Source organism: Vanellus vanellus, assembly GCF_965231255.1.
Source record: "Vanellus vanellus genome assembly, chromosome: 5".
Taxonomy (NCBI): domain Eukaryota; kingdom Metazoa; phylum Chordata; class Aves; order Charadriiformes; family Charadriidae; genus Vanellus; species Vanellus vanellus.
The window spans coordinates 62535163-62607251 of NC_138910.1; the positions used below are offsets into that span (position 1 = coordinate 62535163).

The 72089-nt window shown below is 38.5% G+C and overlaps 2 protein-coding genes across 2 annotated transcripts in view; one reads left to right on the forward strand and one right to left on the reverse strand.

Moving 5' to 3' along the window:
• The window catches only part of F3 (coagulation factor III, tissue factor), a 6173-nt gene extending 1107 nt beyond the window's left edge, over positions 1-5066 (forward strand). Inside the window, exons 2-6 of the mRNA XM_082484664.1 lie at positions 151-265; positions 2349-2533; positions 2936-3117; positions 3243-3402; positions 4584-5066. Of these exons, the coding sequence (XP_082340790.1) occupies positions 151-265; positions 2349-2533; positions 2936-3117; positions 3243-3402; positions 4584-4723 (782 nt within the window). The 3' untranslated portion in view covers positions 4724-5066. The remainder of the gene's footprint in view (positions 1-150; positions 266-2348; positions 2534-2935; positions 3118-3242; positions 3403-4583) is intronic.
• Positions 5067-14230: 9164 nt separating this feature from the next.
• Positions 14231-46560, reverse strand: ABCD3 (ATP binding cassette subfamily D member 3). Its single transcript, XM_082483632.1, has 23 exons — positions 46398-46560; positions 33509-33545; positions 31083-31184; positions 29430-29518; positions 28480-28549; positions 27519-27616; positions 26980-27103; positions 25933-25989; positions 24637-24779; positions 24219-24288; positions 23722-23791; positions 23496-23593; positions 23326-23417; positions 22699-22787; positions 22550-22622; positions 21415-21478; positions 20933-21010; positions 20777-20842; positions 20579-20668; positions 20236-20355; positions 19697-19801; positions 18228-18284; positions 14231-17453 (listed from the first exon to the last, which is right to left on the reverse strand). Exons 1-23 carry the CDS (start codon positions 46511-46513, stop codon positions 17376-17378), a joined length of 1986 nt encoding a protein of 661 aa, XP_082339758.1. The 5' UTR covers positions 46514-46560; the 3' UTR covers positions 14231-17375.
• Positions 46561-72089: the final 25529 nt, after the last annotated feature.

Consider the following 72089-nt stretch of genomic DNA (forward strand, 5'->3'; position numbering starts at 1 on the left):
CCCAGAGGGCAGGACTGAGCCTTTTCCCCCAAAAGAACATTTCCAAGTAGCAATTAACAGCAATTGCTTCATCTAACTAAACAGTGACTGCAGGGAACCAGGAGTTACATATAATATGACTGATGGCACTCTTCTCTTCTGTATTTAAAGGTAATCCAGAACTACCGACAGCAGTTAATATAACTTGGTCTTCAATCAATTTTAAAACTATACTACAATGGCAACCGAAACCAACAAGTTACTTCTATACAGTAGAAATACATGGGTAAGTAACACCAAGGTGTGTCCATTAATGGCAACTGAAGAAGATGCAAATAGAGTGTGTTTAAATATTTCTGAGACTGAATGTAACAGGAAAAGAGCCCAAACATGAGGATTTGGGAAAACTGCCAACCCAGCTGCTAATACTTCTTTGTAACAAACTACAAGAATACCTGATTCAGGCTTTTGGTTTTGCCCACTTCAGAAATGGACAGTTCAGCTTTAGACCAGTATTTGAGTTCTGGGGTTCGGTGCGGGCTGGCTGCACTGGAGGTCTAGGTCAGGATACTTGGAAGAGGTTGACGCTCAGTCTGACATACCATGTATTGATAGAACTTCACCTTTATTATGTCTTTCACGCTGTCTGGACTGAGTCTTTAGTCTTGGGAGGTGTCTGATAAATATGAGTCTGCGTTTTATTCTAACTGATGAATCACACTAAATGAATAATTTGTCTTGCTGGGTAATAGTAAAAATTACCTTTGTTCATCTACCTCTGTCGAGACTTCCTCTGTCGTCATGTTTTGTGTAAGCTATGAAATATCGTGCACATACAAAGTAGCCAGCTTATGTGACGTGTCTAACACTACTTACAATACTGCACAGAAAAATTCCATGAAGTTCAGTAATAAATCTATGCTGTTCTTAGCTACCATATTAATTCATAGACCATTATTAAACATGCCCTGAAGGGAAACTGCATCATCAACTCTCCTACATATTAATGAAAAAATGGTACTGTAATCTCCTCTGTCTGTAAAAGTGGCATAAAAAAGAGAGGTCTCTCATGACTAATGGATGAAATACCAGTGCAATGGCCTAATGTGCCCTTTTATTCTTCAAGGGAGTGATTAAATCAATAGACTTAAAAACACACACTTAGCAGAATGAATTTTATGAAATTTACAAATCTGGAGTTTCTTTCCAGCCATTTGTACTTGGAAAAAAATTGAAGTCTGTTTGCTGAAGTTTCAGTATAGAATCAGGTATAGTTCTGATATGGAAGCACTTTTTTAGGCAAGTTACTCTTGGATGGATGAAGTGTGCTTAAATGTTTGCTTTCTCATCTATGTACATTTACAGAGTACATTTGTTTGATCACAAAGATCAAATCTCCCCTGTCCCTTTTCAAGGCATCTCTAGAACACTGTCACTAACTGATCTGTGATGTTATAAGAAATCTGGTGAAGTGAGAAGGGAGTTCAGGTAACTCTTAAATAAAATGTGGCCTACTTGGGGGAAAATTCATTTATTAATTCCAAACAATCGGCACTCTTGCTCTTTCAGCTGAGATCATACAATTTTTCTTTTCCTTAGTTCACCATCAAAAGCAGGGAAAAGAATTGAAGCAACAATATCTAATCTGCTTTTCCATTCCTTCTTATTAGGAAGTGAAATGGGGAATTAACACTTTTTTTCCTGGTTTCTGTATTATTTCTCAAGTAAATGGACCTGCTTTCTATCATTTAAAAATGGAGAGAAGTGCATGGGTCATGGGTTTTTGTCAATATTTTTTTTATTGTAATTCTGCAATGAAAATTGCTGCTACTGTCTGGTTCTTAGTGACATTTGCATCTGCATAGATGCAAACACAAGTGACATATATGAGGGGAGACTGTTGTTACATTAAACAATATCGCTGTCAACAGAGCTTCCTAGGACAACTGATGTTTCTTAAGGCAATAGTTTTCAGATGCATCAGGAGTAAGACTTTCAAAGTGATTTATGCATCTTACATTTTTTAAATAAGTCAACTGCAGAAAAATACAAAATCAGAACTACTTATGGTTTCTATTCAATTCATATAAAAGATTGATTTTTTAAGTCATATACATATCCAATAACATATTTCTATAATTAATATGGCTCATATTTTATTTACCTGATTCTACTTTGAGTTGTGAAATATAGCTGTACAGGATAGTGGGGTTTGAGGTCTTGTTCTTCTCAGCCTAGTACACTTGCAAGACCATTCCACTGGATGAGGGAAATCTATACAGTTTGAAGGGAAAAAATGTTTTTTAACATTATCTCAATACATAAAAGTCTGCTTGGAAAATGTTGACGCCTCTTTCTTGCTCTTGCAGACAGTCATCTGACACCAAAAAAAAATGCATACTGACAACAGAAACGGAGTGTGATGTTACAGATGTGCTCAGGAATGTAAAAGAGACCTATACAGCACACGTACTGTCTGTAATGCCCTTGGGGATGGATAACTTTGAAGAACCACCTTTTGCAGTCTCTGAAAAATTTACACCTTATAGTCAGAGTAAGTAGGATTGCCAATTAAATCTTATAAACTTCCTTTCAAGATTACTTCCATTGACTCAAACAAGGCTTAGATTGGACCTAAAGGTTTTTCCTATAGATTCTTACAGTAACCATACTGATACCTGAGAAGACGATGTTCAGGCATAAAGCTTTCCCTGTAGTAGGGGAGTGTGTAAGATTTTAGTTGCCATTTGTTTCTCACTGCAATGAGTAGACCATTTTATTAACGTTGTGTGGCAGATGAAGATATTTGTTAATAATCCAGGATTTCACTGTGTTACTTTGGCTCCGTAAACTTAGAATAGATTTGAGGAGGGAAGGGAGTAGAGGGAGAAAGAAAAAGAGCGTGTTGCGTAGAAAAGATGATGCCACTTTTTTAATTCTAAAAATGTTTGTTTAGCTGTTCTCGGAAAACCGGAGATAAAGAATTACACACAAAAAGGTTCAGAACTGAATGTTGTGTTCCAAGATCCACTTACACCGTATACATTTCCTAATGGAAGCTTTCAAAGTATTCGAGATATTTTCCAACATGACCTGGAATACAAACTCTACTACTGGAAAGATCAAAGTTCTGGAAAGGTAAGTTCTAACTCTCCTTTTTACATATTCTGTACCTATATTATAGCTACACAATTTCTGAGGTACCGTAGAAGCTAACATTTTTGCAAAGAACACTTTCTCGAAATATTTTTTTTCCTTTACAGAAAGATGCAACAACAAAAAGCCATACATTCGAAGTAAGCGTTGACAGCACAAAGAACTATTGCTTCTACATACAGGGAATCATTCCCTCCCGCAGAGAAAACCGTAACGGTCAAGAAAGCATGGTGCTTTGCACCAGTGTAGGAAGAAATATGTTAGATGGTAGGTATCTGGTGAAGTTTGTCATACCGTCTTTAGCATTCTAACAAAAAGACACTTTGATTCTGAGTATATTTTTATACCTCCTTAAGTTGTGGTGCCTAAGTTATAAAATAAATTATTTGCTGTATAAGTGAGAGGATGCAGGCTGAACACGGAAACTCACGAGAAGAATTCACATTAAGTAAGAGTCCGCGATCTTTAGGTAGTTGAGGCTGGTCTTAAAGTTTTGCTAAACTGTTTTGGTTAGTTTTAAATTGTTCGAGCTGATGACTGGTCACTGAGGTTTCAGATCTCATCACTAGCCTTCAGCTTCGTTTTTTTGTTTTCTGATTGTCTTCCTCAGATCCTTCCAATAACAGGTCCCATAGTTAGTGCTTGAAGGAATAGCTCTTTAACACAGGAGGAGTGCTGGAAACCTACGTGACGGGCATTTCCTTTGACTTGTAGTTTGAACTGAACTTCAGTTATTATCTCAAAAGCAGATGATGAGACTAAGACTTCTACTGTTACATTACAAGGTCAAAGGTTGGCAGATTAACTTCTTTACTGGCAAAAAGCTAGTGAGTGGTTGGTGAATCAGCCAGTCTAATTCCAGACAAACAATCTGGATAGCACTTTATTCAATATAAAGTCGTCAATATTTATTAAATAATAGCACATTGCTGTGCTGCATCTTTCTTCTCCACCAGATAAGAATATCTGCGCTCTAAGTAGAAAAGCTCTTCTCAAATTGGCAAATTAATTCTCCCAAATTAACTTTCTTATCTAGGTATATATTTTTGTTTATCGCAATATTTGAATTCTAGCAAATTACAACTTGAATAGAAATCTTCTGTTGGTGTTTTCTAGCTTCTAGCCTAGAATAAATTTCCACTTGGACTTAGTTCCACAGAAGTAATGCAGGAGTAGGGGGAATGGTTTGATTTATTCTTGTGGCGGTAGCATGGCATTTTAGTGCACCAGCTAACCTAGATTAAAACCTAGCGTGAACCAGGTGAAGTAAAGCTTTACTTTAGCCCAACAAATTAACGTTCATACTGAGGTGGTCACTCCCCTTCTATGATACTGTAAAATATAGAAACTATTTTTTAGTTCAGTGGAGTGGCTTCTAAGAGTTTGTGGCACTATGACATTATGGCTTCTGATAACTGAATCTTGGATTTTTTTTCCCTCCCCTACAGAATATGGAGCCGAAGTCTTTATCATCATAGCAGTGATAGCAATTGCGGTCATCATTCTTGCCATTGTCCTATCAGTGATCCTGTGTAAACGCAAGAAAGCAAAACCTGCAAGAGAAAAGGAATCTCTCAATGGTGTCTAAAGAGAAATTATTGTGGACAGTAGTGGAAGTTCCAAAGAAAAGAAAAAGCTCCCCAAAACCCCATAAATTGGGTAATTAAGTGGAGCCTTTTAGGCTCTCTGATACAGGAATTTTGAAGCCCCAACTTTATGTGGAGTCAAAAATCCATTAGACAGTCACAGATGAAAAATCCAGGTATCAGGAAGCCCTGTGTCACTGGTGGCTGGAGGCTGGAAGAGTATTCTAGCGATCTGGTACAATATCCTAACCCTGCTCATATACTCTTCTCAAGCTCCTTCTATCGTCCTGTCTGAAACAGGATTCTAAACTAGATGGACCTTTGACTTGACCAGGTATGGCCATCCTGAAAGTACGGCCTTACTGAGCCAGATTTATGGTACTTGTGAGGGGAAAAAACACTACTTTTGAAAAATAGGTGTCCTTTACCTAACTAAAAGGAACATCTTTCTGTTTCTATGAAACAAAACCTGTATTTATCTGACTTTCTTTTAACGTTATTAACTGGTGAAATGATCTGTTAGTTCAGATGTGACAAAGATGCTACTATTTTTTCTGCACTTCTTGGGTAAAATTGACTTGGTCTATTTATCTTTGGAGATAGACAATCAAAGGTAAACAAACTGAAACTGCTGTACCTGGCGGCTTGTAACAAACACTCTTGAAGTAGGTAGTTGCTACCCATCTGGAAAGCACGTCTGGATTACACTACAGCTAGAGTTATACAGACAGGGTAGTCTGATGATTCCAAGTAAGTGTTGGAACAAATACTTTGCAGTTTTTGAGTCAGTAGTAACTCACTTTATTCAAGCACTGAGTAGGTAGCAGTATTTACTGCATTTTGAACATTATTTTTAATTAAACGGTGAAGGAATAGTTTATGTGGTACAGATTCAAATCATCTTGGTGATGGGATTTGGAGGTACCTGTTGCTATGACTATTTTAATATTTATTTTATAAATGAGAATCTAATTTTTATACTGGTGATATCTGTATTTATGATGGTAATTTATACTTTTCTAATGAAATAAAGGTGACTGGGAAAATAAGGCTTTCTTTTCCTTTTTTAAATGAAGCACAGTATTCATTCCAGAACTAAATTAAAAACAGATTTAGGAAACTTCTCTTGCAACAGTAGTGTAGGCAAGCTGCCAGAAGTCTAACCAGGACTCTGCAAAATGGACTACCAGGGCACATACTACTTCTACAGATAAAAATATGAGAAGCCACAGTTCGTGAACTGACAAAATGTTTTGAAGAGTCCTCAGATGCTTTTCTTCTGTCTGCTTATGTGAGCAGTGGTTGTTCAGTGTTTGCACTCGCAGCTTCTCATTCTAATGGAAAGTACACTGGACATCTCTTTGGATGTACCACGCAGGGATTCCCACAGCGGTGTCTGTACCGCTTGTAGTACTAACGTACGTTCAGGGCATTATGGGGCCTGGCCCAGAGGTGAGAACTGCTGCTGCTAGCAATGGTGATAGGCACAAAAAAAAAGAAATCAAGAGAACGGAGGGGGGGGGGGGGGGGGGGGGAAGCATCTTGTGGTTGGCAGCAATTGGCTGTATATCTCAAAGCTTTATACATGTCTTAAAAGAAGATATCCGTGGCATTTATGAGAAGAAATAGCATCATACAAAATTAACATCTCAATCGACCAATTTTACAGAATCGTACTTTATGTTTTTCATCCGTGCTGTATTATAGGTATCTTCTTTGCATGGATTAAGATTCCTGTGAATGTGTGAGTCTGGTTTATGGGGTTTTCTTTGTTCTTTAATTCCCTTTTTTACAAAGGGAAGAAAACAAACACCACCATCCCCCTCCAAAAAAATCCCCTGTTTACTTACTATTGTGCAATAAATGCTTAATACATTTTCTACTGATGCATGACTTGTACAGAGGAGGAGTCTTACAACAGCAATCAAAAATATGAGAGAGCTCGTGGGAGTAACTTTAAAAACATTCCAGAGCTGTCATCATTACTTCCCTTCCCTGTCCTGCTCTGCTGCTTCGGCTTCATTTGGTGTGGATCTCAGAAAAGGGAAGAGCTCATAGGAAAAGGAAAACCCGTAGGATACAGCACAGCATTTTTTAAACTAGACCACGCAGTTGATTATCCTAAGCTACACAGAACGATATTATAAGTCATGCTTCATACTCGAGAGATTTTTGGTTTGTTCCGAATAGGGAGGTTGTATTTATTAAAAGGAAGAAAGAAGGAAAACCCATAGAAATGCAGACAAGTGCTTTCAATGGCCTAAGAGTGACCCACTACTGCACAAGTTCTGGAAACCTGAAGCGCTTCTGTTCCCTAGCTGCGGTATGTTATCATCCAACAATGCTGAGTAACCAGAGTCACGGGGCTCACAGATCCTGTTTCAAAGAGGTTTTTTTGCTGTTTGTGGAGACAGTTGAGAAAGGGGCTTTTTATTGCAAACCTCCGGAAGTTTCCCTCGGGCCGGTGAACTGAGCCCACGCAAAATGTTTTATGTAGAGATTTAATTTTCTCAGAGTATCAGGGTGACGAAAGGAGTTGTTGGATAAAGGTATTGTCGCTAGGTGGAAAGACTAGATCCTATCTCCAATACCTATGTGGCCACTTCAGCGCTGTACCCATTTAAGATGGAGCCAGCCGCCCGGGGGATGGATGTGAGAAAGGGCAGGCTTTTCCGACACACCTCAGTTCCCTGGTGTATCTTCTAAGCAGGTTTCTGTAAGCGGGTGTGTTGCCACTGGCGCTCCCGATTCCCCTGTTCCGCTTCGCTCCTTGTCATCTGTTGTGGAAAAAGGTATCCAACTATTTCAAGCGCAGAAAAACATTTGCAGAGTTCCCTGACACCGCACTTGAGTTCTCTCCTTCTACAAACGAACGTGTGACATTGCGTGCTGTAATAAGCCACTTTTCATTTTCTACTACGACTTTAAAACCACATTATTCTTCTTCATGGGAGTGAATAAAGGCTGAGATTGTTCTGCTACTTTTCTGCCAGCCCTAATAGCATTACAGACAACAAAATTACTGCCCTTGCTTAAAATAAACAGCTGTACAGGATTTCATAAATGTATGTATGATAGATATGGCAGCAAACAGCTTAGCTAACCTATTTCTAGCAGTCTCAGCTTTCCACTGTGAGAAGGCTGCTGCTGAGAGGCATGTAATGATAAGAATGTGATTATAAGCTTAACTTGGATCACTAGTTATGTGGCAACTCAGGACAAAGGGTTCCTGCATTAAGTAAGTGAGAATAAACAGCTGTGATAGATTACCTTCTTGGCTCGGTGGTGTAATGCTGATTGTTTTGCAGGTTTGTAGTGAGTGCTACACAGTTTCAGAAGTTTGTAATACAGGAGAATGAGGGGGCTTCTGACAGTACCAGACCCAAGGGTCAATTGAGTAGTCTTCCAATTACACAATATTTATCCTCATACAAATAACCACGCTTTCTGTAGTCAATGTTTGTCACTGAAGGAGAGAGGAGACCTGGTATTCATGTTTGAGAAAGACAGGAAAAGCAAAAAAGAGCAACCTGCTAGACAGGAGAGAAGCAGGCACTGGCCAGCTGAAAATCCTTCCACAGCCATTAGGTGTGGTGTTATTCACCACGGCGTACGCTCTCTCACACGGTACGCCCATTCCCTTAGCAAAGAGAAACTGTCACAGAAAGCTGCCCTCCCCTTATTTGCTGGTGTCTGTCCTCCAGTGCTCTACAGCAGGACACACAAAAGCTCAGGGCACAACGATGAGGACAGATGCGCTGCAAATCTCTTCTTCCTTCCACCTTACGATGAGAATCCTTCCCACCAGTGAGATCCTTCTGCTTCTTCTGGCACAGGCTCTTGTTCAGCCCTTATAGCCCATTTCCATGTCCCCCAGAAGGACCCAGAGGGAACGCCTTTCCCTGTAATTCCTCAGCCTCTAACTGTAGCTGAATTAGGCAAGTTCACAGGAAGAATTGCCTCAGGGGTGATTTCTTCCAATAAAACCTGCTGGTACCTGGGAATAAAAACACAGCCAAGTTGACTGCCTCCAGGGTTTTTACAGCCAGGTCCTATTTCGTATGTCCAATTGCAGGGATTGTGCCTGTTTACCATCTAGTCAATATTTGTGCCCTATTAGTGACATACTTCAGCGATTTGCTCCTATAAGAACCTCACAACGCTTCTGCTCCTTACTTCCCCCGGCTCCTTTGTTGACATTTCCATTCCTCTCCCCCATCCTCTGCTCGTTTCCATTACCTGTTCTGCCCCAGAGAAGAACCCACTATGTCATTTCTGCAAACAGCGGGTTAGGATCTCATTTAAATGAAAATATAGCACCTGAATATAGCCCTTAATCAACAATCAAGAATTTATTAACAGCATGTCAGCATTTTTTCACTCTACAGCTTCCCTTGGACACCGTAATTGGATCAATAACTTCCAGAACATTCTCTAGCACTGCTCCGAGTGCCTTTCTTGGTGCACCTAATTACCTTTAAATATTAACATTTTTGTGGCTTAACTAGCAATGAGGTTATTAATATGAACTCAAAGAATATTCACAGTTCCAGATCTCAATTATCCTCGCTGACACATTTTCTTCTATTTTTATTTTCAAATTTTCTACCTTTTACTTCAAGAAGTATTTAAATAGCAAAGTACTCAGACATCGTTATATTCACAAAACTATTTCATCAAAAGAGCAGCTTAATTAAAAACCTCCTTCCTCTCAGTAGAGAAATATTTTCCCAGTGAGGTCACATGATAATTTTTTAATTAGTTCTTCAGTAATCACATAACTCAATTAAAAAGCTAGTGTAATGAAAGAGCTAGAATGACAAGGGAGATTTTAAAATCTACTCCAATAAAAAGTGTTCATTATTCCAGGGAAAAAGGTGTTGTGTTTTTTTGTTTTGTTGTTAATTTGGGGGTTTGGTTTGTTTTTTTTAAGAGTACATCCTTGACTAAGACAGGTGGTTTTCCCTCCACTGCCTTCATACTTTTCAATCTGTTCACACGAAATACGTAGGTCTCCATAGAGACGATGCTCAATATGATTTTCCATCTTTCCACTTTATTCGTAGCATGCTCATTTGCTTCCATAAAGCATCAAGGGTGCAACCACACCATCCTATGTCACCGCTGCCGTCATCACTACAGTAGCGGAACCACGAGCACCACAGATCTGTTGCTTTTCTGCTCTTCACGCTGCTTTGTCAGAACAAGTAGCCCCGTGTATACAACTTATACTCTGTGGCCCATCTCTATGATACTCATTCTGCAACTGCCTGTCTGGTATTCTGTTTCGTCTGCCTAGAAAAGGTGACCCCAAGTGGCAAAAAAAGGCATAACCAGTGTGTTAACAACACAAATTTTCCTAAACGGCTAGTGCACCGATACCCAGTTTGAATCCAGATTTCACCAAAATTTGGAGGAAAAGGGCATGTGAAATTTGTGAAATCTTCTCTTCCCTAAATTATAAAGAGCAACAGACAGTTTGAACAGCTCAATGAGAGCAGGAGCAGCTCTCTCCCCTTGAGAGGGGGGGGTTCCCTCTGCCAGGTTCTCCGGGGACCTTGGGTTCTAACATACCTTGTCTTGTCCAGTTTTCAAGCACTGCTGGAAACAAGGCCCCAGTTAACACTCCAGCAGGTAGCAACAAGTACTTATTTACCCATCGTTTGCACGATGGTGTTAAAGCCCACACAAAACCACACCCCCTTCTCCTGACAAAGTTCTCCCTTAGTCTCAGAAAACTCAGGAGTACCTCAGAATTAGGAGATTTTCATAATGAATGTTAAGCTTCTTACCAGACTTTCTTTCCTTGGTATGCTGAAAACAGATTCCTCTTGCTGCCCTTTTAACTCTTAGAGGAATGGGCTGAGAAGCTCAGAGAAGAGACTGAAGCCTTCTGGGAGCACTGGAAAATGCGTCACTACTGCACGTGGCATAAATTGAGCTGTAAAAGCCCTAGAAGTTATGTTGAAGTATAAGCTATGTTTGGAACCGTGATAACACGCTATCTGTCCAGCAGCAAGGAAGAGAAAGGCCTGGATAGGAATAGCTGGAACGCAGCTGTGTTTGTAACCGGGGCTATTCTGGGCTTTACGTGCTTTGAGTTCTGCTGAGCTTGTCTTGAAAAAGCAACCCCAAAAAAGTCTTTTGAGGGAAAGACCTTCCACTCTAGAGGCAACGACGGGCACAAGAATTCAAAACAGGTCCCAGGTGAGGGGCTGCTCTTCTGTACAGAGTCTCTCAAGCAGCTCACTACAATGTGTAACAACCTGGGGGACAATAAAATACATGGTGTACACAGGAACTACTACTGTCTATCAGACCCACCTGCTCATTTACCTTCTATCCCACCGGCACGGTGCACCCCAGTGCCTCAGAGGAAGTCCACAGAGGTAACACACGAAGCACAAGGAGATTTTTGTGGACGTTGAAGCACGAACCTCAAGCAGCCTTCCAAAACTCTCTACTTAAGACTGTTATAACTACAACTATTCTAAGGGGGAAAAAATCTATTTTAAATTTTTTAATTATCTAGTTCGCATTTGTGGGTTAAAAAAGAGAATATCAATGCGTATATTTGACCTTGGCCCTTAGTTCCCTACTAAGCTCCAAAAAAATTTGCTAATGGTTCCTGGCTTTCCAGAAGTTCTGTTGCAATATATAAGATTGCATCTGAGTTTTAAGAAGCCTCCAGCACACACGCCTTTCTTTTTAACCATTCTTTTCCCAAATCCATCAGCTTATCAGCCCCTCTATAGGAACTTCGTTCTTTCAGTGTCACATTTATTACGTCACATTTATTACTGTCACATCAGTAGCTTCTGACACAGTTGTTCTTAGCTCTGTTGCTTCTGTGCCAATACATCCTCGCAGTAGAATACCACAATAAAGTAAATAAATAAAGACTAGGTTATTCTGGGGAGTGCCTTCGCACTACTTACCTTGTCATGATTCGTGATTAAAATTAGTCAAATGTTTTTTTGTACCTACTTGTACTGAACCATTCAATCTATGGAAATGAAGATTGTTTCTTCAATTGCAGACGTGGAGTATTTTTTCCAGAGCAGTATTCCCCACACTTTCTATAATCAAGCTTAAAAAAATAGCTGTGATTTGTGCCTTAAGTTATTTTAATGCAGAAAATTTGCTCAGTCATGTAGGTGGAGTTCCCTGTTTCTACCCAAGTAAACCAATCTCGGCAGTCTTAATTTTGTCCAGACAGCATTGACCTCATTTTTCCAGTTCTGTTCTATTTTGGTGGGGCATCGTGTGTGGAAGACGTTTCTTTCCCAGAATGAGGGATGTGTGGGCAATAAGGACGTCAGTTTGTGGAGAAGCAGCGTGGGGAATGGAGCTGGGCAATATGGCACAAGAGCTCCTTTTGCCAGTAAAAGCCATTGTATTGAATCTTTATGGTTCAGACTTACCAAAGGTCACTAGGAGGTTTCTAACCAGCGTGAGAGAGATCGTGATCGTTAAGCCTGGTTTGTGAAAGACGTATTCCACAAAAGTGGAGGGTCCAAGTTTCCCTTCTCTTCTATTTTAAAATGCCAGTTGAGTGATTATTCTCACACTCTTGTACTTCTTGCAGGATTACTGGTAAAACACCTTTAGTCTTCAAAGTCAATCCTCATGGAATTTCACCAGATGTTTAGGCATATTATTTCTATTTAAACCCTGAATCTGTCATATTTTTCAAATTACTCCCTTAAGACAGCTTCTGTCCGGGAAGTTCCAGGCTGCTTGTCATCTGGCTCTGCTTCTGCGTACAAGGAAAGAAAATGATGCAGCAGCTCAAAGATTGCTGAGCAACTTTGGAGATAACATTTTTCTAAGGTTTTAATGTAAAAGACAAATTACTTTCATAATAACCTAGCTTGGCTATATTTCTCTTCCAAGATGAAACCAGTTTCATCTTATGTTTGAATGCACACAACAGGATGGGTTTCATCAGAACATTTAAACAAACGTATTCTAGGAACCTGTAACATGCACAGCCATTTTAAACTTGCAGGTGAAGTTTAAGGCATCACTAATAAAAATCTGACTGTATCCAGAGCACTAGTAAAGGCCTGGAACCACAACATGTGAAAGGAAAACTGACCAACCAACCTCCTCCCAAAACAGCTCCACATCGCTGATTCATAAAACCAAGAAACCTCTTTCCATGCTCATGAACGGGACTGGCACAAGCCAACTGGTATCTACACTTAATAAAGAAGCAAATACATCATACATAGAAATAAGTGTTTTGAACAGCAGCTTTATAAGCAGAAATTTGAACTTGCATACTGCTGATTTTCTTCTTGACAGATAAAAATTGTGGCTTATTTTTTCGATAAACCCAAGGTAACCTTTTGCCCCTACTATTTTTCACAGTTGGATTTCAGGTGATCATCACCATGGACATCTCACAGTATCTATGACAATTATATATAAATTTTAATAATGGATTTTTAATTTCTATCTGATGATAGGCCATTTTAATGTTTTTTTTCACATTTCTAGACCTCTTCAGAATGCACTGGTACCTGCTGAGTGTGCAGAGAGCTGCATCATGTGGAAGAATCACTTTCTCTCCAGTCCTAAGCCACAGGATATTTCTTCTTTATAGATTTAAGAAACATGAAGATTGAATTCTCTATTCTGCAGAAGCACAGTAAGTCATTTAAGTCACAATACTAGATGCGATTTAATTAAAAAGCCTGCCAAGTAAACGTCATGGCAGCACTCCACGCTGCTTTTTTTCTCTAGTAGACAGTACAGAACTAAAGAAGCGGCAATACACCCAGAATTTTCTTATGTTACAAATCGCTTTCAAATAACGCTAAAGTAATCTTGTATTTGAGCTGTCCAGCCAGGTGTATCTACTCCACTCCATCAATGCCACATTGGGCAAGAAACATCCCTGCAACACGCCTTCTGGCTAGGATGTAGCTCACACTCCCAACTTTTCCCAGAATTACAAGGGTCAGAGGTAGGTTGGATTTTTGTGCGTCGCCTGCTGGTTTTTTTTTTTTTTTGGTAAGAAAAATATCTCCATTATGCAGCAAAGCACGCTTTGCACTAAGGATGGAAGATGACAAGGTTCACAGTGACATTCTGTTCACCTGCAGGTTATTCCAATCTCATGCTAGTCCTGCAGAAAGCACCATCACCTCCCAAAGTCTTTGTCAAGAAAGTTTAATTTTTGCTGAGATGGGACAACTGTCTGGTGCTGTAGTAAACATTCAGAAATACTGGACCAAGGCTACTGAACATCCTCAAAAGATGGTGGATTGATCCTTGAAAAGGAGTTTGAATCTATTGCTCCATGGCTTCAGTTCTACCATTCCAGGGACTGATGCTACTTCTTTGTGTTATTGTGGAGGTCAGAATCAGTGCAGACTTAAAACAGGTTAATGCACCTATAATCCAATTGCTCTAAGTACTTATCTTCCAGTACTGAGCTCATGGTTTTTGTTAAGCCTACAACTGGATGACATCATCTGGCCAATTCCAGGGTGAATTTCAGACAGTACTACAGACTTTATAAGCTGAATGCAAGTCAATCGGCCCACTAACTAACGTGAGATTTGTTGAGTAGGCATTCACTGCTTTATTACAAAATCCCTAACCATCAAGAAACAGAAAAAGCCTAGATATTTTATCTTCAGATTTATTATTATTTCAGAGGCACTTAATGTCTTACATTTATATAGCGCCATTTCCCCCTCCAAAGCACTTTACAGTATTTACATACAGGAATGTTTCCCACCACTGTTGAAATGCAGCCATCTGACTATTACCAGTACCATCTTCAAAGCACCAACAGTTTGAGACTGAAAATATTCATCAGTACTTTGTCTTACTAAGATAATTCAGAATTCCAATTTACAAAGTTCCAACTTGTGCTATGAAAAAGACCTAACAGCTAAAATACAGTATCACAGTGCAATTCTGCAACAGAACTGAGACTTGGATCATTTTCATCAGATTTTTTACAATCTTTCATTAGACCAAGTCTATCTCAAAATACTTTAATGTAAGGCCTTTTAAGAATATCATTCTTAAACACCATTCTTTGCTATACTTTCTTTATAAGCCTCTCTTACAATCAAGCGCAGAATATTTTTCTTTCCTTCCAGTATATTTAGAAACGCTAAGTCCTGGCCCTAAGGAGATACAATGGCATCCTCAGTTACAATGAACTTCATGGCATCTAAAGGCAAACCTATTCCTTCCTCCTTGCTTATGGAGTAGGATTTTTAATTTCTTTTTTTGCTATTAGTTTTTAAAATAAATCTGAGATTACACAAAACACTGTTATTAACCAATTTGAATTGTAAAGTACCTTGGGATTGGCTGCTGGGGTGCTATATAAGTGTGCTGTGTGTGGTTTTGCTTGTCAGTGTTAAAAATACATTAAAGTATCCCAAGTTCACTACTCCACTGCAAAGTCTGCCCTAGTCACAAGGATAATAGCAACATTCTCATTTTAGAGATTCTTTTTTTCCTTTCTCTTTCTAAAAGGCTAATAAAAACCATCCCTTGCAAGGGAAGAAGTTGCATTTGTGCTGAGAACTTTCACCAAAAAAAAAAAAAAAATAGCTATCTGGCATCCATATTTTCACGGTTATAATTAAAAAAAAGACTACGATCTCACATACAGCATGCTGCTACCTGCTATGTTATGGCTGATGTGAGAATCTGAACGAGCAGAAAAAATAATTAGTAAAATGAGATATCTATTTGCCTTCTTGTGGACCAAGCACAAAAATTTATTCTGGTACCTTCTTCTCTTGAATACACTAAACTTCAGAAAGGCTTCTTTGATTTTTCATTGATGCATTATACTATCAATCTACTGTGGTCACTAGATTCTTATACCAGGATAGCTGTTTGCATTTGAGTACTATGAAAGAATAATAGCACTGACAGGTATGGGCAAGAACTATGATAAAAGGAAAAATATTAACAGGTAGCAATTTCAATGTGAGAGATGATGACTAATCAAATTGGGTAAAAATTAACATACAGCAGTGCATCCAAGTACATATCCATTTTATAAAAAAGTGTGTTTGTTTTCAATCTAAACCCTTGATAAAAGATGCACAGAGAACAGATTTATTGCATATTTTATGCATGCCTTCATGTAGTGCATTCCTCTATTATATCTTACATGGACACTAAAAAACTATTAGACCTTCACTGTACAACAGGTATTGTAAATTTTTGTTTTAAAGCCTAAACAGCAATTCTGTTCGAGTTATACCTTCCTATTCCATGATCACAAAAACCACCTTGCTGCATTTATGTTTGTCAAAGTCACATGGCAACCACAGTAATCATTTGTATGGAAAAAACTGTAACAGTAAACTACTTAAAGATTTTGGTTTCTTCAAGGGGATTTGGCAGCTGGAACAAGAAAACCAGTAGGGAATAGAGATCCTTAGACAACAGCGAGAATCACTAGTGAATAACTTGTATCAGAAATCAAGAAACCTCATGACAAATAACATAATAAACGTGGAGGACTAAAGCATCATTTTGGCCTTCACAGCCTAGAAGACCAAACAGGAAGTCTTTACTTTCAAACTCAGACCTGAAAGGCAGCTAAAACCATGAGGAGATCTGATTTTCTGAAGAGGGAGAAAAGGAGGAACTTAGAAAAAGCAACTGCCGTATTACAGGACTGAATACACACAGGACAGACAACAGTCTGCTGTTTCACAGATGAACATTTTTTGAGTCCATTCTTACCCCTACTGATTTCAAGAGAAGAATGATTGGACCCCCATTCTTTTCTCTGATTCTACTTGGAGTCATTCGTTTCTTCAGACCTGAAAACATGCACAAAACTGATACAAGGAACACCACTCTTCCCTTTCTTTTTTTGTCAGTCCTTTCCTCCCTCAAGCTGCTCTCAACTCTTCATTACCATAGTATTTATCTGACAGAAAAAGGGCAGCTGGAGTAGGGGATGGATGAGGCTTTTGCTAAACTGGGAGAGAATGGGATTGCTGAGCAGCAGAGAGAATTGCATGGACAGACAGATGTTAAAGAGAATCCAAAACCCAGCAAAGAACAAGCCTAATTTTTTTAGCAGAAGGAATTAGTTTTGTCTTTTAGGTTCAGTCCATCCTTTATCAGCAAGGGCATATCGGCTACATATCAAGGCTTGGTCAAGGAAAAGGCTCTTTCATTTAACAGGGCACAGATCTGAAGATGGGAGATGTCCTGCACCATGTGAGATAACTTAGAAATATGCATAGAACAGAGCAAAAATCCAAGACTGCTTTGCAGGAACAAGAGAGGTAGCAACCCTAATTTTAACAGGGCTTTTCACTGAAGGGAAAGAAGGTCTACAAAAGTCAAATCAGCTGATTTCAAATGGTTTGCATCCCAGGATGAATCAGGTTACAGTGATTTAAGCCCAATTTAATTTAGGCAGGTTTTTAAACCACAAGAATAAGGACATTCTTAGTACATATCAATAATTAAACCAACATATACACAATTAGCAATATCCTACATAATAGTAAACGCTTAGCAGCTTGTTTTGGGTTATCCTAGTTAATTGTTAAAAAAACAAGCTGAGTAGTTTTATTGTACAATGTCTGTCATTCTACACACTTCCTGTAATCATCAGTCTCTGTAGCAGCTCAGTTCATGACTTTAAGATCCAAATTCAACTGTGTCTTCGGTTATTTTCTTGAACTCGTAGTTTCCTCTGCCATCCATATGCAAGTAGAACTGAAATAAAAGAGCATGTTATCAACCACCTAAAAATTACCAGGTCTATAAATACCTAAATAAATTATATTTTGAAGTAGTTTTAATGCAAAATTTTAAACTCCACTAGCCAGAGGGTAAGCTTCTCCCACCTAATGTTTCATTAAATCCAACTGCCTCTGCAAAAACAGTTAAACTGGTTTTGTTCATATCATCCATCAGTCTGCTAATGGTCACACCTAGACTTAACACTGCTGTCTTGGGTTGTGTGAGAGTACACTTAAGGTACACATTCATCCCTGTGTATTAATTCAGTATTTTTCCCCACACATATAATCTGTCTGCATAAAAAGTAATACCAATAGTAAAATCTTAAGTTGGAAGAAAAGAAGTCCATGTATTAGAGATTAACCTTTTTTTTTTTTTTTTTTTTTAATGTGTACATATATTAGGTATCTTGAAAGCAAAAACTCCATGCTGTGTACTGGATTGTGGTTCAAGTGTTTCTTTGAGGCTAAGAAAGAAAACTTAAAAATATAAAAGGCTCACCAGATACTTGAGGCTAGATTTATAGATACATTTAAAGCTTTTTGGTTACTTTTCATAACTAGAAGCGTAAGAATATTTCAAATAGTGCAACTGGATTATGAAAGTAAAGTTTTTAAAAAAAACTCAACATGACTTATTAGCATGTAAAATGAGAACACCTTGAATTGTAAAGTCAATTTAATAGAAAGTCAAACAACAAAACCCCTATCACCTACAGATACCTTAGCAAAAGCAAAGACTACATACATCATGATGTTTCCAGAGTGACTTTCTGTGGGAGACAGTGAAGAGAGTAATGCCAACCTACATGAAGAAAATACACACAGTAAAGCAGTTAATTTTTCTCATGGGTTAGGTGTTATTATTTTTCAGCATGACCTCAGCTGAAGAGCTTAAATTCATAAACACAAGTTTCCAGACTCTATTATTAACAGTACATATGTGTAGCCTTAATACAAACTTTTGCAGTAAAAAAACAAACAAACAAACAAAAAAAACAAAACAAAAAAAAAACCAGGAGGGATTTATCTTTTTTAATTGATTTCACCATTCTTTGCTCCTAATGATTTGGCAAAACATAGAATGAACTGGGCAAAGGAGGTAAGGTAGGAAGGTAGGAGGCAAGTAAAACAACAAACCTGGTGATTAAAAGAAGTCTACCTTAACAGCAAAAAAAACCCAAACCACAAAAGCATTTAATGAAATGAAAACTTAAAGTGACAATTTAAAGGTGAATAATTTTCAGTTCATTATGCATCCCTAACAGTAGCACCAATTAAAGGACAAAATGACTCTGATAAAACCGGTTAACATATTTTCTTTCTGCAAGGAGAGCTGAACCAGGAATTCTATTTTTCCATAATATGCATTAGCCACCTGGCAACAGTAACTCTAAAACAAAAGTACAAATGAACATTCGAGTTAACAGAATAACAAGTATGTGCAAAACAGCCTTAGAAAATTGTCAGGGTATTGACATTAATGTGGTAAAATTAGTTCAAGGAATACTGTCCATTCCTCTGCAGAGTCTTCGTCTAGTGTCAGTTTACTATTACGGAGGGCTCCTTAACTTCCCACTTCAAGTTTCAAGCACATATTTCAGCAGATGCACAGATTTGCTCCATTACCATTCTGAGAATACTGCTATTCAATAACTAATGTTATTTCAAGCCCATTCTTTCCCAAGCTACGGGTGTGAAATTGAATCTTATTGATGTTTCATGTGGCACTACATAGAATCTGAAAAGGTGAGTATAACAGGGAAATGAAATAGAAAACTGTATTTAATATCATCATGTTTTCCTAGAGTGCTTGGCTTTTCAGATCTCAAAAGAGATGGAAATGTTAATTTCCCACCTTTCACTTCTGTTGCCCTGGCCAAAAGCAACCTCTCGAAAAACAAAAGTAGTACAAAATTTCAGATTATTTAATCTTCACTTGACATTCTAAGAGTTTATCTGGAAAAGTAAGGTTACTTACCAGTTAGTAAGAGTTCTCTGATGTACAGAGGCCACATGTGCATCTAAATTACCTTAATACCACAAAACAACTATTGAATTCTAGTGTGCATAAAGGGTCCCTGCAATGCCCTTCTAACTTTCGTTTGTTTGGTTGGGTTTTTTAATCTGCATTACGCATAAGGAAGAGTGCACTTTGTACCATTTTGAGTTTCTTGTTAACATACAGCGTTATCATTCTAGAAAAAAAGAGCTCACCTTTCGGCAGTGGCTGTAAATGTAGCCTTCTACATCAACGCTAACAGCACTGGTGCATTCATCCAGAATTGCAAACTGGGGCTTGTGATAAAACAACCTTGCCATCTGTAATGCAAACAAAAAAGCTACTGTGGATACAGAACTACAACAAAGAATGCGGTGTTAGAATTTAAACTAAGAATTAGTATCTAAAAATTCTCTGTGGCAAGGCAATTTAAGTTGGCACCCACTGAAGCCTGAAAATCTGAGAGCTGTATATTATCTTTACTTTTATTTTTGCGAAAAATAGATTCTTTTAGAACTTTTGTTTATATACTCAAAGTGTAAGGTGTGGTAAAAGGTCAACATTTCCCATTAAATTTGAGGTACAATAGGCTCTATTTTAGGTTGTTTTCACAGTATTCAGGTATTTCACATTTCAGGAGTTTGTTTCTTTAAGTAAAATATTAATATTCAGTAAACAAAAATCGCTTACAATTCAGGTTACATTTTCAACCTATGTCCAGGATTTGTTAAGTATTTATGCTTTTGAGACATACTGCCATTCTCTGTTTTTCTCCCCCGCTGAGTACATCCATCCAATCCTGAACACTATCCCAGCCTCCTTCGCGTTCCAAGATTTGACCCAGCTGGACATTATCCAAGTACTCCTTCAGCACCTTTTATTGAAACAGGAATGACAAATAGAGCTTAAGTGAACTTAATAAAGAAATGACTGAAAAATATTATAAAGGATTATACTATTATACTGGTGCTCTATCAACCTTGATAAATATTAAAAACAAATTACATGCAGTGTTTTTAATAAAAATTTCAGTATTTAAGTCTGAAGCATTACTCGTGTTAACTAAGACAAATGGTTAATGAACTAATTATCATTACCTGGTCAGAAATCCCTTTCTTTCTCTGATCTTCTAAAGTATCTGGATATATAACTTGATCTCTGAGTGTTCCAAGTGTCATATATGGTCTCTGAGATACAGTTAGAGGAAAAAACAAAAAAAGGAATGTCAAATATTTCTAAACATAGCCAAAGTAGTAAGAAAGAGAGCCTTTGTCAATTACAGTACTTGGCCTCACCTGCGGAACATAGAACAACTTTCCTCTTACAGGTTTTGTTAAACGCCCACCAAACAAAGGCCACAACTGCAACAAGAAAAAGGTTTAAACTTAAACAAAAAAGTCCAATTACAACAGTGCTTTGGATTCTCCCCTGTTTACTTAAAATTCCCTTACCTCACCAAGAACACGAAAAAGTGAGCTCTTCCCACAACCATTTGGCCCACAAATCAGAACATTTGCACCAGATCGAACCTAAAAATGCAAAGCAAACATATTAAAAAGGTAGTAAGAAAGAATTTCTGAAAGCTTCTACAAACAATAAGACAAGCTGGTATCTTTGTACATAGTACTTTCTGACATTACAATGACTGATTTCAACCGATAATTATGTTTTTTCCAACTAGTTTAGCACCAACTGCAGCTGGAAGAAAACACACTTGTAAGAACAAAAACATTTTTGGGGAAAATAGTTTATGGTCTTTTTTTTTTTAAACTAAAATGACAATTAATTTTATTCAAATTAAGAATATCATAAAGCACCTCTTCATTTTGGTTGCCACATTTTTTATTAATCAGATTACCTCTGAAATTATTATCTTCACTTTAAAAATTTATATTAATATAATTTTCTATGATATTTAAAAAAAAAACCTTACCTCAAAGTTAAGGTCTTGAATCAAAACATCTCCATTAGGTGTCACCAATGGAACATGATCAAACCTATTTGTATTGCAACATTAAAAAAAAAAAAAAAAAGCAGTTGCCTAAAAGCAGCTAATACTGCATGCTTACTCAGAGATTTAAGGAATACGGCAAGACTTCAGCATTACTTTTTTCCATCCCAGTTTCCAACTATTAACAGCTAAGGAAGTTCTTGAACCAAAAGTGGTACCTTAGTGTTTAACAAAATTCTACAGATTATTTTTCCTCCTTCGTGTATTTATTTTCTGTATCTTTCTAAGCCTCTGGTCTCCAAAATATCTTGTGGATATAAAGCTACATTTAAGGATGCACTTCATTTTAAACCTGCTGGTGGAAGTGTAGCCTGTCGTGGTTTGGGCTCAGCTGGCCACTGAAACGAGCAACAGTTCTAGAATACAAAATGAATTACTTCTGTGTCACCTCCTCCCTGGTTATTTTGTTGGGGTTTTTTTGTGTGCGTTTGTAGCAAAAGTAATAAAAATAGCTCCCCCCTTTCCCCTCTGCTCCATTACGTGCTTTCTACATTGACCAGACTGAGGCTATTTAATCTCTTAACTGGCTTTACTTTATACCTTTAAGTAGTACTACTATGTCAACACTATGTTGCTCAGTCTGCAAAGAACTGAGGGATTGATCGCTACTTGAGTACACCAATGAAGTGTCCAAGCATATACCAATACAAACACATATTTTGAAACTGAATACAGACTTGCCCCTGATTTTTACTGCTGAATTATACCTTGGAATAAAATATGTAACCAACATATTTCTAAGAAGAAATTTGATAAAGCGTTAACAAAATGGTCTGGGAAGACATATTGCAAAGGACAGCAGAAAACGTTACCAAAAAGGCTAAGTCCAGACAGCATATTATGTCTTTTGCTAACGTGAAAGGACAAGGATTGACTTACAGACTAGAAATGCTGAGTGATAGTGTAGTGGAATTATTTGCAAATAAACTATAGTACAGCAGAAATTGCATACTGTAATTATGTGTATTAAAACTTCTATTAATAGTGATGGAGGGAAAGACTTAAAAAGCCAGGCTACATTACAAATACTGAAGTTGTGGAAACTTTGTAAACATACTTGATAAGGTTATCAGTGTTGATAATTTCTCCGGATCCAGGTATCAAAGGCAAAGCTTGCTTTTTATCTGCATCTTAAATTAAGAAAAAAGTATTAGACACTGGAACACTACGTGGAGACGCATGTATTGCATATTACGTCACATCTACCTTTTTCTTGCGATACCATGGTACGCTGATATTTGCCACTATTCAAGTCCTTCAGAACCTGCATTAATTCTGTAATTCGAGCTGTGAAACTAAAAAAAAAAAAAAAGATAAACAAAACTATAAGTAATTAATCCTTAGAAGCTTTAGAAATCCATAGAAGCTCTAATGAGTACTCTCTTACAAAACAAGTTATTTAACCCAGCACAGAAACAGAATCTCTACATTTTAAGAGTTGCACAGAGGTTGTCCCATATTCACAATATTTATAAGAACCTTTTTCTGTAATAGCCAAATATTTGATAACTTTTCTTAAGATGTAAAAGAAAAAAAGTTTGGTAAATAATCAATACATAATTGATTTATGAGCATTTGACAATGTCTTTTCAATTAAACATTGAAAATGTATGCTGCTACTATTCAGATATGAAATTACTAGTGGACATAACTAGCACATCTACTGATACATTTTCAGCATAAACTTTTTAATTTCTAGATTTTCAGGGTGCTGCAATGAACAGAGCACATAAGCTCATTTTAATTCTACAGTCAGTTTCTTAAAATGAGATGAGCAACAGCAGCAACATAACTTCAAGAAAGATTATTTTACACAACTACTATTAAGCTTACCCAGCCAATCTTGTCATTTCACGGCCTGCTAGGACTATTCTGCCCAAAGCTTGAGACATTCTCAGTAACATTCTTCCACTTTGGTAGTAATCCTAGAGCAGAAGTAAGTTTCTTTATGTGGACTAAAAAAATTTAAATACAGGAAATTGTTTTAATTCTCTTCTATTTACCTCCAAAAGTTCTGCATGAGTACTATTCTGATGACGAGGATCAGCCAGGTTCAAAAATGGACGACTAACCACCAGGTAACCAACCACAGTGGCAAGGTCTGCAGTTTAAAATTAGATATTAAGCTACAGATTAATTGAAGCAATAAGAAAAAAAGAGAATTCTCGTGTAAAAAGTTTAGCACTTTTTTTATTTCCAGCAACCCATTAGCACTGGACAAACACTTACATTTGGCAATGATAGTATCAATGAAACCCATAGAGAACCGGAACAGGATGAAATTATGCAAGTGTTCCACCTGGTAAGTTACAGAAGAAAAAAGGTCAGACTATATCAGTACCTGTTTTACTATCTTTTATTACTTTACAAATGTTTGATTCCATAGATATTTTTCAGTAAGTCACAGATACCTCAATATGCCTATAACTGTGACAAGTACTACAAAAGTGTCCCTGCTGGCAAAGACTTACACTCTAGATCCAAACAACCTACACTTGAAACTAAGCAGTGAGAGAATACTAACTGTGGTGGATGAAAAGGAGGTAAGTGGCAAGAGAAAGACCATTCTATCAGAAACTTGTGTTCTGCTTATAGCCTACTAATGACTGTAACAGCATAAACACCAAGCCACTATAATTGAATTTATATTAATAAGTCAAGAATCACCATGATAAAACTAATTGAAATTTTGCTTAAGATGATGTAAAAGATAAAAGAAGTCCTACCAGTTTACGGAAGGTTTTGTGAATAGTCTGTTTTTCTCTCAAGTTCCCATTATAAAAAGCAATTTCTTCACTAAAAAAAAAAACAACCAAAAAACAAACCAACCCATCAAGAATGCAACTTCACTTTGTTAAAGACAGTCCTTGAAAAAAAGTCAGCCATAAAACACAGGAATATAGCCCTTTCAGTTACCTTTTGTGAAAAAGTACAAACTCTAATTTCATTACTAAAACATAAGCTTATTATACCCCAGCTATAGTTTGTCTTTTGAATTAGAAATATAATGCACATACAAATTATTTAATAATAATCTACATTAAAGATGCAAACACATAGCTCAGAAGTGATAGTATCAGACTTTCCAAATATATTTTAACACAGCTTCCATTTATATATCTTGCTATCCAATTAAATCTATACCTGTTTGTAATAAGCCGTGAGTTGACGTATCTGTACTCCCCTTCATATTTTTGTTCTATAATAGTCATCTTGCCAATTGGTCTCCTTAAACGTGTAAGGAAAAAGCCCGAAATAATCAAGTACGCCATCATGCTAGCTGGACCCTGTGAATATCAAAAAGAGAAAAGCTTACCAAAAATCTCAAAAATCTGTGTCCAAAATGCCCAGAAAGCATGAATCCCTTGATGCTCACTTCCCATGTGTCTAAGTTACCAATTCAATTACTCTTGTCATTGCCATCATTTTCCTTTCTTTTGTGCTGTAGATATTTTTACTAATTTTACTAATTCTCTGTCCTCAGACACCCTTCCCATCCCAGCCTTCTACTCAAGTTTTTATCATCACCCAGTGCTATCTCTGTGGCCTAGTGTCCTAGCTTATTTCACTAATAATTTCCTGGTCCTTTCTCATTTCCTCTCCTTCATTTCTACCTACTTCTTTTTCTCTATATTTGCTACATTGTCATGGCAGTCAATATTTCAAGCAGTCCTGGTAGGGATCTCTTATTCTTCTGGATCCTAAGCTTCAGTAGTTCAGGGCTCCCAAACTGTATGCTTAAATATTACTGAAGTGTGGCACGGCATAAAACTGAAGGCATAAACTAAATTTGGCATAAACTGCTTGTATTAACTAAGTATCACAGAGAGCAATGCAAAGACATCTGAAACTGTAAAAGTTACCTTGGTTCAGCTAAGCCTTACTGCAGTCCGTTTCGAGAAAAACCTACATTATAGGTCCCAGAGCTACTTCTTGTCAAACCTTGAACATTTTTGATAACGCATTATTTTACTGAGCTGAAGAATTATTTCTGAAATGATTCAGCTTATTGGGGGAATATAATGGTCATACTGCTCAACGCAAGGAACGTTTCCCCTTTACAGAGGCTGCAAAAAAACCAGAAAACTTATTTTCTCCGTTAAATGGAAGTCACGCAAGACATAAGCAGCCAGAATGGTACTGTACTAAACGGGATTCCCAAGTAACTGCTAGAGGAAAATAAAGAACTTTATTGTTTCTTCAAATTTTCCATTGAATGCCTGCAAATTCTGATTTTTATTTTGCCTGCTTCAAGATAGAGGTCACTCAGGCATTCAACACGTTAAGTGTAAAAACATATTTTCAGTATATACCTTCAAGTAACGGATTAATCTATAAATATCATCTAGAGTTTTCCTCAGACTCCAAACAGGTACAAGGCTATAACCAAAGAAGGGAAAAATTGCTTATTATGCTAAAAAAAAAATCTACTCAATTTACCTGAGCTCCTATTGCACTTGTTAGCTTGAAGATGTACAAAACTATATCTAAGAAGGGCTGTAAGAGAAGCATAGGAAAAAAAAAAAAAAAAAGCATTAGAACACCAACGTAGAACAAATACAGAATGGTCCAGAAACCACCAACCACCCCAAGAGCAGTTATAGCTCTGTATTAAAACACAATACTGGTTAACATATTATACAAACTAAATGCTTAGCAAAAGGAATCTCAGCCACACGATGTTATCCTGAAAACATTCCCACAATAATTGAACATAAAAGCATGATGATATTCAGATAAAGTACATACCATACAAAAAAGTACTTCACTATTTTAGGTCTGTAATAACACTCTGCTCACTAAGAGAAGCTGGACTAGACCCCATGATTACTTAACTGAAGTAATTGTGAGAAATACTGAGCAGAAGGACAATGCCATGTAGTTGGCTATGTACCTGATAGAAGCAATAGTCCAATTTGCAAGCGTCCTGTTCTATACACTCTCTCAAACCAGAGCAGCCAAACTACAAGTTTTGTAGCAAGAAGTTTTTGAACACATCAACTTGTATTTTGCTTTATACTTCTGCGCGTGTGAACAGCATAGCATCAAAAAATATTTAGTCTAGAAATTTCAACAGTATTCTACTTCATTACCTAAACCCCCTACAATTTACACCAGAAACAGAGGGAAATGCTTATTCCGCCACACCTCCCTACCCAAAATAGTATTTGTGTGTAAATAAAATCTAGCTACTGGTTTTCTGCTGAAACCTAACTAGCTGAGGAAGTGCAGTCATCACTGTTCAACTGCAAAAAATACACTAAGTTCTTTAAAAGAAAATTTAATACAGATTATAACAACCCACAACAGTACTTTAGCAGAGGTCATGGAAAGCACAGAGTGTGAAATAATATAATAGCATAAACATTTTTTTTAGCACCATGCTCCAAACAATATACATATAAACACAAGCAACTGTTTTCAGCTTTGACATCACTTCCTAAACATCCACAGCTATTACTCAAAGTTATCTCTGAAAAGACTTACCTTGCTAAGGTTCGAATACAGGTCCACTACACTGTTACAGAATTTTTCCACATCCTGTGTAAGGAGTTGATCTGGATTAGCTATTCTGTTGTCCAGATTCCCCATTTTGTAGTACGTATAAGCTCTGAAAGAAAACAACAGCTAAGTGGCAGCCTGCTTCAGACAACTGAGATGGAAAGTAGTTCAAACATTAAATGACTGTATGGAGCCAATGTAGCTTGTGCTTCTGCCTGACCAGATCCACGTTAAATCCTGAAGAACTGTTTAGGCTCCAGGATGTCTAAGATGGAAGCAGTACCGTGCATTTTTTTTTTTCCCAATTGAGGCAACTTTGCTGTCTTTGTATCTGTGTCATATACAACCCGGATAAGCCACTTATCCTTAACTAGACATTAATTGCAAGCAAAAGCCTTTTCTAAACAGTATACCTAGCCTATTAAGCACTTTGCTATCTTCTTAGTACGTACTTAAAATGATTTGGTTTTATTTTAATCAATTTAGTTTTTAAAACCTTTAGACATTAACAAGATATTACTTACTTAAGATATTCCTCATAGAGGTATCTGGTAAGTCTTACTCGGAAGCAAAGTTTCAATTCATTTAGACCATACTTCAGGAAGTTATTCACTAAAGAGATCTAAAATAAGAAACAGTATTTCAATATTTAGCTAATAAGATTTAATATACTTAAATCAGTTTGCAGCCTAAATTGTGCAAACACTTTAAAACAGGTGAATACTCCCCTTGAAGTAAGTAACACTATTAACACACCTAAGACCAACCATACGGCATCTGCCAGGCCACTAATTAGGTTTCTGCCTACATTTTTGAAAACTCCAGTTCCCAGTGGATCTCAGCCCATCAAAAGATTTAATATAAAACTATGTTCCTACAGCGTATCTTCAGCTCTTCTGATAAGCTTTAGAAAAGAACCGCCATTTGACAACCACTACATTAAACTGATAAATTTGCTTTCAAATACATTGTAAAACAGGTACATTATCTAATAAGTAGTAACAAGTACTTCTATCTGGTGCAGGTCAGAGATGTTGGTAAGCTGAAGGAAAGTTAAAGGGCGAAAAAAAAACATAACAAATCTCAGAAGCTGTAAGAAATATAGAAATTGAAGACTAAAAAGAAATCTTCATCTTCAATGGTACCAAAAAATCCCAAATTTACCCAGTTGAAACATCATCCAGCCCATAAGATGTTACTATGCAGTACTACAGATGGAAGGCTAAGCTACCAGCCAAATTGCCATCAACAAAACCAACCTGAAAACCTAAACATATCTGTCAGAAAAATAGTTGCAATCAATAAGGAAACATGAGTCTCTCATCCACCGGAGCCAGAAAGTGAAACGTGTCTTAATACAGACCTGCACATCAAACAAGTAATTTTCATGGGGTTTAAGACACTCACTTGAGATCTTTTCCTTAAATTCTTAGTTTACACTTAAAATATGTTCTACTAAAAGGCCAGCACAAGAAAAGCACTTACAGCAGGCATTGCGGCGATGAAGTTGAACAAGTATTTCTTGAAATCTTTTCTGCTGCGGCCAATGATAGCACTGTAAACGACCATCAGCCAAGAGTTAGTTACAAGAGAAGCAAGAAAGTATAACCCAGCACGTCTTAAGTGGATAAACTCACAGTGGACCACACAGAGAAAAAAAAGATTGTCACGGAAATCTGTAGTATCAAGTATGCCAGACTTCTGTAAATCAAGTGGTAAGTGACAGACTAAGCAATTACGTCCCTCTGCTCCTGCAGTAGCTGCCTGCATTAAGGGCTCAGAAATTCATGGTCACAGACTACCAGTTCCTTTCCTTCTTTGCTTTCATAGTTTCTCATAAGAGAGAAACAAAGCAGTCCTTCCATTCCACAAAGCACTGAAAGTCTCTACTGAAATACACTATCATTTTGAATTCACATATCAAGACAAATGCTGACTTGCTTTAATTAGCAACAGGAGCAACAAGATTAATCAGAGGTCTAGAAAACACTTTCTAAAACAAAAGCATTGTGTTTATCACTCTAAAGAGCAAACAGCTCAGTAGGAAGAAGTAACAGTCCTCCTATTCAAGCAACATGTCTGAGTCTATGACACAGACACACTATGCCGCTATTCTGAAGTGCCCTCTTGAACATTCAGATGAACATAAGATTTAGAGTGTTCAGTGTATAAAGTGTGATTAAAAGAACTGAAAATCATTTCATAAGTAAATTTTGGTTAAAACACTAAAATTGTGTTCAACAGCAGAAAAACAGTTCTTTAAAAGTATTTATTTTTTATTTATTTTAAAATACAGGTATCCTCCCCAAAACCGCAACTATACCAGTTTTCCAACTGTTTTATATACAAGCTATAAAACATCTGAATGTGTTCTGACATACTACTTTCCCTGTTAAACACAAGAAAATGTTTAAAAATAACAAGTTTATAGATACCTTTCAATGACTGTTCCATTTTGAATCATCCAAATATCACAATATGTGCGGACAACCAGCATCACAGCAATAAGCAGCAAATAACCTGTCTAGTACAAAAATAGAAATGTAACAGTTAATGAATAAAATACACCATTTTCTTCTAGTAAGTGGTCCAACTGTATCTAGCAGAAGAGTAGTACCCTGCTGCCCCCAGCTAATGTAATATTTGCTTACTTTGCAGGAAACGCGTTTTTATGGAGAACATTTGTCTTTTAAAAAGCTGTATTTGGTTGATGCATATACTAGACGCATCCTGTAAGATGGAGGATTGCAGGGATAAAGAAGTTGCTATTCTGAGACACCCTTCTGCCATAAGCATAGGGTTATATAGATTGTAATGGACCTCTGAAAGTCACCTACTCCAACCCCCCACTCAAAATGGGGCCACTAGTAACCAGTCATCAGTCAGACCTTGAACCATTGATCGAAAACCCTTAAGCCCAACAGTCCAGCCAGTTTTCCATCCACCTCATTGTCCACTCGTCCAGCCAATTCAGTTTGGCTATCAGGGTACTAGGGAAGATCTTAGCCTCAAGGCCTCACTAAAATCAAAGTATTAACATCCACTGTTCTTCCCTTACCCATGCAGCCAGTCATCTCATCACTGAAAGCAATCAGATTAGTAAGCATGATCTGCCATTTGTAAATCCAGGCTGGCTGTATGCAATCACCTTTTTGTCCTTCATGTGGCCGGAGTCAGCTTCCAGAACGATTTGCTCATAACCTTACTAGGAATATGGTGAGGCTGACCAGCCTGTAGCTTCCAGTATACTTGTTTTTGAAGATGGGAGTGATGTTTGATTTATTTGGGGATTATCAGTAACCTCTTCTGATGGCCATGACCTTTTGAAGTTGATGAAGGCCAGCTGTGTCAGCACTCTGAGAGGCATTACCATCCATGCTTCTACCTTCCATGTACTTCCTTTTTGTGAATGAGCTGTTGAAGGTCCCTGTTCATCCAGGCTAGCTGGCTGCCATGCTTCCTCTACATTCTGCACACTGGAATTCATTGCTCTTGTGCCTGATGCATGTTGAAATTCTAATATATTACAGTTCATTTAAGTTCTGAGCTCAACTAATGCTCTTTTAAGAAAACAGGTGTTCTGGAAAGCATGAGAAAGATGCCAAGGCAAACAATTTCATCTTGCTAAAGTCTAGTTTGCATAGCTTTCGTGAAATGATGCTAACAGACTTTTTGACAAATTTGCTTTCCAATAAGGGTTGGCCTAGATACCAGTTACAAAAGCAAAATTATGGATGAACAGCATGCTATTTAAAGATAAGAAGCATTTGCACAGAGAAGTATACTAACTGGCATCAAATCAAGCAAAACTCAAGATGCTGTTTTAAAAGATATGCTACAGGCATTAGTTATTAGCTTAAGTAAATGGCTTATCTTGTAACTGAAACCAGAATACAACTTCTTAATGATTTGAAAACTGAACATGCACACAGATTTTTATAGTAGCATATTGCTATTTTAAAACACATAGTACAATTTAGTCCTATTCAAGTAAAGTATATGCTTTTGTTTAAATTCTGATGCAATTGCAAACGAAAACTTGACTCCAAAAATGCTCATTTTTATTTGTTACTGCAGGCAATGCTTACCTCTTTACAAAGTGTTCTAGGGACCATTATTTTCAGGATTCGACATATTCTTGCAATAAACACTCTGTCCACCATTGCTCTCTCCTTCTTTCCCTCCTTCTGCTGCACGTACAACAAACAAAACAAGAAACGTGAGGGTTTTTTGTTAACGTATTATTTAAATGTTGATCTGATATTTTTCCTATCCAAGCTATTTACAGCTACTTTCCTTCTGCAGCATTTGCAATACTTCCCTCCAACTTAAGACTTGCTCACACAAGTTGAATGAAATCTAAGAATTGGGAGCATATGCGCTTACAACTAACAGAAATCCTAAGTAATCCTAAGCTTTCCAGAAAAATTGCAATAGGAAGTAGCTGCCATAATACAAAATAATATTTATTTCATATCTACTTTTAAAGTGATACATAAACAACGCAGACCACAGCATTAAAACAACCAATTACAACTTATAATGCAATCTACAATCTCTTAACATTGCTTGTCCCTAGAAGACACCAGCCATCAGTACTTTTTAAAGATACCTTCCATCATTTGTCTAGACCATCAATGGTTTAAACTCTTCGACTGTACAGCCCAAATTTGCTTCAAGTGAAAGCAGAATTTGTTATTCCTTTAATTCTAAAAAACAGCGCAACATACACTTCACGAGCTAAATCTACCAGACTTAAAAACCCTCCTATACCCAAACACCTTTTATTTGGGTCAGCTGCATTTGTTTACTCCGTATAACCCTATCTTTTGTCCTGATTAACCTGAATAATTTTAAACCAGCTAATATTCCAGGTATCTTTTTTTTCTTTCCTTTCACAGTTGTGACACAAGGATTCGGCCCTAAAAACAGACTAAAAGGGCGTACATGCGTACTTAAAACAAGTCCTGTCTAATCAACCTAATTCTTCTATGTTTGCTACTCAAAGCTCACGTGAAGCATAAATTATCAATGCCTATAGCAACACTACAACATAGACAGGAAACCTGAAAGAAAAACCTAGGGAGACAGGATAGGGAAGACAAAGGAAGTAGACTGTGATTCACCACTAATCAGCTCAGACAGTCCTATCAAGCACTCTATTTTTTAATTTCCAAGGATGATTAAACCACAGAAACTTGCACAAAGAGCCCAACTTAATCTCTTCACTTACTGTTTACATATGCAACTTCGTGGGCAACAGGCCCAACAAACACAAATTTACTCTGACTGCCCTTTGAATAAGTCTACATCTGTTTCCCGTCGAATTAAGTCAACTATAGTCCTGCCCTTTTCAAAAAAAACACAGATAAAAATTCTAGCTAGACAGGATGGTATAGGATAGATGATAAAAATATTTTAATTAAAATAAGTTATTTACACAAAAATCCAAGCAATCCCAACAGCTAAAGACTACTGTCCAGGCCTAATGAAGCATGACATGTTACTGCTTTTCTGTAATAGAAATGACAAACACAATGTCTGATGTGCAAATTTTCTAGCACTACCTGACTAAACGTATTTGATGTCTGAGCTGAACCTATTCTTCCTCTCTATTCATCTCTTCCCTATTTCTACTTCTGTGTTGCACTTGCATTAATACCAATACCTTCTTTCCCAGAGTTTTTTTTCCTTGGACTGTTAATTCCTTATTCAGTATAATTATATCCAAGAATATATGGGCAGGAATAAGAGCAAGCTAGATAAATTTTTACAAATAGGTGTAGCTATGCAAAACACAAGTGTTTGTGGCAGATAGTGTAGTTAAGTTCTGGCTAGAAGCTAACACCATGCTTGCATACACCTTTATATTTATCCACTGCAAGCCTTTTTGTAATTTTCAAGCAAAGATGGAAGGTACATGGAATAGTTATCTATTCATACCATCATATGACCCACTATTTCTAACCACGGGCTCTGCCCTTTGGGCTATCATATTTTATTGGAACAAAAAACTTGACTTAGAGGGATATAATACATCCTTTTCAAATAAATGAATTAACAGGCACACAAAAGACGAGAGAAATGCCAAACCTCCTACCAGAATTTTGAAGGACTTTTTTAGAAATTGTCAGACTCTACATCTTTTTCTATACCTTTTTCTTTTAAATAAAAAGAAAATACAAGTAATACCAAATCTACAGGCAGCTGTTTGTTGCTATGCCTACAGCCAAACTCACAACATTAGTCCTTAAACATTCATGAAGCACAGAGAAATGAAAAAGCACATGGTACACATCAATCACATACCATTATGCAGTCAAACTTCAGCCACATAAGATTAACCTGATTATTCCATTTGTTTCACCAACACATGTCAAAGTATTATTCAAACCACATTTGCACCATAGCCATCATTCTGTCCAAACTAAAACTACAATTATGGGACTTAAAGTTAAAAAAAAAAAGTATTATTTAAAGTTATTAAAAATATATTACGTAAAGAAAGAATTACCTCATTGTTCTGCAATGCTTGTTTTCCACTTCTTTTGCTGTAGAGGAAAAAATAAAGTATTTTACTTGTTATTAGCATACATTCCTTTGTCTTGATCTCTACACAGAGGAGACAAAAAGGAAAGCTTGGGATTACATCCCTATCTATTTCTTTCAAAGCAGTACAGTGTCTTCACGGCACAGCTACCTTTTGTCAAACTTATGTGCTGTTTTTATACAATTTCAATGAAACCATACTCCTTCCAGCATTTAGTTTCACATAGGAAAACTAAGTCTCCCTCTTTCATCTCCGAGTTTTGCTTTACCTTGGCTTCTGTATCATGAACTCCTAGTGTTTTTATGTTTCTCACATATACTTGGCAAGCATGGCTACATGGTTCCACTCACCACAAATGAAAACTACATGAATGCAGATTCAGCAATCCAAGCAACCCAACTTTGATGTTTCACATTATCTACATAAGCCAGACAGATTTGTTTTACATTATATTTGACTTTCAAATAACACATTTTACTATATATAAAGATTATTTGTTCATAAACATGTGCTGCAGGGGAAAAAAGATCCTGTGAAACCAAGTTCCTGCAGAGGTTCTGCATTGGAAGGGGACCCAGTTTTTATTCTGTCCTTTTTCCTTCCCCTGCATTTTACAGAACTGTTAGAGGGAAAGTATTTATCAACTAGTGCTAAACGAACATTCAAAAGTACAATGCTATTCTTCTTCCTCTCCTTTTAAGAAAGGCAAGCTGACATATAAGACAGTTATAGTTTGTCTGTCTTCCTTTCCCAACATTCAAGCATCAGATCTGCACATGAAGCTGTTGGGAGAGCTTATACGTTTATGTAGTTTAAAAGTGACAGCTAACCATATTAAGTTGTAATCTACAATTTCTCAACCATCATACTTGGACATTGAGAGTGGGTTGCCTTAAAACTACAATATTCAGAGACTTTCAGGACAGCACCCAGGAAATTACAAGGCAGCAGAAACTACGAAAGGCACAGCTCCTTCTGCCTATAACATCAAAAGAACTGCAGACTGCCTCACAACCAGTTACCCCACAACTTCAACAGCATCATTTCACGCTTGTGCCTTAAAGCTCTGCAAAGAAAATATCTAGGATGAAACCATGCTTATGAATGTCACTGACCAATGAAGAGAAATACCTTAATTATGGAAGGAAGAGGCAAGGTAGCTGAAGAATATGAGAAAAGAAGGGAAGGAGGAGACCATGAAAGTGAGAAGGGAGAGAAGCCAGTTTAACAAACGCTTAATTAAAGGTAATGGTGAGATGGAAGCCTGAGAGGAGAAGATAAAAATCTTGTAAGACTACTTGTGCAAAAGACAGAACAAAGAACATAAAGGGCAACAGAGGGCAGATTGTGGGAGAAATAACTTAATAAAAGTTCAGAAGAGATATAATACTTTATCAGGCCGTGACAGAAGTACATCTGCAGAAATGGTAACAGTGTGCAAAAAAAACCAATCTAGTTAGAGACGACATCCTGGTGACGTAGGAGCGATGTATTGCTGGTACAACAAACTTCTCAATACATCTTGTATTTTTTCAAATATTGACCTATTCTTTTAAAGAGTGTCCTTGAGTATGGATCAGTCCAATCACATCTGGTTTGGGACTAGGAGAAAAGTAATATTCTTAGGTGTGAATAAGTTGTTATCAAAGTATGAGGGTATTTCCCTAGATGATTCATGACTTGCTGTAATGCAAAATGAAAGTATGCTGCTCTTCCAGATATGCTATAATGATTCCCAGCTTCGTTGCTTTAAGGCCTGCCAACGTTTGAAGTCACAACACTCATAATACACAACTATTTCAGCTTTAAAAGGATCAGAAGTGAATACATTAAAATAGTAATATATTAAGATGATGAGGCCCAGAATTATTCTGGCAGTTGAATACCTTTGAAGTATTTATTCATACGTTTTTTCCTACAGTAGCTGTTGAGAGAAATTCAGCAGCTGAAACTACTGAACTGAGCTGAAACTGATTATCCATTAAAGAGAAAGGACTGTTCAGAAATAGTGATGTTATATTTAATTGTGAACTCACATTTAATTAGAATTTATAAAGTTTAAGAAAAAAATTAAGTATTTATAAATTGAAAGCCTAATGAAAAAAGAGCTTTAACAGTGTTTCGTTCTCTTTTTCTAAAAGAATTCATGCAAGTTCAAAACAAGACTAATATGTCACTAAGAAAGGAAACAATCTTATATATGAAGTATGGATTATCTAGAAGCAAAAAAAATAAACGTGGCTACATAGCTCCAAAAGCATTGCTCCTGCTATTAGAAAAAGAAAAATTAATCCATTGTTATTTTAACAAGCAAAACCATTTTACTTGCAAAAAAGACTGAGCCATAGTTCTGCCTGGAATAAAACTTCCACAGGCCAATTACTGCAGAAAGTTTCCTTTTCAAGAGTCTCATTTTTTCAGTCTGATACCTACTGGCACTACTCCAGACTCCATCACACTATTGTAGAACTTTTTTTGAGAGAGAATTGTGGTTACATTCTCATTGAATTTAAAGACTAAATAACACCCTCAATTAGTCAGCAAGAATACAACAAGACTATCTGGTTACAGCAGAGAGCTCTAACATTTGGAATAGATTCAAACTCTCTATTATGCCAGACGCCTTATTTACTTCACGTTGGAGCATCACAAGCCTTATTGGTGAAAGAAGGTAAGTGCTCAACACGGTCCAAATCCTCTGCTGCAAACAACTCCTCTGGTATAGGGGCCATCATTGAGCAGCACAGTATAAGGACTGCTTGGAAACATAAAGCTGCCTTTTACTGGAGTGTTACCTTTAGTGATTATTCTATTCATACATATCACTCTCCAGTTTGAGTTAAACTGTGCTTTTTATTACCATAGGAGTGCCTTGAAGCTCAAGTGCTACTGATGCTTGATTTGGTGATGTGGTAGGGTAACAGCTATGATACAGCTCAGGTTAATACAATTCATCACATGCTTATTCAATCAATATTACTACAATACAGGCAGCTACCATCAAATAGCAGAAGAGCTCTACTTTTGATCTTTAGTGTAGTTACTCTCACTTCATCACAAGGTACACGCAACGACACCCTTCCCTGAGTATATGTGTTGAGGCTGAAGCTGGACTGGCTGGGACAATGAAAGATCCCAAAGCACAGCCAACTTCCAGACAGTTTGAATGGGAGTAGCACTGGATTCAGCAGTGATGTGAAACATGTCCCATTGGTTACTCTCTACCTCCAAGTCAGAGCTGTGCCATGATCATTCACCACTCGTTTCTCCCTTTTTCCTTCTGTATCAGAAAGTCCTGAGATTTTTCTCCTGCTCTTCCCTAGATTTGGATTGCTTTTTTACTTCCCGCCATCAGTTCCCCTGAAGCATTAGATTTTATCAAAAAGAATTCAATAGTTACATTACAGATACAAAGAAAATACAAGACCTTGCTTTAAGTGACAAAAAAAAAGGTATGATATTTAGAAAAAAGAGATAAGAAATTATGGTACTGAAATATTTCTAACACTGAGCCAAATCTATTGATGTGGATAGGAATAGTTTTGGATAAGGACAGGAACACAGATTATTCCAACATGAAACAACACTTAAAGATTGTTTCTGCATAGTTTCTTTACAGTCTTCTACAGAAGCATGAAAAATCTTAATTATACACATCTCTCTCTGTATTCAGCAGGTACTACTACTACACTAGGCAAGTATTTCTCTAAACTTCCACAGTCTCAGGCTTAAATTTTAAAGCAATCACTAAGTTAAACTCTACTTTCAAAGGCAGAACTTCATCCATAGACCACTATAGTTGATGCAGCAACTCCTCTGTAGCAATACAGATCAGAAAGCCAAGAACAAATCATGCTGAATGAGGTACAAAGTACTTTTGATTCAGATGATCTATCTATGGAATAAACTTCCAGAATATCTAGACTAAGTAATTCCATAAAAATCTTCCTCTCTGCTAGGGATCGAGAGGGAAGGAGCTTCTGTAAAGACTTAGTTCTATTAAAATAATAATTTTTTAAAAAATCCAACTGTCCTCTGCTTCACATGACCATCAATGGTAACAAAATATAAAGATCAGCATGAGTTTAATCTACATCAATCAATGTTCATGGTGACTGCTACCTTCATGCTAAACAAAACAAAGCATTCTTTCAAAACAATCTTCTATGCTTGCGGTATTTAAAGTCAGACTCAAATCAAACTAACACTTTAGTGACTACAATAGGGGTACATTAAAAGTCACTTTTAACTACAGCAATGTTTTAGACATTCCTTATCAAAGTTACCATTTATGATAGGGAGTATTACGATCTGTTTTGGACCCCCAGTATAAGAAAAAAAAAAATTGATAAATTTGAGCAGGTTCAGCAGAGGGCCATCACCACTGTCAGGAGGGTGGAGCACTAGTCCTATAAGGAGAAGCTGAGTGAAGCGGGCTTGATCATCCTGGAGAAAAGGCAGCATTGGGAGAACCTGATAAATAGCAGCTTTCCCTTAGGTAGGAGGCCATTGAGGAGACAGAACCAGACTCTTTACATGGGCACGCAGAAGAAGAAAGGGAGACCACAGACATGAACTGAACTGAGGACATTCTAATTGGATAAAATGAAAAAAAAAAAAATCATTATTATAATAACAGAGCATTGTAACAAGTTGTCCAAAGGCTGTGGAATTCGTCATTGGATATTTTCAAGATCTGACTGCACAAAGCCCTCAACAACTCAGTCTGAATTCAATGTGGATCCTGCTCTGAGCAGACACTTGGATTAAGTGACCTCTTGGGGTGCCTTCTATCCTAAATCACTCTATGATTTTAATTTAAAAAAACAAACAAACAAAAACAACAAACAAAAAATACAAACAAACATGAACAGGCTAGAGAGGTAACAGGACATGTATCACCTGAAGAAGTTTCAGGAAAAGCAACATCTCAGATGTAGCTTGCTACCCATTATTTAGCTGCACAGACCTTTTACAGCAATACATGCAACAAGCAAAGAAAAGCATCAACAGTACTGGGATGACACTACACCAAACTTTTCATTCATACAGGAATGGTAACTGAATAGCAATCACTAAAGACAAGTAAATAGGCAACTACTTACCCAATAGACAGTAGGCAATACAACAAAACACCTTTCCCCAACATTGAGAAACATGATCACCCAAAACCAGCAAGATGTTTTAAAGAAACTAACAAAGAGGTTCAGGACTCTGTACAGGCATTTGGCAGCTGATCCTACTTTAAGGGCAGCAGCATAGCACAGGGGTGAGGCAGAAAACGTGATGATAACACCATACAATTTCAGTCTTCAAATAAGTGTTGGTCACAGCACTCAGTCTTTGGGTTTAACTGTTTCTGTACCAGTGAAGCTACTCTCTCTAAAGAAACATGTAACAATGATGGTTACTGAAAAAGGATCAATCTCAACACTACTGAAGAAAGTGCTTTGAGAAACTGGGAAAAGCCGTTAAGAGGCTGTTGAGTCTAGTTACTGAAAGGTCTAAGGAATACTAGTTCTGTGGTATTTATTAGCAAACAGGAAAAAGTTAAAGGATTACTGTACCCAGAAATAGCTGTCTCCAGAAATACCTGTCTTCTAGAACAAAGTTCAGTGGAAGCAATCTACAGTGACCTAAGCATAACAACAGGGAATTGCAGATGAAGAGAGAGATGAGCAAGACTTCCAGTTTAGTGACAGGCAAAGAGGAAATAAAGGTTTGAAAACGTTATGTTTTGCTTCACTGCAAAAAAGCTACAAATTTCAGGTCATGCTACCTTCCTTCTGCAGAGTAGGATGAATAGCTGCGGCCCAACACAGTGTAAAGGAAGAATATCTGTTTGAGGGATAAGTGGAGAGACCTTTAAACAACCAGGTATTTGTATTTTGCAGAGCTTACATTCTAGAATGGCACTGGGCAATTTTCATAGGTGTAAAAAAAAAAAACCACGCAAAATAAACAATTGTGTAATAGTTCACAGTTATTTCTGCAGTTTTCAGGTCAGTTTTGCAGTCAAGATACTACTGTGACATTGTAAAGACAGAATACAATTCAAATGACTACAGACGGAATGCAGTATCGTACCTTGTTACAGTGTGAGAAAATGACAGTTATAATGAGAAAAGTATAGTGTAGTTCATAGCGCACTCACTGGTAGACATAGCTTCATATTGCATACCCCACACAGAGGAATAAAGAGCAACAGCACGGTTATTTCAGGTCAAGGGTAGCAACCTTACTCAGAAGCCTGGGCACAGTCCAAAAGCATGCCCATTTACGCAGTACACCCTGAGCACACACAGAAACCAAGAGCACAATTTACAATTTTCTTGGCTCTAAGTTGGTGGCTAGTTGCAGCATAACCAAAAATAATGCGAGGGGAATGCATTCAGGCAACCAAGAAGGGGACTCTGAGAAGGTCACAGACTGCTATGTCACTGCAAGCGGGGACTCTGAACTGCTCTGCATTGCTAAAGCTCAAACAGTTTCTACAAACATTTGAGAAGAAGGCAACAAAGTACAACCGTTGTAGAGGAAATTCTAAGTTTCAGTAGAAGTCTGCATCTCAATAACAAAGTAACATGTAGAGAAAAATCTTAGAGCTAGTAGTTTTTCCATAAGCTCTGGCCTGTGCTGTTACTGTAGCTCTCGCTCATGGGTAACAGTGGAAAAAGACTTCTAGCTAGCTCCCTGCAAAGCAGAAAAGAAAAGTCTCACAATGTTACACACACTTACACTAGATCTTGGCTTAGACAGCAATCATTTCATGCAGCTTAATAAGAGAAACCACTAATTAACTACCCAGGCCCAAAACAAAAGCAGTCTGAATGCTAGAAGTAGGGCTGAGTCATCTGGTTTCTCCTGTCTCCATACCCTCCGGCTGAAGACGTGTTTTCTGAGCCCCAGGCAGGTTCTTCTACCAAATTCAATTTTAGATGCATTTTCTAGTAATCCTGTCTGTATGTTTTGTCTTTTTTTTTTTTTTTAGCGTATTTTTTTTAAATGCAAATAGTGGACTGAACAGTCACATTCATATTCTCCATAAATCTGCTTCAATGTAGCTGTGCAGAGTTTTGGGGGTTTTTTGACACCTGACGCCTTTTCACAAAGTGGCATAGGTTCCTTTTAAAGCTTCTATATACATGGAAGCAGTCTATTAGACTGCAGCAATGTAATTTCACCCTTCTTGTCAAATGGTCAGGGGGGACTTGACTAGAACAGATCCCTTCATGCAAAGTACACTAGCAAGGCTCACTCAAATGTCTTCAGAAGCTAAAGAAATAAGGCAAACTAATAAAAGGGAATAACATCCAAATGTATAAAAAACAAAATAAAAATAAATTACTTGCTTCAGTTTACAGCTGCCACTTGTTCTGTTTAAACATCAGTGTTATATTTGAAAGCTCCTTCAGATGTTTGAATGTGTGTCTATCACTTCTGATTGTACTTGTATCAGTCACTGCCAAACTGTAGGTTCACGGCCAGTCCAGCCGATGACAAAAGCAGAATATCCACTTCCACTCTGTCAGAAGAAAAAGGCCAAGAAACCCAATGACAGGCAATTCCATAGGGTTTTTACACAGTTCATCTTAGGTGACACATGACCTATTTGATACAGACTGTGTCAACAACTCTGTTGACCTCTCTTGACTCACATGAGACTTTCCCCTTGTTTTAGCCATGTCTAACCTCTAAAGCCCCACACATATGTTTTTCTTCCCTTATGCATTTTTTTTTTCCCCACAAGAGGGATGCCAAACAATTGGGTTTCAGAAATTCAATTTATACAAAGATAAATGTCCAAACTCTAGCATCCTCTAATGGACATGGCTGGGCGATAGGAAAGGCCAGTGTGTCCAGGAACAGATTTTTAAATCTTTTATTTCGTCACTTTTCCATATATTACAAATTCCTTCCTATTAACTCCATTCTGTTTCCCAAATCTTTCCCTTTCCCTATTCTTGCAGTTCCAAACTCTTTACCCTAATTACCTTCTATTACTCCTTTCAATCCCTTCTTCCAGCAGAAAGCTGTACAGGCTAAGTACCTTCTTTTCGAAAGTAATCCAAGTTGATTCTCCACGGACAATATCCAACTCCTTTATGTAACACCACTTAAGGTTTTACTTCTGAAGCAATCAAATCTTAAGCAAATATTCCGCTGCTTCTTGTTTGAGGCAGTGATGTCTAATATTTAAGACAAAGCTCATAAAACAGACATGGGATTAGATTTTTGTGGATGAAAGGTAACATGTAATTTCATTTTATTTTACATATGTTGTAAGAGAAAAAAAAAAGCCCATGACACAAAATCCTATACTGTATAACCCTATTTCAGCATCTACCATCTTTTTGAGCATTTATATTTAATATGGGTTTAGTGTCTTTGTTAAAGAACTACAACGTTTAGGTGAACCAAACTGGAGAAGCAAAAGCATAAAGGTCAGCAGGCCGTGGGGTGAAGAGGGGGCTCAGCATTTCAACAGTTTTGGCCATTTTTTTTTAATATGGTACAAATATGAACTACAATCCCCACTCATGCATGTCAGTAAGGTTGAGACCGTCTGCCCTCAATTAAAATAGTAATTCATAGCAACAAACTACTATCCCCTGGTAACAGCAGCTGTTAAAAGAGAAACATGTGTTGTTTGTCTTTTCACACAACCAGACAGTACTTGTATTACAGCACAAAACATCATTCAGGAAAATAGTAAAGATTAGTTCAAATCTTTATTTCAATACTTTTTATTACCATTCCACACACCAGTCTTTTCAGACCTTGCTCAGTGACAAAGTCTTGGGCATTAAACTCTTTTCTTCATTTTAACTGACAGGGGACAAAGTACAAAGAATACTGATGTGACTTTTGCTGGTTTTCCTTTATTCTTCTACTCTATAAATCTTTCTCCAATACTCAGTAGTGGAAAAAAATAGAACAACTGGTCTTTAAAACAGATTTTATGAGTCATTTCCCTAAATGGAAGCAACATTTTCAACTGTCAAGACACAGATCATCAGTGCTGGAGTCACTTCTGTTTGCAGAAACAGCTCATGATGGATTAAAGTCATGATTGGTTTTTCCTGTATCATATACCCAGGACAATGTTGTCTCTCAAACAAGACAACTTCCTATGATTTTAAAAAAACCAAATACTACAACTGAAGTCATAACTGTGTCTGCATATAACGACTTCCCCCTCCCAATAAGAAATGAAGCTTTTGCAAGGAAACAGACTTTGAGGAGAGCAACTTAAATAGAGAAACAGTGCATTTTTCTTTCCACGCTCCAAGGAAATAACGAGTAACTTGGAATACTAATAAGTTATTATAAGCAAACAGTTCTATGCCATTCTATTTTGAAGGATTTTCGAAAGTTGTAGTTAAAATATATTGTAAGCTGCAAGTGATACCACCTCTTAGGTCTGCAAAACTGATGAGCGATGTAATAGCTTCTGCGGAAGAGCATCTGTGACTAATCCAGCTAGCACTAATTAAGTGATCTTTGACCTACTAAAGTAGGTTAGCATAACATATACAGCTTAATTATTCATACATTACTACTTGATATGAGTTGTACTGGACCTTGCCCCTATTGTCTGGCAGCAGCAAAGTAGGTGAAAGTTGCCTCTTCTTTCCTTCCTGCTATCATTTCTGTAACTGATTATTCTCTATCAAAATTAACACAAACAATATGAAAAGTCTGTGTAAGATAACGTTTGTTACACATTCAAAAACATTTGATTTGCTAAAAGAAGATTTTTACCCTTTTTTTTTTTTTGTATGTTATCTTACTTTTCAACTCTGGCCAGCAATGATACTGAACTATTGCTGACATTCCAGCAAAACTTTAAAAAAGCACACAAAATAAACCAGACAGTTATTCCAGGAAAACATGATATAATGATGTATCTTATTTTGACCATAAAGTATGTATAACCATAAATACTTAAGCATGTATTCTTAAATAAACTATGTGGGGAAGGAAGGAGGTTCTCAGGTAAAGTTTACTGTTGCACTAGAACACCTCCATGCCTCACTTGAATGTTAAGGCCAGTGTTTTGCTGTTTATATTCAAGCCTGTAACATTCACGTTTGCCCTTACGAAGCGCAAAACTAGAATTTCACTTTCCAGAATTCAAGAAGCTGAAATTTACCTCACACTAAGATGACACAACATTTTCAGGCGTTATATACCAAGGTTAACAAAGGAATTCACACACATAAAACAATCACCACCATCCCTCACACGCTTTACTGAGTTAACCTCAAGCAGCAGATACACTACCAGTAGTCTTCCAGACTCTCTAGATTGCCAAGTGAAATTCTTCTCCATAGGAATAAGTAAACACATTTAGGACAGCCATACCCCTCCCAACTTCTCCCTCATCCCAAAGAGTCAGAGAGAAATACAACACAGAAATTAGAGGGTACGCTAGGCCCTGGAGATTTTTATCATTACTGCACAAAGGTTTACCACTTGTTATTGTATGTCAGCATCATATACCAGCACAAGTATGCTGGAATATGTAAAGATTTGGCACAATGACAATCCCTTCCAAAAGTACACTATAATTTACATTAGCAATAAAGCATTAAGAAATGAATGATACATGAACTAATGAGACTAAAGGAGGATGAGGCAATGGTAATAACTGGATGCTTTTGTCGAGGCTGGTGGCACAGGCCATGTAGCTTACCTACTGCCTAGTCTTGATAGGTAGCATTCTGTAAGGATCCTGGCAAGGTTTGCCTCACACGGAGAAAAGAACGAAGACCCGTGGGCAAAAACCACCCTCAAAAATAGCATTCAAGCAGCAGTACAGCTATTATTGAAAGAACTGAGTGTCGGATGTTAGAGTTCGGAATCTATAGCCACAATACTGTACCAGCAGTAAATAAGACCTTCGCTGTGGAGGGACTCAAAAGCATAAAGCAACACGTACGTACAAGTGGGACAATCAAGTTTGCAAGCATGGTACTTATTTTAGGAACTGCATTTCTAATAGATTTGAGAAGCAAAACGGCTTGAGAGAAGATTAAAGAAGTAAAAGACTAAGTATCAGAAAGACTGCAGTACAGATAGAGGAAAACAGACAGACCAGGTCGGGCTCTAACAACTCCATGCAACTGCTGAATTAGCTGGAACGTAACTCATAAATTACCTCCACCTTCCAATTCTCACTAATCTTGTCATAGCGTTTGGTCCATCTAATACATATGAATGCCTCACTGTACCAGCAAAATCGAAGACTCGTACGGGAAGGACACATTCCAAACACAGTCTTCAGCATTAAGGCTAACACTCCCTTTCAGTACATTGACCCTTGAGCTAACAGATGCATTGCCATTGTCAAGTCCTGCAGATCAACATCAGAAGATCTGCAAGCAAAATAGTTTATGGGCACAACCCAGGACCCATATTATATTTATTTCAGGGGATAGGGAGATTGCTCTGGACAAACACCAGCCTGCTCTTGTCAAGTGAATGCTCCTAGTAGTGGGAATATACCAAATCCACTTCAAGTCTACACTGGACTTGCATCTACATTTGAATATGTGTTCCAATCTGAATGTAATCTAGTTTGTGTGCTCCAAGATCACTCCTCAATAAACGCAGAGCTAGGTAAGCATGGCCATTTGGGAGATTCACTTTAAAAGAATACTCTTGATCTGAATTAAAAATGTAGATGTACTCAGAACATTCTTACAAACACCATTATAATGCATTAAGTGTGAAAATCTTGCACTACAGTGTCAGTAACTCCCCAGCTGATAATTTTTATGCCCTTCTATATAGCTTTTCTCCTTTTTTACAGCACTATTTCCCTAAACTAAGCAGAGATACCTGAAAGACATCATCCCTCCCTATAAGCTTGATAGAAGAGTAACTCTCAGCAAGTTTGGGATCTTGTTAGTTTTACTCTCACGCAAACAATGAAAGGTAGCAAATGTATGAGTTGTCAACAGCATACCAATTTCTGACACGTTACATGCCAAAGTTACCTAACTTCATGAAGCTCCTAAAGATACCATGTGTATGAAACAAATTAGGTAAAATAAAACAGGATTGTTGCTTAATCGCAGGTATGTTATTACTTAAGTCTGTTGAGTAAGTCTATTTCACCGTCAAAATCTAACACCAGGATAAGTTTTTACTGACTACACAATTGCTAAAGGTACTACTGTAACATACCGGGTCTTTAGCCTATGGTCAATAACCTACAGCCACAAACGCACTAAAGTTGTGAAAGGATCGAGCCTGAGGTATATTCTTCAGCTGCCACACTTTATGGTACCCAAGTACTTCACAGATTAACGAATACACGCCCTAGCACAGGTACACCAGCACGGCATCCTCACAGGCAACACAACCAGATACCACCTCTCCGAAATCGTTACCCGTGTGCCTTGATGCCACACGGCAGCACTCAAACAACAGCCGGGGTCCATCGTTTGCCTATGCAGACCGGGCGTCCTAGGAAAGCCCTAGGCGCCCACTGCTCGCTAATATCAGCCCCCAATCAGGAAAACGGAGAAATCGAACATAATTTGAGCAAGGAGGTGGCGGTGGTCGGATACTCGCAAGAGCGACATCGGCGGCGCCTCAGGGGAGGCGGGGGGATGGGGAGCAGCCTGACCCCTCTACACGGGAGCCACCTCCCCGGCAGGAGGGTGCCCGCGGGGACGCGGGCTGCCCCTCCGCCAGGCCGAGAGCCGATGAGGGCGACCACAGAAGCTCTCGCCTGCCGCGGCCTCCCAGCCCTGGCACCGCGGCTGGTCCCCGGAGCTCCTCCCGCCCCAGGCCTGGCCCCCGGCCCCGCCGCTCGCCGCCCCCGGCCCTCCCCGCTCACCCGTGCTGGGCTGCCGCCCGCCGCTTGTTGAGCAGGCAGAGGAGCGCGCAGGCGGCGGCGGTGGCCCCGGCGATGGCAGAGTGGCGTACGGTGAGGTACTTGCTGTAGGCGGCCATGGTGCGAGTGCAGCCGCGGTGCCCAGCCGAGCCGAGCGGAGCCGAGGCCAGCCGAGCGGGCGCGGGGAATGCCGGGACGGGGGCGGAGCCCGCCCGGCCGCTCCTCCGCTGGCAGGTTCGGCCTGCGCCGGGCTTCGCCCGGGGAGCGATGGGGCGGGCGGGTTGTGCAACGGAGAGCTGGGGGGTGGGGGGACAGCGGTAATTAACCTTCCTTCCCCATCTCGCACGCCAGCGGGCTCGCCCCCGCGCCGGGGAGCGGGTGAAAGGGAAGGGGCGTTTCCTCCTGTGCCGGTGGGGTCGGGCCGGGCCTGCCGCCCGCTGTCCTCGCCTGGAGGTCGGGCCCAGGAGCCCCGCCGCCGGGCCTACCCCCGCCGCCGGGCCTACCCCCGCCGCCGGGCCTACCCCCGCCGCCGGGCCTGCCCCCCGCGGGGTACGCCAACGTCGTAATTTTCTCCGCCGTTCTCGGCGTGGCACCTCCTGCCGTGTGGGGCTCTGGGCGCTCGCTTCCCCGGGGGGGTGTGTGGTCTTTGTGGAGGCGTACAGTGTGATTCCTGAGTGTGAATTACGAAGGCCGTGTAAACGTGGAGACCATAGGAAATAAACCTTTAAGAGAGATTTCGATGTAGGTTTTGTCATGCTGTCTTTTTTTTTTTTTTTTAATTTTTTTAGGGCCCTGAGAGGAGCTGCCAAGATTGCCTTTCAGACAGAGGGTGGGATGCGTTGTCAGCTGTGTGAGTCCTGGAAAACAATCCCAGAGCCGCATCGGGTACAGCGGGAGATACCAGCCAGCCTTCTCCTACTAAACCAGTTATACTTGCATAGGTGCTTTTTCCAGCAGAGTTAATAACAGTTCTCCAAGCCGAGCTATACCAGCAAAAACACCCGTGCCAGCATAACTGTATTTACACTGGATCTTCCCCTGTGGTCATATCCCTCAGAAAGACCTGATATTGTATATGAAGTAGCTGTACTTTCTACAGGAACTGGCCAGTTCTATATTTAAAGCCTGTATTGGTGCAATGGTTAACACTGAAATGACAATTGCTTTGAGCACACTCAAATGCAGATCAAAATGCGGCTAGAATCAATGTATCTATTTTTAATCTAAAAAAGGTTTCCATACAGGCTTTTAAAAACATTTTCATACCTTTGAATGTTGTGCTTTTGTGATTGTAGTATAAGAGTGCGCATAGGTCAGTCCATTTATCGAGTATTCCTATTTCTTTCAAATATGTCTGCCTGGAGGAGCAGAGCTGAAGCTGCAGTTTGGTGAAAGGTAATCTCTGTTTCTTCATTGTGAATCACCACATATATTTTTCTTTCTCACTCCCTCTCCCCATCCTTGGTATCATCAGGCATTTTGGTGCAAGTTTATGTTTTGGTGTAAAAGCTGGACGCTCAAAACATCAAATTGTTCACATTTTCTAGAGCACTACTGAATCTAGTTCTCTGGACCTTGTTCTTGGACACATCAGTAACCTCCCTGCTTTAAAATATCTGCTATAAATGAGTGTTTTGGGAAAAAAAAAAACATGAACTATTTAAAGTGTTCCTGATCCTTGAGAAAATACAGAGCAGAACCACACAGCATTAATAAATTCATCTTGTTTTATAAGATGAATGTTTGTAAAAATAACCTTGTTTTTTAAATCGTAGATATTTTGGCAGTAGGTAAACGTGAGAACCTAAAAAGAGGTAGTTTCTTCATCAAAGTAAACTTTTTCTATTCAAATCATTACAATAATGAAAATGATTGCAAGTTTTCAGGTTTACTGAACCTGTAAAATACAGTTTTGCTGCTACTTTTAATCTCAATATCTGTGCAGAGGTCAAGAGTGCTGATAGATCTACGCATTTCTTTGAAAGTCCTCTTCCCTCCCAAGCTTAGGTTGGTTATACCCTTACACAGAACTAGCTACCTAATATAGCCTAGTTTTGTTTACATACAATGTCCATCCATTTGGGCCGTGCTGACCTTTGTTGTTTGCATGACTGCATGACTTGTGTTCTGCTATGTTTGTCTTCTGCAGTGTCCTTATCCCACATTTTGAGGCTAGTCAATACCACGTCCTATTACATATTTTATTTCTCTTCAAACTTGTCCATAAATAATTTCACATACACCTATCATCTTCTAAGAAACTTGTTTCATGCATCCAGTCCTCCACTGTTTCTCTACTGCCTCCACTCTTGAATGTTGCTTTTTTTTCCAGAATAACTTTGTTAGCATGGTTGATAAATGGGCACTTAGTTCAAAACATGAGGTTTTTATTGATCCATTATTTCATCAGTTTCCAACAACACTCATGGCTAAGCATATCCTTGATAAAATCAGCCACGCTGATCGAACGCTTTTGTGACAAAAGCTCCTTCTTTGTTCTACAGTTTGAGATCTGCTGCATTTCAATACTTTATACATTGCAACCATTTTGTTTTCTTGGTATTCTTTGTACGAGTCAGCTGTGAGAGTTTTCCAAGGTAGCAAATAACAGCAACATTAATTCAAATGTATCTCAAATGTAAAAGCTAGAGGTGGAAACGTAGCTGGGAAGAAAACAAAGCAAAGAATACCACGTCGGTCACCTCTATTAATCATAGAATAGGTTGGGTTGAAGGGACCTTTAAAGGTCATCTAGTCCAACCCCCCTGCAATGAGCAGGGACATCTTCAACTAGAACGGGTTGCTCAGAGCCACGTCCAACCTGACCTTGAACACCTCCAGGGATGGGGCATCTACCACCTTTCTGGGCAACCTGTTCCAGTGTTCCACCACCACCCTCATTGTAAAAAATTTCTTGCTTATATCTAGTCTGAATCTACCCCCTTGTCCTGTTGCAACAGGCCGTGCTAAAAAGTCCGCCCCCATCTTATAAGTGCCCCTTAAGTACTGGAAGGCCACAATAAGGTCTCCCCAGAGCCTTCTCTCCTCCAGGCTGAACATTCTAAACTCAGCCTGTCTTCATAGGAGAGGTGCTCCAGCCCTCTCATCTTCATGGCCCTCCTCTGGACATGCTCTAGCAGGACTGTGTCTTTCCTGTGGTGAGGGCTCCGGTGCTGGACACAGTACTCCAGGTGGGGTCTCACCACAGCAGAGTAAAAGGGCAGAATCACTTCCCTTCACCTGCGGGCCACACTGCTTTTGATGCAGCCCAGGATTCAGTTGGCCTCCTGGGCTGCAAGTGCACATTGCTAGCTCACGTCCAGCTTCTCATCCACCAGTACCCCCATGTCCTTCTCAGCAGGGCATCTCTCAATCCCTTTATCCCCCAGCCAGTATTGATACAGGGGGTTGCTCTGACCCACATGCAGGACCTTGCTCTTTGCCTTGTTGAACCTCATGAGGTTTGCACGTGAGCCCACTTCTCGATCTTGTCCAGGTCCCTCTGGATGGCATGTCTGTGTAGTTTCTCTGAAGAAGCAAGATCAAATTGACAGCTGTGCTTTTAATATGGTCTGTGGTATGGTTCAAACTTCTTACTAGCTACGTAAGAACATCCATAGAAAGCAAGCTATTTAAACTAGAAAGTGCACTCTGGAAGACTGAAGCCTGTAGGAAGAAAAATGCATATTTACTATTAGAGCTTTTAAAACCCTAATGGACATCAGGAAACCTCATAAAAGCAAGTGTTAGGCTGTGGTCCCATGTCTGAAGTGTTAAGCAGCAGAGCTTAACTGCCTAAGCAGTTCTTCAATTTCACAATTAAAAAAAAAAAAACCTCTGCTTAATAAAAGGCAGTAATAAAATTGCTAATCAGTTCAGATTCTCGAGTCATGTCCTCAGTCAATCTTGATTTTAGCCAGTTGAGTTTTAAGGAGTGAGTCAAAATCAGGAATATAAGAAATTGTTATGGAGTGAATATTTTGTCCCACTAATCGTTATGTGAATACTTTTTTTTTAAATGGAGTCTAGGTTAACAAATAAGAAGATGCTTTTATTTGGTTTCTCTCAGAACAGGAAGAACCTGTATTATTTGCTGTTGGCACTTGGCATAAAACACCCAACTATATTCTGAGAACAACATATCATCTAATAATTAAATGAAAAATCACGTTGTAGGTCCAATGTAACATATATTCATACCAGGGAGAGCAATTTACAAATGTTGTGAAAGGTGGCAGAAGAATGAGATTAATTTATGTAAGTTGACATAAGCTGTAAAATGCAAACTGTACTGTGTATGTAAGTTAAGTTTGAAGGTAATTTGTATAGTGCTGGTCTCCATTCTGTAGACTCGCACTTGCTTAATTTTTAAGTCCGTATAAATTCAGTAAGATTGTTCACTTGTTTAATGTTATGTACTATGATATTTGAAAACTTAATAACTAGTGGAGCAAGAAGGACAGTTCCAGGGATCGATGTAGTCTCTTCTGTGAAATTTGTGTTATCTCTTAGGTATATCTCTTAGTTGTAGAATTTGACATGGTTTGCAGGGAAATTAATGAACTGCTTTATTAATGCAGTCATCAACATTAAATGATAAGGTTTTGTCATTCTACTGAAGTGCTATGCCCAAGTATTAGTTTGTTACTTGATTTTTAACAGAAGGAAATTAAACATCTCAAGTTGAGCTACATTTAGTTACATATCAGTTCATATTTGTATATGAATAATGATAAGGGCTATTCCCAGTGACAGCCTCATCAATACAGCTAATATCAACCAAATGGAAGCATTATGTGTTTAGTCACTTCATACAACTTGAAACTCCAGTGTGGGTGAAGTGATGTGGATATGGTATCAGCCACTCAAAACCCATAAGCCTCCACCTCCATGAAACATATGCTCATTATAATACAGGTTTGATCTTCAGAATGGGGCCTCCAGGGTGAAATTGAAATGGACATAAACTTTCTTTGATCTGCAGAACACAGAGAGAAGATATGCTTCCATTTCTTTGTACCTCCTGTTTTCTCTTCTTGTTCTTGCCCTTTTCTTGCTTACCTCTTACATGCTCTTCAGATGATTAGGATATTACAGGAACTTAAGATGTGGGAAGGTGCTCTTTCTGAGCAGAAAGTAAAATTTGGGAATAATGTGGGGAGAAGAATATAAGGGGTGTATAGAAAAAAAAGTGCTTAGAGAGGTTAGGATATACAGAGCATTGGCTGTTAAATATATTGATGCTTGCAAACTTTCTGTGCCATTACTGCCTTACTTCCCCACTGTATGGGGATAGGGGTACTTTTCCTAATCTTTATTAATTGACAGCATAACCCACAAGAGCTTAATTGCTACACACAAGTCTACTTTCTCCATTTCCTTGATTTCTGACCATATTTTTTGCTCTATATGCCTGTGTTTTTTTAATGTGACTGTGATCTGTCCTTTAGAAAAACAACTCAACCTCTACTTAATACCTCATGCCTTTGCAAAATATGACAGATGATTTTTTATTAGCACAGCTTATAAATTTAAAATACCAGGTGAAAATGTGGAAGTACATAGGAATTACCATTATTAGGCCAGACTGAGAAATTATCTGGTCTCCTGTCTGTACATGGATAGTATCAAATACTCTAAAAGACAGTATGGACTCCACACATCTGCTTTCATAGTGGATCTTAGTCTAATTGCACACATTTATGCACTTAGATCTAAAGTACTGTATTTGACATCCATTCTAATTTTTGCTCGTTTGACATCCATTCTAATTTTTGCTGTCATTAAGTATTACAATTACTCATATTCTGCTGGTCCAGAAAATACATCTAATATTTCAGATGACAGCAAACCACTGATTTGTAGAAAGCATTCCATTTTACTTTACTTACTGTTTTCATTTGCTTTTCCTGTTAGTTGGTTTCTTATTTTGACTGTTTTACAGAAAGATGTCTTCACTGAGCTGTCCATATTGATGCTTAGAATGCTGATATTCCTTTTGTGAATCAATATCATTGGACAATCTGTGTGAAATAAATACAGAATTAGATTTTTCCTCCAACATGCAGTATGCTGCATTTCTTAACAGTCAGTGTCAGTTAGCATTTTGTGCTTCACTTGCCTACCTTGTTTGGACTAGGCGAGTGGGTAGAAAAATCGTAACTGAAACTAAGTGAACAAGATAAACTGGCTTGTTCAGTTTTTTCCTGAAGTGAATCACAGCTCAGTTTGATCTTGACACCTTTTGGTGATCTGAAAGCCAAGGTACTTCACTGTTCAACATTTATTTCTAGCTTATCTCAAATACTGGGGATCATGACAGGCTTGAGACGTGGGCCTGTGCAAACTTCATGAAGTTCAACAAGGCCAAGAGCAAGGTCCTGCCTGTGGGTTGGGGCAATCCCAAGCACAAATACAGGCTGGGGGATGAAGGGACTGAGAGCTGGCCTGAGGAGAAGGACTTGGGGGTGCTGGTTGATGAGAAGCTGCACATGAGCCAACAATGTGCGCTTGCAGCCTAGAAGGCCAACCGAATCCTGGGCTGCATCAAAAGCAGTACGGCCAGCAGGTCGAGGGAGGTGATCCTGCCCCTCTACTCTGCTCTGGTGAAAACTCACCTGGAGTACTGTGTCCAGTTATGGAGCCCTTAGCACCCAAAAGACATGAACCTGTTGGAGCATGTCCAGAGAAGGGCCACGAAGGTGATGAGAGGGCTGGAGCACCTCTCCTATGAGGACAGGCTGAGAGAGTTGGGATTCTTCAGCCTGGGGAAGAGAAGGCTCCAGGGAGACCTTACAGAAGCCTTCCAGTACCTGAAGGGGGCCTACAGGAAAGATGGGGAGGGACTCTTTATCAGGGAGCATAGTGATAGGATGAGGGGTAATGGTTTTAAACTGCAAGAGGGTAGATTTCGATTAGATATAAGGAATAAATTCTCTATAGTGAGTGGTGAGACACTGGAACAGGTTGCCCAGAGAGGTTGTGGTTACCCCATTCCTGGAGGTGTTCAAGGCCAGGCCGGATGGGGCTTTGAGCAACCTGGTCTAGTGGGAGGTGTTCCTGCCCATGGCAGAGGGGTTGGAACTAGATGATCTTTAAGGTCCCTTCAGACTCAAACCATTCTACAATTCTATGATTGTATTGTTTTGTCGGATATAGAAGACAAGAAGTCATTGATGCTAACTTCCTGTCATACTTTGAATAATGTGTGGTTAGAAAACTGGTCCCTTTTTCATCAAAAAGTGAGAAAACTGAAGGAAGTTTTTAAGGAACATTTTACTGAAAGGGCATTCATGAACAGTACAATGAATCTTTGCAAAGTCAAAGCGTCAAGTTTGATGTCTTAATTCAGTATTTTAAACAAATGCATTTAAAATAGGTTTACAACTAATTCCTGTTTCCTAGGTACAGCTGTAATTCTTTTATTGAAGTTGCCCCACAATTCCTTTATAAGTAGTGCTTTTCAGCTGTTTATATCTTTGCTGATTTATATCTTTGCTGATATATAATGACATGAACTGAAAGTTGGCAGAAATTTTCTGCCTCAGCTTGGATATTAATTTCTTTAATAAAAGATGTCATGCCAGCATGGTCAAATTATTCCCGAGAATGAAGCAATGGAAAAATAAATTACTTTCAATATATTAAGAGAACATAACAAGCTTTTAGGTCATTGTGCTTTATCCCCATGCTTTGTAGTGCAGACTCAAATTTGTCAGAGACTAGTTTATACAAGAGAGACGTAACTTTTGAAAAAACGGTGTCATTATCACTGTTTATGCTATGGTTCTTTCTTATTCCAGGTGATGAAGCTTGAATTGTTATAACCCCTCAAAAAGGAATCACATCCCTCTCTCATACTTGGCCAAGAGATATCAAACATTAGGTTTAAACCATAACAACTTCATCAGACCCATCTTTCTGTTTTCCAGGAGCTATGGCCACAAATATGTATTATGATGTGTTCTTTAAACAAAGTATACTTTGTTTTTAACATTGTTAATGTAGAAAGGATACTAATAGAACAAGGATTTTAATACATTCTGGGTGCAGTTATATTTGCTTAGTTAATCACTGGAAAGATCAGTAGTGAGGGTGCAATTTTTAGACTCTGCGCAACTCTTCTCCCTGTTGGTATATTCCTGGAAATTAGTCTCCTACTTGCTCTCACTGTGGGGACTTTTAAACTATTTGGTACTTTTTACATATTAAACTTCTATCCTCAGCAAGTACAGTATTTCTTAATCATTGCTTTGAGTTCAGATCTTTTTCTGGTGATTAAAGTAGAATTAGAATTTCTCCTCTGTATGCAATACTTTGCATTTATTAACACTCAGACTCAATTACCATTTTGCTACATACTCACCAGCTGCAGAAAGATAGAAGGTGGAGGAACCATGTGGTAACTTGAAGTGGGTTTCCAAAATTGAAGTCCTATCTCCACCCATTGTTTCGCAAGTTGGTGATTATTATTGCAGCCCTTCTGATTAACCATGTCAGAGACACTGAACGTTCTAGGAGCCTAATGGTCTGCTCTAATAATAATGGTCTGCTCACTAATAACAGGTCATATATGATATACATGTAGCATTATTGAATTAAAGTTTGCACTTGTTTTTTCACACTGCCAAATTGTTGACTTTTGAAAAATAGATTTGTGTGCCTTCTGTAATAAATCTTGGCTTTGGCCTCCCAGCAGGGCTGGAGATTCCATCATGCAGTATGTTCAGGTCCCTCACAGCTCCTGCTGCTAAGCAAACTGTAAGCAAACCCTGTAAAACAACCGTGCACCATCAGTTTCCTTAGAGATCACATTATCCAAGTCTCTGCAACCTTCCTCCATACAGACTAAGCAGTTGATCAAGTACTATGCAAGCTCAAAGGCTTTTTCTGTAATGGCTGTTTTATACCAAAATGCAGCTAGGGATGGGGATTGAGCATAGGTGACAGTTTTTGGCTTTAAGAGTGATCCCACTGATCTGAGTGCAGGGGGATAAAAACAGATAAGGGGCGAAAGGAATGCATTAGGATGAGGCAAGATTGCGAGCGGAAGAGAAATAAACGGCTTGACAAGAAATCAGTGAAGAAGGGCTACAGAAACTGGAATGGCTTAGCAAGACAGTATTTAGGCAAAGAGGCTGAGCCACCTTATGCCACAAAGTCAGTGGAAGAGGACCTAGAGACCAGTTGAGCAAGGAGATTATACAGGCTGAACAATGATTCTGGTATTGGGAGGGAATTAAATTATTAGGCAAGAAAAGCAGACTGGATATGTGTTGCAAAACAGGAGAGTGACACTCGGAGCTACTGAGCAAAACAGAAAGGAGGAATTTAGAGATAATTGTCTGGATGAGAAAAAGGTTGAAAGAAGGCAACTTAAATCTAATGAGCGGGTGTGAGATGGAACCGGCTGGAGCCTGTGATACCTGAGCTAGCAGTTTATGGTGGAGGAGATGAGGGAAATGTGGTAGTAGAACCATTTGACAGGGAGTTCAAGTGCAGTTCTTGCATGAACCTGTGCTGGATTAGGATGTAGGTAAGCAGGCTGTTGTCTACAGGCCCGCACTGTCATATATTACAAAAATTTTGAGGCACAGCATATGAGGCAGGTGATGATGGGAAGAAAAACGATAGTTCTATGGCTAAGGCAGATAAAATGCTGATAAGATGATGCCACTTTAACTCTGTCACAGAATCACTGTAGGACACTGCCCCAGGGTAAGTTATCGAACACGTTCAAAGTTGGCCTATAATTCATTTTTCCCCATTTTCATGAGATATATCAGAGAGGTATTTGCAGAAGCGTTCCGTGCTACTAAGTGGTTGCAGTTAAGTATGCTTTCTTTGAGCATAGTATTTTTAAAAATATTTAGCATTTAATAATATATTTTTAAATTTTGCATTTTATTTTGATGTTGTTCATTAAAGTCTAGTGCTAGATACTGATTACAAGTGAATTTAACATTACAAATGAATACTAAATAACTGTCTAGTCACTGAATGAGGCAGCAATACTGTGGTAAAAACATATGAAGCCATATAATTAAAGGTTGCATCCCGATACAGGCTTAATTCAAGTTTTTTGCACAGTTTTACACCACTTTTTGTGACAGACTTATTTGGGACTATTCCAGAAGGCACACGTGCAGAATCCAGCTGCAACATTTTCCGCAAAAGGGTGTTTTATCAGTGCGTGCACTGCCTTCCAGTAGTTGTCATAATTGAGATGTTGGTTTAGTTCTATGATCTTTGGATCCAAAAATCTTCCAAGAAGGTACAGAAGTGGTGGATCTTTAAGTTTGATTGAAGAAACCAAGAGAGACTTTAGAAGTCAGTGTTGATTGAAGATAGTAGAGTCATAAAAAACAGGGCTGGAGGGTACCTTCAGCAAAGATGGTATAGAATGAGAGGAATGAAAAAGGCCCGGGAAACAGGGTTATGAACAGACTAAACCTCTTAGTTACATGGAACAGGCAGGAAGAGATACATTCGTAATATATTGTAGAATAGATAACAAAATGTGTAATTTAATGAGTAAAATTCAGAAACATGGAACAGGTACGCTTTTGTTAAATAAGCATAGGATCAATAGGAGCAGAGGAGGAGATAGAAAGTAGACCTCTGAAGAATGTGAATAAAATAGTAAAGTTTTAAAGAAATATGAAGCTCCTCTCCATGAATATACATAGAAAGAGACTGCTGGTGTTCTATTCCCCCCCCCCTTTTTTTTAAAGAAAGGATGTTACTACTACATATTGTTACTATTGCTACTACTTACTAATATTACATATGGCTACTAATACCTACTAATAATAATTTTTGCTACTAATTTATTAATATTACATCTTGCTACTAATAATAATTTGTGATACTGCTGATAAATAGTACATTTAAAACCAGATCACTAAAAGAGGTTATTTAGATTGTTAGTACCCAAGACAGTGCTTGAAGTTAAACATCTTTTAACATGTTCAGCATGGAAAAATACTGCTAACACAGCTTTCTAGTATAGCTCATGTCCACTGGAAATTAAAATTCGAAACTGAATTCTTTAGGGAATATAATGTACATTATTGTCCAAAGGTGATACCCATCAGGACAGTTGCCTTCATGCCATATAGGCCAGTGTTTTACATGTTTTAGAAAAAAATGGTGAAAGTTTCTGTAGGTATGTAAATATGCATATGTGTGCATGTGTATGTATAAATACACAGATACATATGCATACTTTTGGGGTACAGAAAATAAATTAAGCTCTCTTTCATATGAAAAAATAAATAGTGAAGTTTTATCCCATTCTAGCAGAAGGAAATAAAATCATACTACTCTTCAGCCTTAAGGCATAAAGTTGTATGTCTCTAACCAACGTGAGAAAATTCTCTGTTCCTTCCTACATAGAGCTACACCCTAAGCCACAGCTGAAAGCTCATCCTCTCTGCCTGCCAGCTAAGGCACACTTTATAAGGTAGAGCAGGATTCTTTGCTCCAGCTCAGCAAGACTGAACCCACACAGTCCATCTTAATGCAGAATACATAAAGATACACAGTTTAACTATTAAGTAAATAATCGTCCAAATTACATCATTCCAAGTCAAATCTCAGCTGCCAATTGCCCTGTTATCTGAAGTAAGATGAGAGTGAGTTTTTACCACAAGTAAAGACATGTTTCCATGTTATTATCACAGCTTAGTTAATGCACTGAATGCTCACACGCTAGTCTATCTCACAACAACTTGATGGGAATAGCATAAACAGGCAGCAGAAGTAACTAAAAACTCAGTGTGGACCAAACATTGAATAGTTGTGAATGGTAACTAAGCAAAAAGAAATATAAACTTAATCCTCCTAATTCGTTTTCTAAACTTAGTTATGCCATACATTTGACCTTCAGAAACACCTATGCCCTAATCTTTAAGTTTATTATATATTTCTCTTTGTAATCTGAAATTGTAAATCGTAGGGCTTGACTCATAACGACTGTCAGGGTAAATGAGAAGCAGAGCAGTTATGTTGTCCGGATTGTATTGTTGAAATACCTTTCAGTCCAAGAAGCCCTGTAGTCCTGGCAGAAGAGGAGGATGAATAAAATTGCTAAAAGCACACAAGAGATCAAGACATGCAAGTACTGAGTAGTTCTTGCAGGTGTATTTTGCAGAGTTTATTTCAGGCACCATTGAAATTGCCATTTCTCAGATCGATGTTCAACAGGCTCATCTTCTGTGCTGTCTCACAGCTTAAAGCGATTGCTCCAATTACAGAGGGACCTTCAAGTCCTAAGAAACGGGTGTCTCTACTTCTTCCAACATCTCAGTAAGGAAAGTCTGAAGCTTTTGTTCAAAACAGAAATAAGGCTTGTGTAGCAACATAGCACAACCATAGCCTGTGCTCTCTGTCCTGCTGGGAAAATAATATCTGTGAGGAAAAGATTACTTGCCTGAATAACGTAGGAACTTAGGGAAAGCAGAGCACTGACTCCTACCTTGGATGACAGAGGAAAGGAACGTAGTAATTGGAATCTCAGAAGAAAAGGTTAAAACAAGCAAGAAAAGTCTAGGGAAGGAGGAAAGAGAAAAGGGGGGAGGTTCACACAAATGTAATTTAAAGCCATAGTGGTCATTCCTTAGAAGTTCTAGAGGTGGATGATGGGAGTCTTAAGACTCCAAGTTTATTCAGTTCAGTTGTCACATAAACAGTACCTCACTGGTTCAATAAAATTTAACTCATCTTCCAAATTTTTGGGTAACGGTCCAAACTAACTTTAAGGTTCTTCTCCCAAAATTCTAGATATATCATCTTCCTTTTGAACGCAGTGAACATAGTGCTAGCATTTTGAGGATATTTTCACTTGCGCTCTTGGAATCTGCTGTTTTCAGAATTCCATCACTGAACTAAAATCAAATAGCAATTAATTGCAAGAGAACTAACAGAAAAGTGGACCAAACATGAGAATAAGGATTAAAGTGCTCTAAGGTTTGCTTTAAAGCTACATAGTCTCCTCCAATAGCAAGAAATACTTTGACTAACACCCAAGCAGAACATAATAGGTCTAGTTTTCCTCCCAGATAGTAACTGATAAAAAGAGTGTTCTAAAAAAGAACTCAAGATGACTGCATATGTGGTAGTGAATTCTTTGGTTGTGAAGCTAAACTAGCTCTTTACATATTCATTTTGGTTGTGGGTTTTGTTTGTTTGTTTGCTTTTCCAAGGCAGTATTAATGCAAACAAGAACCTAGTAGTAGTACAAATTCTCAATCAACCAATGCCATAAACCCAGAATTTTCACTATGCTTGTGATAGTCACTGTATAGCCATTCCAGTATAGATATTTTATTTACCTACATTCTTACCTTTTGAAGGTGACATTCAGCTTCTTCCTAGCTCAATCTAATAAATTAACACATCCAACCAGTCTTTAGTTGATAGGATCATCTGGGAAGTTCCACCACAGGTAAGGTTGGGCTGACAGCTTACGGAATACTCAACAGCATTTCGTGAAGGAGAGCTTGTTCAAGTTTTAACATTGGAGAGAATGGTGCTATGCTTGATACCACGCTGTGTAGGTCTAGGTTTCTCCCTAGAGGCTTTCCAGTCAGCTGGGGGCTAAAACACAAATAGTGTAAAGCTAATAAATTCAAATTCTAGGGTCATGTTTGCAAAACAGTACAATTAATTCATCTTCAGCATAACAGTATAAGAAGAATACGGACCTGGAAGAGATGTGGGTCAAGTCCAGTTCTTGTTATTGGAGGCACTGTATCACCTCATTTCATTTGTTTAGGTTCACCATTGAAGATTTTGTTCCCATGTTCCAATTGGAAATCTGTTCTAGAAACTCACTCCTCTAGGTTAGGATCTTTCTCCTAAACTCTAATCTTAATTTATAAATTGACAGTTTATACTGCTTTGTTCTTCATCATCATTGCCCTTTCACTTTAGCAGATCTCACTGCTCAGTGTTTACCTGGTTAACATATTTATACGCAACAATCGTGTCTAATCTCACTCAGCCTTTGTTTTTCTTCTGTTGGTCACCTCAGTAGTCATTTCTGCACATGTGCCAGTGATGTTTGTCTTTTCTGCATACTGATTTACTTGATTATTCCATTTTAAAGTTTTATCAGTGACACTCCTATTTCTGCAGGAAATACCTCAGGTGGTAAGTAAATCCTGATGGTTTTACAACTGTATCACACTTGTCATCATCCTGTATAAACTAGATCAGCCTGTTTTGCTATTTCTAAATACTGTGTTCTCCTTATAGCACATTCTTTGTTATTATTCTTCAGAAGTATGATGTTATAATTTGTATTGTAGAATTTCATTCTGTTTCATGTGCCCATTTCTTGGGATCACCATTTTTTTCTGCGTAATATTAATTATACTTTCTAATTTTTTTGTCAACAGAGCACTGGTAACATTTGTATCAGGTCACCAACAACTATATTAAAATCTAATAGCGTTCTTCTAGCTGGATTCACCATTCAAAAATCATTCAGTACCTTACCACTTTTAGCCAGTTCCTTGCCTGTATTATAATTCTTCTAAAAATTACCAACTTTGCCAGCTTCATTAATAAATTTCTGAGTGGCACCATATGGTGTGTTTTACTAGTATTCCCTTGAATAAAGTGTGTCATATTGTCTTTGCCTAGAAAATCAAGGTATTTTGGGAAAAAACCCAGCTACATCCAATACAATCTTGTCTACTTTTACATCTGCTTATTCACCGCTTCGCTATTTGTTTTAAATTATTGGAGACGATTCAGGTCAAATTCAGGGACCTTTCAGACATGAATCACTTCTGTCCTCTCCTTCCTTTGTACAGATACTGTCTTGCCTGTTCTCCGATCCTGTATGACCCTGACTTTATATATTTATTTGAAATATTTCCCACCAAACTGATCCCACGATCTTCTTATTCTAGTTTGTTTCAGGATCTTGGGATGATTTTCAGCCCATCCAATCTGAGCTTTTCTTCTTCAAACACAGATCTCCCAAATATATTTTTTTTTGTATTAATCATACGAGCCATGGGTTGAGGAGTGCACTTAAATCAATTTTACGACAGTAGGGAAAACTCCCTTTCCCTTCAAACCAATTTCCTAAGGTAGAACTTCGCTAGAGGAGCCAATGCGATACTTAGCCACAGAAAGAGACATGAAACTAAAGCTCTGAACTATCCTGTGCTCCACCACTGGTAGAGTGTGGCCACGCACCATGGAAAAGTCACAGCCAGGCAACAGCAGTTGAAAGAGCAGTTGAGAGTAGTGCAATTATCAAGTACACCACATGATGGTGCCATAAGGTTAGGTGTCTAAGTCACTCAGCTGCCACTTACATTAAGGTTATAAAAAAGCAAATAGTAAAGGAAATAATCCACCTGAAGATTATACAGATATTGCCCACCATAAGTATATTTGCTGTAGCCTTACATATAATTTAAATCCTACAGTTAGGTTTGTTATTTTCTTGATCTGTATTCATCCCCTCTTCATTCCTAAATCTCATGTGAGTATAGGAGGTGACTGTGGACTAACTGCAGTTGAATTGAACATCTGTACAGTAGGGGCTTATCACCAGTGAAACAGCATAGCCCTCTTTGCCTTCATAACTTTTATTTTATAGAATATCTGTAAAACACGTTGTGCAGAAATACTATTAGTAGTGCAACTACAGAGCTAATAATCTACAAAACTCTTAATTTTTCATTTAATTGTATTAATTAATTGTATTTAATTATTTATTATAAATAATATTTTTTGTATTTTTATATTTTATTTTATTTTTTAAAATATATTTTTATAAATAATAAATAAATATTATTTAATTGTATTAAAAATAAAAGGTGTATTTAATGAGCATATTCCTTCTGCTGTCATAGAAGTTAAACCAGTCTAAGTCACTGTTGGTCTACTTTAGGTAATGCTTCGGTAGTTCTGGGAACAATGAAGAAGTGTATTTGTACAAGACACCTGAGAAACAGGTATTCCATTCCTTTCCTGTGGTATGTTAAGGTTCTTTACATTAAAAAATAAATAAAAACATTCCTAAGAATGCCTATATAACTGAAATAGTTGTTGTGAGTATCCAGAGAGGCATCTGTAAAATAAAGTCACTAACGTCAGATGCTTTTTGTTGTTTGCCACAGAACTTACAGTCTTTTGAGTTAAAGAAGAAAACAATACCATTAATTTCACTCTAGTAGAAGCCCAGTACACGTTTAAGGCCCCCTCTGCCTCTCAGGTTTATTTTGAAATTAATCACAAGCAGCTACAGGGCTGAAAGCTATAGCTTGCAGTATCTCTGAACACAGTCCAACATACAGACTTGTTGATACAGGATATATATGAGAGTATACAACATATGATAACTATATGCGATTTTCAAAAAGTAATGTTTGTTTCTTTATCCAAGCTCTGGTTTATATAAGCTTTCAGTCTAGTTTAGGTTAGATTAACACTTAGGGGTATATCAGGATAGCATTGGTAAAACCAGTAACTTTCCTTTTTCAGATTTTTTTTTGTCATTCCCCTCTGTACTTGTCTCCCACTTATGTAGTTATCTTATTTTCTTGTCAGAAGTGTATTACATCAAATCATTATTCCACTCAATAAATCAGTAAAATGGGTAAAAATAGAATTGTTAATGTTCTCCCTCTGTTGTTTATCATCCTGGTTGTGGTCTTGCACATTTTTACTTCTTTTAGAGTCATCTCTATCATGATTTTCAAGCCTTAGAGACATTGTGGTCTTAGTTACCACATTTTCATTTCTGCCATGGACATATGAATAAAGACCATCACTGGTCTATGTTGAAACTTATTCTGGCTATCTGTGCAATACTGTGATAAGATGCTGTCTGATGGAACTTCCTGATGCCTCACCAAACTGTCAAAATGTTTTCCAGGAAGCAACTGTTTTCAGTGTTATTCCAGAGTCTTTATCTGTAACACTAACATTTCACTCCACTTGGAACAGAATCAGGCAACACAAGTGAGGTTTCAAAGCTCATTACAAAATACTTCATAAATGATGGTAAGAATAGAACAAGTACATAACAACGAGAAATTACTTTGCTTGAGTCTGTATGCTTAAATATTTTTATTTTTCTAGTCTAATTGTCTAGCTGCTTGTTTGGAAAAAGATATCAACTTGCTGATTTACGATTTGAATGCTGGGACTCCTCTTGACATTCTGTGTAAATGGTCTCTGTAACTACAGAAATGGGGAATTATGACCCAGAGCACTGGTTGATAACATTCTGTGACAAGAACTATTGTCCGAATAGCTTTGCAAAATTTCAGCTGCCTTATGGAATAACACTGCACACCTGATCATGAATTGTTACGGAAATTTCCCTGTTTCACCACCAGTGAAAGCAAACCAGCAGCATTCCCTTCTCCGTACAGACCTTTCATTGTAAAGGAAGCAATTAAAAATTTCACTTATAACCACAACTTACTGCAATAAACAGTTCTTCATCTTTCATATATCTCTTCTAAGTCTTGAGGGAGGAATTATGTTTGATGACACTTACAGACTCAAACTTTTATAGGCACAGTTACACCCAGGAAACTCGTACGTCTTCACATGCAAATGAACCTATGAAATTGCTCATGACCACGGGACTGGGTGCATAACCCACTTTCATCAGAAAGAAATCGTGGTGCCTCACTCCATAGGTGTTATATTAACTGACAGGAATTCAGGCAGTGGCCTCCAGGTGAAGACAATTAAGCTATCCTACCAGATCTGGAATGTGTTGGGAGCAATTCAGTGACGAGTTATAAAGGACGGAAGGAAGGAATGTGTCCTGCTTTTCCTTGTTAGGGCTTGCTACCACCCTAAGGACAAGGGAACTGTTTGTTTTCCTCCTGGAGAGGAAAGAAAGAAGTTTTATGTTGCATCTGAAGCAGGTGATCTGAGCAGCTTAACCCTTCTTACTGTACCTGATATATTCAACAGCATTCCTGTTCACAGCTTTTTTTTTTTTTAATTGTATGGATGTAAAGCAGGAAAATTCTAATCTACTGTACCATCTGCCTGTAAGCTTCTCTGTCCACACTGGAGGCTACAGGGAATCAGTGCTTACCATTGGAATTAAAAAAAAAAACCAAACAAACAAACAACACACCACCAAAACCTGTTTCTGTTATGCATCCCCAGTGCATAGGCAGTGATACAAGTCCAGAGTAGTAGCAGGTTCTCCCATATTTGGTAACTCTGCTACACACTGAAAGATGAAAACAGACCTTCACAAAAAGGAAAAAAAAATATCAATAGAATTTTAACTACAGCCCTGTGCTCTCTGGAACCATGGTAAACTACACAGAGCATACACAAGCATGCTATAATGCTTGAAAATGTCCTCACATTGTCATTTTGATGTTCAAGATCATATGCTGCTGCTATTTCCTTCTCCTTTCCGATTTGTTTCACTCATTGCACAATGGTATTGGTGGAGGACCCATTCCTACAACTTGTTCCGATAGGGCCTGTCTTCACAGAACAGGTTTTGTGGCAGAAGCCAGATTCAGAAGCCCAGACTGAATCTCACTACAGTGGCTGTGACTCTCAGATGTCAGAACTAGGGGGGACAGGGGGAGAGAGTAATTCTTCACAATGTCTGTCTGTAAAGCTGGGAACTCCCTGATACAGGATGTTGTGTTTGCTAAAAGTTTAGTTTCAGGAGAGGACTACACAAGTTCACGGGAGAGGAATTCACTAGATATACAGAAGAATTACTAGATATACAGAAGTCATGTTTGGCTCAGGAAGTTTCTCAGCTGTAAATGGCTAGAAGCTTAGGAAAAGTATTATATATTCCTGTTTGGTGTTCCGTATCTTCCTTAAGCATCCATTCATGGCTATTATGAGAACCAGAATACTGGTCTTACTGGATTCTTAGTCTTGCCCAACGTGGTCATTCTTATTTTGAAGCATTACCTATTTCCAGTTCCAGAGTTCCTTCTACATAAATCTTATGTTCTCATGTTAGGTTTTTATTGCTGAAAAATACTTACTTAAGAGATAAAGTACCAGAGATTACAAAAAGCCTTATACTGTGGAGATTAATCCATAGCTGAGTAAATTTCCTTCATTAATGCCTTCACTTGAAGTCTTTTAGGTACCACATTTGGACTCTGGCAGGTCCTGTGAAGGACCTGATCTTTAATGATGGTGTTTTTCACTGTTACATACTTGCTACACTGTGATAAATTGTTATTAAAAAAAAATCGTATTATACAACACCTTTAGATATGCGAGTAAAAAGAAAAATATGGATATCAATTACTAATCTCCTTTTGAGGCATTAAAAATATATTTATATTCTGAGTGTACTGATAGACATAACCTGAAGACAAGATAGCTGTTGCTTACCCAGTACATGTACACACGTGACCATAAAAAGCAGTACATATTTCTCTCTTTTACTTCCTTTCCAACTTCCACTCGTCGAAGAAAATTTCTGTTTCTCTGTCTGATTTTGACCAGTGCTGTTCACTTTCTACATATCTCCTACCTTTGAAGTCTTTTAATACTATCTTTGAGGATTTTCTTTTAGATTTCCAGCTTCCAGCCCTTGCAACAGCATTCCCTGACATACCTTTTGATGTTTTTGTAGGTCACTGACACGCAGCTTTTACCTGCCAGCAGACTTCAAAGCCTGTAACGTTTGGCAGCCAAGCCTGTCTCAGAGATTTTTCTATTGGTTGGAACAAGTTACTGAAATTAGATGGCAAATTCTCCATCAGCACTGGAGTCACATTCCTACGCTAAACAAGATTGCCAGTGTTGCTTTCTTGATTATATGCTGCTTCATGGCTAAATCTTGAATTGGAGGCTGTCTGTCTGAAGAGGATGGTATCCAAGGCCGCTCCACAAAACACTATCAGGGTGGCAAGGAAGGAACCAGCCCAGGTTTGTGGCCTGCCCTTGCTAAAGACCTGTGGTTCTAGGAGAATGGAGTTTGCCTCTCAGTAGGCCTGTGCCTACTGGGACTCCTCTTTCCAGACCAGCTACCAGCAGTGTCTGCCAAAGCAAAAGGGCTCTACCCGCAGTCATCTTGACTCAACATGCCTCCTCACAGAGGCATCCCATCATACGTGGGCACCACCGTCTTCCTGAATCATGGGGTGAGCTGGGGTACTCACAGGGAATCCCCACGTGTTCCTACCAAGACAAGTTAATTCACAGGAGAGAGCTGAGGAGCGTCTCCGGTCAGAGTGCATTCTGCCATAGCTCAGGCGGCACCAGCGGCCTTTCCATTCACCAGATTTGTAAACCTGTCAACTTGGATTTCACATTCGTGCTGTTATCACAGTTCCATACTGCTAAGGTGCCAATGAACCAGTAATAACTTGGACATAAACAATCAGGACTTGGCCTTATTTATTTTTATTTAATACTGCAGTTTTCTATTTATATATAATTCAGGTATCTCATAAGGGCTACAGATTTATGAAATAATATTTGCTGAAACTACACTGAACTGCTTTTTAATAGCTATCAGTAAGTGCAAGCCACGTGGCTTTTGTCAGGACAAAACTGTTAAAATACTGTGGTTTACAGTGTAGTGAGTTGTACTCTGTATTTTTATGCCATATACATAACCAAAAGTAACAGAGCTTTACACAATTCCTTTGTTGACCTTTAACCATAAGTATCATGTTGGATTATTTTACCTAGGTGAAATGACAGAAATAGATCAGTTCTATTAGCTTATCACTTAACCCTTCTGTGATAAGTATGATATTTCAAAATATATACTGCTCTTTTAGATACAGCAATTTCATTTTCTCAGATTTATATATATGCATAAAATAATAACGGTCCCAATTTTGTACATATTATTCAGTAAGGAGTTTCTCAAAGAGCAGAAAAGCTGGCTTCCATTGCACGAGAAAATGATAAATAATAATAAATAACACATGCCATTCAAACCAAGGCCAGAGTCTATACTCACATCTGTTATTCGAATCTTATATTACAATAGCATCTGCTGTCTTGCACCTAATCAGATTCATCATTACTATTTAAAGCAAAAACAGGAAACAAAACAAAGCAGACGAACCACTGTTGGTGTTGGATTAGCAACTTTTGGGCCAAGTCCAGTGGGAGACTGACGGGCTATAACACTCGGTGTCCCAGCCCATGGCCTGCAGGGAATCCGACATTAAGCACCTACACTCCCTATATTGTGAACAGGAAGATTTAGGAGCCTCATTATAGGACAGCTGAACAACCTGTGCCCTGAGCAAAGAGCCAATAAGGTCAGTAGGAAATCCCCTTCAGGAATTTAGGTGCTGCACCTAGGCTTCGGGAAGGTTCACAGATGAGGTCAGCTCAGGAATTGTCCCTTGGGACCAGGCATTTTTACTGAAGCTTTTTTACAGTAGCACACTCAAAGATATTTAAGAGGTGTTCAGTAACTTTCTCGCCCTTAAAGGGCCCATACCTGTATCTTTTTCTACTTGTATTTATTTATACCAGATCTGTTGACATGGACAAGTCTCACAACTGCATGAAAGATGTTTCTTTCATTTGTTTGTAATTATATCACTTGAGCGAAGATCCAATACTTTAAAAGAAAGGAAATACCGATGGGTGGAAAAGCTTAGTCCCTGGCCCGGTGTGGAATGTCGATAATGTAAAATAAGAATGTTAGAGTAGCGGGTCCTCTTCCAGAAGCTTTCTCTGAAGCTCATGTTCATGATCAAGAGGCATTCATAATTATCATTGACAGAAGTGAGCATGGTTTTTTAGATGAGAAACACCACTGACAAGTTATGTAAACTGTTATGGAAGACTAGGAGAAGGGCTGTCTCCTGAGGCTCACCTTTGTTGCTAATCTAGTTATATGCTACAGAATCCTCATGACAATATTGCCCCAAGATATTGATCTGAATTCACTAACACAAAGAGACAGGCAATAGCACTGTACTTTCAAAACCTATGAACACATTGTAATCACTTTACAACTTCATTAATATTATATCCTTTAGTATATATACTCACCAGTGTTCAATAAAGTGAGATGTCATTTTAAAGACCTAAATTAATACAAATGATTAAGACTACCGTATTACAAAGCAGACCGTAATACTTAATCTGGTAAGAAGAGGTTAGAAAGAACTTGACTGAGGTATTCAAGTTGTAAAGTCTAGGATGAAAACTGTCGAATGAGCTCCTTGGACAAAAAATAATTCCTCAAGTGATGCGACCAGCATATGACATTAAGTAAAAATTCAGATCAGCCATACATTATAGCTGGATTATGTTTTCCTAGCCTTGGTAATACTATGGTCAGATGCTGCCTCTGTGGTTAGAAAGCAGAATAATCGGATCTACTTTAGCATAGATCTTAATTATCTATGAGCTATAGCAAGGGTAAACTATACCTTTCTCTGTAATGATGAGAATAACCTGTATTTTTTAGTCCTCTTTGGTCCTGAAGTACCAAATACTGGCCATTAGTCATTCACAGGAGAAGACAGTTCATCACCTTTCCCTCCTCTATATCTGAGCGGTCCCTTAGCCGCAGTTCAGATGTACTGTTATAACAGCACACGTAAGTCACTATGATTCAAATTCACCATGATTAGCTCAATTGTCCTTACTAGTCAATAACAGCCTTCTTTATTTGTTAACTACAACCATTATACAAGGTTCACTCACACTCTTATGAGGATACCTATACTAAGAATAATATATCTTCTCATGAGTGCACTATAAGGCAGGCTTTTTGCCTATAAAACTGCTAGCAGATAGAAATAGCTTTGGTTTAACTCTTTTTTTTTTCCCTTCCCAAGGTGGAAAAAAAAACAAACAAAAACCAGAAAACATTTATCATTGTATCTGAAACAGATATATTGGCATAAAAACTGAATATAAAACAGTTTCTTCCTGCACAAACTGTACAACAGCTGAGGTATCAATGGCACTGATCTTTAGCTGAAACTCTCTTTTATTTGTCTAGGCTCCAACATAATAATATGATTCCTGGCAACAAAACTGCATGTGGAAGCCAAATAGAGTCTGTGAGACTAGCACAGAAAACCCTAAGCCACAAAAATTATGCCGGCTTCACCTAAAGCAGGTTGTGAGGTTGCAGCTCCCTACCCCATCACAAACTATTGTGCTTCGGTTTGCCAGCACCAAGGCAAACCATACTCGCTCTCTTGGCGAAATAATCCCAATGAACTGCATGACCTTTAACCATAGGGGTTCTTTTAACCTGGACCATTTTGCCAGGACTGGATTCGGACAATCATGCCACAACATCAGAGGCAGGAGAAGGAAGGAAGAGGCAAAAGCACAGATCTGGAAGTAGAAACCACTTAATCACATGTAGTGCATTGGATTGCTGGTTAAGGACCTTACCTGCTCTTCCAACCTGAAATACGCTGTTCTCTCTGGCAATGAAATATTTTTCACTTACACTCCATTTTTCTCTAACAATAGTTATGGAACTGTGGAGGATTAAGGGTTTTATTTGCTACATTTGAATTGACTTACTGTTGTGCTAGTAATTATGCAAATGGAGGGGAAGGAAAAGTTTCGAGCCACACTTTTTGTTGCTGTTTTTCATCTGATTTATCAAACACTTAAGCTACTAAAAACTGTCAAGAACACATAAAGGAATTTTTGCTTTACAGCTGAAAGCAGCAACAGTCAGCGCTTTCAGAAGGATTTTGGCATGCTCCGGAGCAGTGAGAAAGAAACCCAGGGACAGCAGGAGCCCCCTGCAGCCCCGGCATCCTGAGGACTTCCAGAAACTGGGTAATGCTGTCCCTGTATCTTATAATCTACTTCCAACCCTTAATTCAAAACACAAAGCCAGCAGAAGCTACATGGCAACCCCCTTCTCCTGCAAGGCAAAAATCCAGCCCCGAGAGCTTTGCTTACCGCCTCTTCTCTCCCCCAGCTGGCAGGCAGGAGCCCAGTTACCCAGCGCACATCAAACCAGCAGCCCCGGCTGACAGCCTTTGGCAACATACCACCTACAAGCCGTTCCCAGCCAAACCTCCCGTTCCCTGCAGAAACAGCCTGTTTCTCTGCTAACCCTTAATTGTTGGGCTTTCTCTCCCTTAAATCCAGCTGGTACCGGTACGGCAGGTGGGGCTAACTGAGCCAGGGTGGTTCGCTTCAGGCCTGCTGGCTCCCAAAGCGGCAGGTCCCCGTGCCGTAATTACTGTTGGTTAATAGCGCGTTTGGCAAGCTGCGAAGGTTCTGGAAGTTGTTTCCTTCATGCAGTCTTTCCTTTCATTCCTCACCACCCACTGTCCTCCTTGGCAATTGCTAGTTAAGGTGGAAGTTTTTTAAGAAACTGCTTGTTAAAAGTTAGGAAATGGGGTGCTGCCCGTGCCAGTGGCGATCCTTTTCCCTGGAGGATTAACAAATGGAGTTGTTCTGTGTCCAGCTGCTTTTCTCACATCACGCTTCCAGCCTTGCATCATTTTTGAGGAATAGTTTATGATGGTATGTCGTTCATCCTGAGCAGGGCAGGATGTTGTATACAAGAAGGAAAGACCAGGGAAAGAGTTTTACATGAGATTGGTTGATATAGCTGAAAAGAAAGAGCCAACAAGTTTTGGGGCATCAGGTTTGAGAATAACTGAGAAGAACTGCTCTGCATTAGGCTAAATATCAGCTAGATCATCTGAGAGAAAAAAAACCCGTCAATAATTGGGAAATAGAGGAGAGATAGTGGAGAAGACGACTGCTAGCAGGGGGAGAGGTGATTAAGTCATTATGTCCTGAGGAGAAGACAGAGACCTCGTTCATCACGTTAAAAGACATGAAGGTATTATCTTGAGGGTGAGTTGTAATGAGCCATTAAACAAAAAATACGGGTTTTAATACCTGCTAAAGCTATGAATTTCATTTCCCTTGCTCATCTTTTGAAGCGTTTTGTGGTCTGCCCTTGAAGATCAGGACTGAGAAGAGAGAGATGGCTGATCCCTGGGTGAGAATCACGTCTGCAGGAGATGGGGTGTTTCTGTTCTCTATCAGTTGTCTCTGCAGGTTCATTCCAGTGCACAGTGGCTGCTGCAGTTTCACCCACGTAGCTCCCCTGAGGGCATTTGGTGCACTGGCTGAAATGTAGGATGTTCTAGGAAGCGCATATGAATCTGGGTATCTTGATGGGTTCTCAGGAAGGTGGGTGGCATTTATTACAGCCAAAATTGAGATCTCATGAGAGAAAAAATAAATTCTTTTACAAGCCAGCAGTAGATGCAATGGGGCTGGGGGGGAAATTTTCTGAGTTTTCTCAGACCATATACAAATAATTTTCAGGTTTGAGTTCCAGCTGTTCTCCATTGCCTGTTCATTAAAAGTTAAAATGTAGCTGTGGGCAAGGTTTTGGTTTACCAAAAATGTCACATTATTTCCTTAAACAGGAGCTGAGTCTTGACCTGTTTTCTGCTATACAAAAGTGATGTTGGCCCTTTGCAGGAGCCTGTATATGGAAAGAAATGGTTTATGGAAACGATTCTTGAGAGCAAAATTCTGCTCGCTGGAATGTAAGCAGAAGGTGGAAACTTCTACCAAGTTACCTCTCTAAGTAATTTGTTTAATATTGTTTGTAGTGATGCTCAGTGTGTGGCTGGAATTGGGTTCTTTCTCAGCTGTTGCTTCCCTTGCTGACATGGCAGTTAACAATAGTAACAAATACCCAGCTTCATATTGAACTCT

Excerpts from the sequence above, each read along its gene's own strand:
- ABCD3 (XM_082483632.1), bottom strand. The coding sequence starts at position 46,513 with ATGGCCGCCTACAGCAAGTACCTCACCGTACGCCACTCTGCCATCGCC. Across the intron at positions 23,792-24,218 it reads ACAAAACCTTCCGTAAACTG|GTGGAACACTTGCATAATTT; the intron begins GTAGGACTTCTT and ends GTAACTTACCAG. Across the intron at positions 20,669-20,776 it reads AGTTGTTCTATGTTCCGCAG|AGACCATATATGACACTTGG; the intron begins GTGAGGCCAAGT and ends ACTGTATCTCAG.